This window comes from Orcinus orca, chromosome 16 (genome assembly GCF_937001465.1).
Source record: "Orcinus orca chromosome 16, mOrcOrc1.1, whole genome shotgun sequence".
NCBI classification, from domain to species: domain Eukaryota; kingdom Metazoa; phylum Chordata; class Mammalia; order Artiodactyla; family Delphinidae; genus Orcinus; species Orcinus orca.
In genome coordinates, this window is record NC_064574.1 from 19,879,907 (window position 1) to 19,951,432 (window position 71,526).

The 71,526-nt window shown below is 50.1% G+C and overlaps 1 protein-coding gene across 1 annotated transcript; it reads left to right on the top strand.

Annotated features, from left to right (window-relative positions):
- The first annotated feature begins 34,212 nt into the window (after positions 1–34,212).
- Positions 34,213–37,635, top strand: MAFB (MAF bZIP transcription factor B). The gene has a single exon (XM_004272850.4). The coding sequence runs from the start codon at positions 34,631–34,633 to the stop codon at positions 35,600–35,602; it is 972 nt and encodes a 323-aa protein (XP_004272898.1). The 5' UTR covers positions 34,213–34,630; the 3' UTR covers positions 35,603–37,635.
- The last annotated feature ends 33,891 nt before the right edge of the window (positions 37,636–71,526 follow it).

Consider the following 71,526-nt stretch of genomic DNA (forward strand, 5'->3'; position numbering starts at 1 on the left):
CGGGCATCTCTGATAATATCACCCAATTGTCACGAGGATCAAATGAGATCATGCAATTCAAGCATCGAATAATGATAGCAATGGATTATAACACATCGAATAAAAGAAGAATCTCTGAGTCCATATGGTCAGAAATCAAAAAATGAATTCATAAATAGATGGAAGGAGGGAGAGTTCTTTTTACTTTATTCTTACAGTAGAATGCCAAGTGGGAAATGGAAAAAAGATGTTGGATTTAGGAAAATCCATCATTTTGCAACCATCACAGTAATAATTGATTCAGGCAAGAATCATCAATAGAGACTAAAATGAATGAGTTCGAGGAAATTTACATATGTCAAAGCATTGCTCCACAAATTACCTATGGATAACAAAGGGAAAATAATATCTTTACCGTGGAGAAATCTGGGATCACCACATTACCCAAGTGATTGAGGTCAAGATCACCAAGAATGGGACAGATACGATGCACTGAGAAGGACACATCACTCCTGTGTTGTTTCAGCCCTAAATTCATAACCTGAATCTAATCAAGAAGCAGCAAACTGAAGGACCTTCTACAACATAACTGTTCGAAACTCTTCAAAAAATTTCCAGGTCATGAAAGACAAAGAGAAGGGAACTGGGCTTCCCTGGTGGCGCAGTGGTTGAGAGTCCACCTGCCGATGCAGGGGACACAGGTTCGTGCCCCGGTCCGGGAAGATCCCACGTGCCGCGGAGCGGCTAGGCCCGTGAGCCATGGCCGCTGAGCCTGCGCCTCCGGAGCCTGTGCTCTGCAATGGGAGAGGCCACAGCAGTGAGAGGCCCACATACCGCAAAAAAAAAAAAAAAAAAAAAAGAGAAGGGAACTGTCCGAAATGGAAGGAGTCTGAAGAGACACGACCAGTAAATGTAACACGTGCTCCTGAACCAGACCCTGAGACAAGAAAATAAACGGCTATAAAGAGCATTAATGGGAGGGTTGGCGACATTTGAATATGGACCATGAACTAGATAACAGTATGGCATCTCTGTAAATTTCCTCATCTTGACTATTATATCGTGATTATGTAAGAGAATGTCCTTGTTCTTAGGAAATACACCCTGAAGTCTTTAGGGTTTAAGAGGGGAAGTGAGACAATGCATTGGAGGCCTTGGCTAGATACAGAGACTGTATACAAGGCTACTTTCTTGGGTGTTGCCAGGAAATATGCTCCTAGCTGGAGGAACTCGGCCATTTGGTTGGTGCTGCCATGTCCTGCACACAGACGCAGGCTACCTAAAATGCACCCTCAGAGCTAGGTTTCCACCCCGTCACGGCTGGGGAGTGGGGCTTCTGGCCCTTTACAATCTCTAGATCTTCCCTCCCCCACGCCATCAGCTCCCCGTTACTCAGAAAACGAGCCAAAGGCATAATGTTCTTCTGTTTATGTACGATCTATGCTCCCAGTCAAAACCCACTAGAAAATACATCGGAACAAAATTAACTTGACAGGGAAATGGATATTTGAATGAAGCCTCTGCTTAAAACAATTTATCATGTTCCATCGTACGTCTCTACAAAACCAGGATCACGGGTGATTTAGCTGAAATGAGGGAATTCATTACTCCCCGAAACATCTCGGGGAGTCATTTCACAGGGGTTGGGGATTGTGGGGAATGAGGGAGGGAACAGACATTGACCAAGCTCCCCAAACCTGTAGGATACTGTTAAGCTCTTTTTATGCACAGCCCCACTAAACCCTCACACTTAGCCTGGACATAATGATCAGGGCCAATTTCAACAGTGAGGACACGGGGACTCTTTAGAGTCTGATGGCCAAGCCCGAGGTCACCCAGCTAGGAAGTGATGGGCCCGTTTTTCAAGGTGGGGAGAATCACCGTTACTCTCGTCAAGGCCGGAATGGGCTGTCTCATCCCCTGCATAGCTCATGACCTCTTAGGAGAGCCAGGCTTGTTTCAGTGGGTGTGGGAAGCCACAAACCCTGTCTTGAAGTTAAGAGCCTTCAGTTAAGAGCCTTCAGCCTTGTCCCAGGACACATACTCCTGCTGGGCGCTCCTGCAGATGTCTGGCAGATGCTGGGTAACCTAGACAAAGTGTAGTGACGTGAGGAGTCCCAGTTAGAGGACTCATGTCATTTACTCCAACAATTACGCACTCATTCATTCATTCTGCCAACAGAAATTGCGTCCCTACTATGTACTGGACCCTGGGGATCCAGAGAGCTTAACGTGGAGCTTAGAGTCTAGTGTCTCAAAATCTGGTCCCTGAATCAGCACTATTACCCGGGAACTTGTTAGAAATGCAAACTCTCAGGCTCCACCCCATACCTACTGAGTCAGAAGCTCAGGGAGGGGGTCCAGCAGTCTGTGCCCCCCCGGTGATTCTGATGTGTACTACGGTGTGAGAACTGTACTCAAGGGCACGTAAAATAATGACAGGCTGTGATAATAACAGCTAGGAACAGAAGTACTTGAGAACTTTGGGGCTCTGATCATTATAAACAGAGCCCAGGACTGCATGGAAATGCCCTTTCCACTTCCATCCTGTCTGGAAGTCTGATCTCTCCTCACCCCAGACTGAGCAGCTTTATGGAATATATCCAGCAGGTGACCCATGGCCTAGCCCAGCCTGGGCACCCTGCTCCTGCTGGGGGCCCAGGGATGCCCTGAGGGACCTAGGATGGGAGTCAGCTGGGCCTGAAGACAGTGAACACTTTTTAGGTTGTGTCTCTCCTACACAAAATGGGGCGTATCAGTGAGTCAACGAAAATTTGCAGGAAACAATGATTCAATCTGATGGCATCAAAAACTGAGCAGGGAGTTTGGGAAGTATTGGGGGCAACAGTTCACAGATCGTAGCAGGCAAAAGAAATCATACAGGGAGTTTATCAAACGTTCAGACTGCCAGGCCATACCTCCAGATGATTCTGCTGCAGGTTTGGGGGACGCCCAGAATTGGCAACTCTTACAAGCCCCAGCAAAACAGTTTGAGGAACACCCTTTGAGAAACACAGCCTTGTGAGATGCGTTCACTGGGGCAGGCTCACAGCTCCAGCCACACGCCCAGGCTTATAACCTGACCACCCTTGGCTCCTGGGCGCCCGGAGACAGGTCTGTGGTTTGGGGCAGGTTTCTCGGAAAAGAATGAATAACTACTCTCATCTGATGGGTGATAACAGGCATGAGAAGGGCCTTTAGCTCGGCTGGGGAGTGGTTAATGGCTCTATAAGCAACAGAGAAATAATGAAGCCTTTCTCATTTTATAAAAGTTGCTTTGAAATCTAATTGGAATATGAAAGTTGAGATCTCAGGCTATTTTTAAACAAAGTATGAGTTCAGCAGGAATAATCAATACGAGAGCTGTGAGCCGCCCGTCAGCCTTCGCTGGGACGAGTCATGCGCTTCCTTTAGGAAGAGTCCTCGAGGATGGGGCAAGTGGATGGAGGAGAAAGGGACCAGACTTAGAAACGGACCGGGCTTTAGGATGTGGACAGCAGTTAGGGGAAGAGATGGGGGAGGTCATGAAATCTCCAGACCCTCTCAAACATCCCATCGGGCACCTCAAGGGAAAGAGTGGGTGGCTGCCATGTGGATGGTGTGTGACCTCCTCTGTTACATTAGAGGAAGCAAATACACTATATTTTGACTCCCAGGAGAGAGAGCTGTGGGGATGGTTTAGTGAAAAGGAGCACGAATCTTTGGAACCAGATCCTAACTTGAAGCTCAGCCCTGCTCCTTTACTCACCGTGTGACTTGACACATCTTGCAGCCTTTCTAAGCCTCAATGTCCCCACCTGTAAAATGGTGACAGTCATACTGACCTTGAGAGTGATGAAATGAAATGATAATAGCAATCACAGCTAACCTGTGTGCACTTCATGTGCACGCAGTATTTCAGTTGGTCTTTACAACAACTGTATGAAGTTCAGGGAAGTAGAGGGCTTTGCCTTACTAAATGCAAATAAAGCGCTCAGGATAGTGTCTGGTACAGAGTAGATGCTCAATTAATATTTGTTTCCTTCTTGGGGCAGGGGGTGGGGGCCGTAAGGCGGCTCATTTCTGAGAACTGAGCCCTCCCATCAGCTGCACTTCCCCAGTGGGAAGTGATGACTTAAGTCTCCTGAGCCAGAGCAAGGCTTCCAGAACCAGTGGAGGGGGGGTATTTCTGATCTTTTTGCTCTGACATTGGCCGAGCAGGCAGATTTGGTAGCGCCTGCGTGAGCCAGGGTGCACAGAACCCGGAGACACTCACATGACCACTACGGGGCCCCTTCCCAGGGACGTCCCACCCAGATTTGCCTTCCTTGAAGAAAAGGGATGCAAAAGGCCATTTTTCACTTTTAAATAGCTTTCATTCTATGTCTTAATAAATGCACGTTTGTTGATTTGTGCAAGCATGATGTGGGAAGTCTGCAAATGGTTGTAATCTGCACCGAGGGCACGTGTAAGCACCAGTGAGCACTTTTGAATAATGAATCCCTCCCGTAAAAGACGGACGCTATTCATAATAATTCCTTGCTTTTCTCATTTTGCTGCGTACAGTAGCGATTAATCAATTTGCAATGTTATGTCACCCGCAACAAATTGCGAGCACCAAGACAAATTTATTGCTTTATGATAAAAGAACTTGTTTAGGTAGAAATAAATTAAATTTGGGGGGCTGTCCTTTGGGTTTGACGTTCACATAGGTGACCCATAGAGAGTGGGCTGCCGGGGGCGAGGGGTGAGAGGTCTAGATGATCGCTGCAAGGGCCTGGCATCCCGGGGAGGAGTATAAAAGCAAGAGGGCATTTGCTCAGTTACTGACCCTGAGACAGGGCAGCTCTGGCAGGAGACAGTAATGTCAAGAGCTCCCAGAAGTTCTCGGGAACGCGTGCTGGGCTCCCGGTGTCAGGAAGTGTAATTTAGAGCTTTGTGCAGAGAGGTTTGTACCATCAGCAAGGCTCCAGGGAAACACACCCTCTTCCCCTTCTATATTTCACTCGAATTATAAGATTCTGATTTACCTCAGATTGGCAGACAGGAACCTCTCTTCTAGAAACTTGAGCCTGAAGGAAACCTTCGTTATAGGAACTGGGAATGGGGTTCAGAGATCAGAGTGTGACAGAGGCCCTGATGCTTTCGTTTATCAAGGCTGCTGGGAGAAAAGGCCAAAATGATGTTACCAAAATTGTGGTGTAGTAAATGTTACATTCGGCAAATGAACGCTTTTCATACATGCTAAATTTAATACTGCATAATGGGGCTATGAACACAGACACTGTCTAAAGCTTCCATTTGAAGGTCTTCATAGACCCATAAAGGCTGGGCTGGCTGGGTTGCCACTGTGGCAAGGGTGAGCTGGGGACTTGCAGTCCTGTTCTCCTTATCACATTTGTAGAAAAGACTCTGGGGGCCAGGAAGCGTTTTGCCCGAGGACAGAGTGAGGGCGTGTGGAGAAGCATCTCACTCCCAGGACAGCACACACTTTTGTCATTAATTTATACTCCATTAATTTGGAATCTGCAGTGGAATCAGGGGCGGAAGCATTAATTCTGACCTTTCCTCCAACACACACACACACACACACACACACACACACACACACACACACACATTCGGGACAGGGTTTTTTCTTAAGCAATCTGATAGTCTAACATGATTTGTGAAGAGCAGTTTTCAATTAGGAAAGACGTCAGTCAGTTTCACCACCCATGGAAGGGGATGTCCCTGCCCCAGCTCATCAAAATCCATTCCTTTCTGCTCTTAAAGCAGGCACTGGGACCACCTCCTGGAATATCGTTATTCATGGTCCACCTGCCAGGGAAAGCACCCCAGTGACTTTCTTGGGCCGTGGTCTCTGTCATCCTCATCTCATTTTAGCCTTGGCGGAGGAGGGAGGGTCACGGAGGCCTGCTTGCAGAAGCCTCTGCAGCCTTTCTGCCGCCTTTCTGCAGCAGCCTCTTGGCTACCCCGATGCCCGCATCCAGAGCCCTGTGAACAGTGGCCGGCACAGAACTCAAACCCTTCACTGGGACCCTTTCTACCACCTTGTGGCTGAAGGGGCCTGAGAGGGTGCCCCGGCAGCCCCAGGAGGAGCCCGACTCACCTGGCGCTTGTTTCTTTGTCTTCCACTGTGCCTGCTCGCTGGGCTCCAGTCGGCCCAGGTCCTGGCGAGGGCAGCCAACATCCCTCCTGTGCGCCTGGCCAGGCCTGCCCACTCCCTGGACGCCTCCTGAGCCAGGGGTCCTGCAGGGGCTCCCAACCCTAGGTGGGGCTCGGTCACCCCTGCTCCAGCTGCCCGCCCGCTGGCTAATTCTGATTATTTCTCTTTCTCCTTGTTCTCTTGGGCGCCTTTATTCCTGACCGTGCATTTTCTCTGGGCTCAGGATTAAAAAAAAAAAACCCACACTGCTAATATCCTTGTCAGCCTTTTCCTGAATCATTGCTGCGCGGCTCCAGGGAGCTATGGGCCAGTGCTTTCTGGCCAGCAGACTCCATCCCTGGGCGTTCCTGTCCTTGGGGTCCTGCAGGCCCCTGTCTGGGTCTCTTTACCTCCTGAAGACAACACTCAGAGGCCCAAATCCTCAGAGAAATGTCCAGGAAGTGGAGGCAGATGGGGCTGAGAACTGAGAATCTGGCTGAGGTTTTCCATCTCACAGGTGACTTCTCGCAAATGCTATTGAAAACATTTTTGTAAAGTGTTTTCCTTTACGTTATCTCATGTGCTGTTATTATCCCTGTTTTACAGATGAGGATCCTAAACTCAGAGGACTTAGTGATGTGCTTGAAGTCGCACAACTGCTAAGGGTCGGGACTCCAGTCTCTACGTGCGTAACTCAGGTACGGGAGGAATAATCATCCTCGTTTGGCAGATGAGGAAACTTAGGGTCATGTTGCTGAGAGGGCTGGTCTCAAATCCTGCGGCCGTACGAGGTGGTGCTGGAAGTGGGATTCAGTCACCACAGGGTCCAGGCCAGTGCCCAGTGCTGGGCAGGGGTCTTTCCTTCTGTGTCGTAAGTGAAAAGCCAGGTCAAGCCAGGCTAGGAAACACCTAAGACGATACTTGAAAACCCCAAGTCCAAGAGTCTGAGGCGACCAGCAGGCTGTCCTGTGTACACCTGTCTCCTCGCACACACACACAGCGCCTGCTGGGGAGCACACGTTTATATTTGCAGGGAGAAGCCTGGTTAACAGTTTTAGCTCATCATGCTGTGTGGCCTGGGCGATGTCCTCATTTCTGTGCTGGGGACAATAGACTAAATATGCCTCTGGTTGGTAATAGAGGTTTTCAAAATTCTGGTTCAGACCTATCCCGTCAGAAACTTAGGAAGAAGGTCCTGTTTAGCAAACGCCCCCCTCCTCCAGGCAGTCCTCCCTAACTCCCTTTAGGGAGGATCCTTTCCCTAAAGGATCCTTTCCCTCCTTGGTCTTGCAGGCCTGGACCCTGAATGGTCACCTCTTTATTGAATGGGCCAACCGTTCCCCCATCATCCCTCACCTCTGCTGAGCTGCAGCCATTAAACTTCTCAGGGAGACATGACACCTACACAGACGCACAGACAGTCCCGTGGACATCCGTGTGCCCAGCTACAGTCACTTACACACATGCCCACCAACCTCATCCTCTCCTGGAGACACAGTTATACACAGAAACACTGTCCCACATATCACACTCAGCCACGTGCCTGCTCACTCACACATACACACACAGCCCTGCAGACAAATACAGGCCCACTTAGAGCCTATCCACGTCTGTACAGGCCACTTTGGGCAGGACACCCACCTCCCCTATCCTGGTATTCTGTGTGTTCTCTTAGAACAGTGGCTGCAGCTGATTCTCTGGTCTATGGGGAATGGGAATTCGACCTGCTCAGGCCCAAAGCTCGTAGGGTACCAAACTCTAACATTGGGAACTTTCTGGACAAATAGCCCATTCCAGCTGGGGCCTGTCTTTGTCCTCTTTGCCAGATAGACCGGCCTCAACTATCTCCAGGGAGCATCTGCCCGCATCACACTCACCATCAGATAAGCTCCCTTCCTAAGGGCCCCCGGGGCCCTGTCACCACCTTGCCTTGCCACCTCGGCACTTTCTCAATAACTCACCAAGGTCAACTGTTGCTCACTCAGTCATTTTTTCCCCCATCACATCTGAAGCTTCAATTTTCCTTGGGACAAACAGCCTGTCCCTGGGCTGGTGGCTTAATGGAATAGTAAGCAAGAAAGGGAAAGAAAAGCCAGGGTCTCTGCTGAACTCTGGTTTGTCCCCTGCCCCAAAGATACTGCAAGTCCTAAGAGGAGGGCACAGCGACAGACCACGGATCGTGGAGTCTGACAGGCATAGGCTTAACCCTCAGCTCTGTCCCTACCCAGCTGTGTCACTGTGGACAGTCCCTGGGCCTCTGTAAGCCTCAGTTTCTGTGTCTGTAAAGTGGGCATAACCATTTGAAACTTACAGGGTTGTTGGGAGGATTAGATGAGGTTAAATGCTTGTAAAAAGCACTTGATAAATGACAGAGGGCTCTAAAAATGTTAGTGACTAAGACCATTGTTTTAACAATGACCTTACCATCTGAGACTCAGGGAGGATCTGAGTGGCAATTCAAAGAAGGCTCAGTCAGCCTCTAGCCTCCAGCAGGGGAGGGAGGTAAGAGTCTGGGCAAGGGTCTGTGTCTCTTTTACAAAGCAGGGAAGAACTAGTTAGGTAAGCAGTTCTGTCCACTGGTGTGAGCTGTCCCCAGCTACCTGTCATTGATCAGTTATTGCCTATAAGGCTCAGGAAATTACCATTTTCCTCTGAAACTGGGAGGGAGGAAGCTTATAGATAAGGAGCTCTACATGGATAAGGGCCACACCCATGCTGGTCATTTTTAAACATATTATCCCATTTCATCTCTGAGCAATTGGCAAGGGAAGGATTATTTCAGATGAGGACCCTGAGGTTCAGACAGATGACGTAGCCCCTAAGTGGCTGAGCTTGGAAATGAGCCCCTGATTTCTGACTCCACGTGATGGGATGCTCCCCAGCCTCGGGCCACCTATGGAACATGAACGGCAGAAAGAGCGAACTGAATTGCAACAACGAAACCAGCTTCCTTGTCCTCAGAGGCAAGATGCTGAACAAATCCATATCGTAAGCAGTACTTACAGTGAATCTCACTCCACCGGACAATTCAGACAAAGACCTAGTTTATGCAGCTGAATATGAAATATGGCTCGTGTCTCAGGCCATTTGTATAAAAAGACTATTTCTTTACTGCCACAGCCTCAAAGCCACCTCTTACCAGAGGCTTATCTGGAAGGTGGGAGACTCGGGAGATTTTTCCATGAACTTCCTGGGGACCCTCGGGTCAATTTTATTCTCTCTGTGGGTCTCTGTTTTTCCGTCTATAAAAGAATGTGGTTTTCTGGGATGATTTCTCTGGGTTGCTTTTAATTCCCTCAGACCATAGCTATACACTCCAATGTAGAGCTCATGTTAGATCAACAAAGTATGTTTTTCCAACTTGTAAATTCATTTGCTAGAAAATCCTTACAAGAGTGGACTACGTCTGGGGCTTCCCTGGTGGCGCAGTGGTTGAGAGTCCGCCTGCTGATGCAGGGGACATGGGTTCGTGCCCCGGTCCGGGAGGATCCCGCATGCCGCGGAGCGGCTGGGCCCGTGAGCCACGGCCGCTGAGCCTGCGCGTCTGGAGCCTGTGCTCCGCAACGGGAGACGCCACAACAGTGAGAGGCCCGCGTACCGCAAAAAAAAAGAGAGAGTGGACTACGTCAACGGTGTTTGGTTAATGCATTTAGAAAAACCAAGAAAAAGTCACGTCGCGTATAGAAACTCAGGTAGAAATGGCTGCCGCTGTCTGACTCTATCATGTTCAGAAGAGAAGAATTTTTGGCCCCTGAAGCCTGTGTCCTTGGTCACTGCTCTGAGTAGTGGTTCTCCCTCCTTTAAAGGAAGCAGGCAGATTCCTGGTCCCAGGTGCACTGCCCACCTTCGTCTGTTTCTGAGGTGACAGAAAACCTTTGCAGGACCCTTCTTTCTTCCAGAAACACGAGTACTGGGGTGGGCAGCTGTGCTAGCCTCCTGGCTGTGAGGGGCGGTTCTGCTGAGGAAGATGCAGCCCTGGAAGTGCATGCTCCTGGCGCTTTCTTTTGGGGAGGGGTGGGGTGGAGGAAAGGAATCAGCATCCGCTGATGCTACCAACAAATCAATCTGTTGACAGAGCCGCTCCCCTTGCGTGTCCATTGAAACACCAATCCCCGTGTGGGATTCAGGCTGGCCGACTCGTTTGCCAAATGCAAATGCATTAACCTTACAATTGGGTAATCTAATAAAAAGGATCAATGGTCTGATACAGTGCTTATGGAGTCATTTACTGCAAGCGAGAGCAATTTAGCCAGGACCCAGACGAGTGGCTGGGGGATGCGATGAGGGAGGAAGCCTCAAGCCTGCCGGTGGTCCTCGCTGACTTCCCCAGGCGGAAGCAACCCCGCCCCCCCCCCACCCCCGCACCCCCGGCCCCGGCTGTCCAGAGTTGCTGGGCTGAGTGGGCGACGGAACGAGCCGGGTGTGCGCCATTCATTCCTGCCAGTATAATCACTTAGAGGTTCAATTAACTATAAATCATTAGTGGTATTTCAAGTTACTTTATCCAGGCCCCCCGCGTAACACACTTGACTGGCGGTGGGGAGCTTTCTGCGACTAGATTTAGCGAGTGAGCGAACAAGGCAGTCATATGGGTTTTTCTGCTATGAAATTGATAAATGAAGCGGGCATTGGAGGTGCAGCAGTAATTTCTGTGGTGCAGCCGAGTGCTCGCTCCCTGTCTCCTCCAGCGATGAGGGCATGGGCCCCTTTAATGCAGCAGCTTTCCCCTGGGGGCCCCAAAGCTAGGCTGGGCTGCTGGCCTTGGGTTTATTTCCTTCCAGAGAACTTCCCTGAGCAAGCCCTGGTTCATTAAGAGGAACCAGGGGAGGAAAAAAAAAAAAGGAGAAACGGGAAAAAAAAGGGTTGCCTCATCCTCGTTCATTCTGATGAATGCTGATTTTTTCATCATTTCTTTGGAGTAGCAAGTGGGCAGCACAAAGGGGACAACATCGGGCTGTCTTGGCAGCTGGATCCCCTCTTCTCAAGGACGCAGTTGTCCCTGGTGGCTGGCATCCCTGTCTGGAAAGCATATTTTCTCCTAATCGTTTTTACAGCTCTTTTAAAGTAATATGTCAGATCATTTTCCCCATATACATAGTTAATGAAAGTAACCCTACAAATTCATTTTAAATAGATGGAAGTTGTTATAACCCTGATCCAGAATTTATTACGTTCATTACAATCTTGCTGAAGTAGGTAATGTAATGGACTATTACTTTTATTATCTTTTTAATCCCTCAAAATTATTAGGAACTGACTAATATTTGGCATCACCCTGTTAATGTTTAAACAGAAACTGATACTTTAATTCTTCTAATAAATGATGGGGCACTTTGAGTGGAAACAAAAGCCTGATGGGGTTTATCTTGATCAGACCCAAAGACTTTTAAGTGGGACTCAGGGGTTTGAATGCAATTATTTCCAGGCAGGGTATCTTCATCAAGTACTCAGGAAGGACAGAAGAGTGGAGACGGAGATAGTGACAGAGAGATCCAGACGGACAGTGATGAAAACAAGGCAGAAAAGTGAGAGTGAGAAGAATTCCTCTTACATATCCGAGTTCTAATTCTGATTCATAAAAAGCTCCGATTTGGGCTGGTAACCACGCGAGTGAGCTCTATGTCTTTTCCTTCTTTTCTTCATCCTCCCCTCCCCTCCTTCCCAGATTAAAAAGACTTTTCTTTCCAACCATCCTCCCTGTGTTAGTAATCAGCTTTATGGCTAAGAATTCTCAAGTGCTCTAGAATCCATGCGTTGCCAAGACAAATGATTGGGTCACATTCTCCTAGTGAGGAGGAGAGACTCTGCTTCCTCCTTGGAAAATAATGATGGCTGCTCAATTTGCAAATTACCATCCCACCGTGAAACGGGAGGGGGCGGGAGGGGCATCCTGTGGTATCTCTTCCAGAAGTGGCTGGGCCATGCCTGTATTCTCCAGAGCTCCCCTGGACCGTTTTCTGCCAGGAGGGTGACAGGTAGGATTTAGGAGAAAAGGATCATTTGCACTTTCCAGCTTTTACAAGGCACAATGCAATGCTAGACACTTAAATTAAAAAAAAAAAAAATCTGTTTAACAGGGCAAGAGGAACAAAGTACTTCCCTTTTTGGCTTGATAATAAAAGATGAAGGGAGATACATTTGGGAGAGGAAAAGCTGGCATTTTGCGTCACTTCAAGGCGAGGGTGTGTTTTCTAACAAAGAAAGCTTCCTGTTAGCAAAGTCACTAATTAGCACAGAGAAGCTCATTAGAATTTAAAGCTGCTTTGCTGTGTATCATGGCATTGCTCTCTCTCAGCACCCCGAGTTTCCAGAGCAAGAAAAGTATTGATGAAATTGACTCAGCATGAAATGTGTCTGGTTTGTGCCAACCCATAAAGAGGTGGCTTCCCAGCTCTCCTGGTAGGGGAGCTTACCAGGTGTCCCATGAGCTGGGCCCAGGCAGGTGGGCTGCGGACAGCGTCCTGCCCACCTGTCCACTGTAGCTGAGTCCAGGGGACTGGCTGCTTATCATCGGGCTAAACTCTGTTTTAATCAGTGGAGGGGAAACTGGCCTTTAACTAAGTTTTGCTCCTGACGCCTTATAAATCGTGCTGGTTGCTTTCGTCAACGCTGAGTCGACAAGGGCTACACGTAGTTTGGGGCTTGATAAAGAGACTAAAAGACAGCTTCTCAGCATGTTTATTTTTAATAGACATAAAAAATGAAAACAGAGGCTTTCTTACTCCTCTAAACCCTCATTGACAGAAAAATACTGAGTGCGCCGAAGTATGGATGGAAATCTTGGAGTAAGAGGGTTTTTGTTTGTTTGTTTGTTTTGTTTTGTTTAACTGAAATATTCTTGTGAACACAAGGACAGCTTCAGAACTAAGAAAGGCTGGGCTCCAGAAAGCTCCATTGTTTCCTTCCCCGACATGAAGTGTCAGTTACCATGTTTAGGCATGAAGACGTCAGAGCTGTAGCAACATTCTCTGGGCACACAGCTCGGGCTCTGTCTCGTGGGTACAATAAATCCCACCTATTCCTACCTCATCTCTTAGAGATGCAGCATTGAGAATTGAAGTTACGTCTTCTGAGGTACATTGCTGGAAATCAACCCCCATTCTTTTTTCTAAACCTTTATTTAATAGAAATAACTCATCCTCGCTGCTTTACTAGATATGGGTGGCACTAAGATCATTTTAGTGACCATCAAAGCAGAAAAAATATACCTTTAAAAGCCATTTAAAAAATAGTCACAGGGCTTCCCTGGTGGTGCAGTGGTTGAGAGTCCGCCTGCCGATGCGGGGGACACGGGTTCGTGCCCCGGTCCGGGAAGATCCCATATGCCGCGGAGCGGCTGGGCCCGTGAGCCATGGCCGCTGAGCCTGCGCGTCCGGAGCCTGTGCTCCGCAACGGGAGAGGCCACAACAGTGAGAGGCCCGTGTACCGCAAAAAAAAAAAAAAAAAAAAAAAAAAATAGTCACAATAAATGTGAAAAGAGCTGATGTCCTTCATATAAAAAGAGCTCTTTCAAACTGATAAGACATCAAGATGCTAGGAGAAAAAGTGTTTGAAAAAGAATTTACAAAAGAAGAAATTCAAGTAACTATTATTTATTGAACATTTACTAGGTGTAATTTACAAGGGATCTCTCATTCATTCTTTACAAAGACCCTATGAAGTAGATGTTGTTGTTCTCATCCTTATTAAAAAATGAAGAACAATAAAGCTTTGAAAAGTTAAATAGCCAGGATTCAAGATCAGGCAGCTTGATCTAGCCCAGGCTCTTAACTGCTCTGCTATAATCCCACAAATTCACAGACATAATCATGTAATAAGGTTGAAAAAAAGTTCATGCTTACCAGTAAACAAAATGTTAATTTTGTTTACTGGTAAATTTCATTTGTCAAATTAACAGAATTTTAAAATGTTAATATTCAATGCTGGCAAGGATGGGTTGAAACAGACATTTAAAAATATGAACTGCAATTTGACAATCTCTATCAAAAGTCTCAAAAATTTACAAGTTCATCTGACCCAGCAAAGCCATTGTAAGTAATTTATCCCAAGGAAATGAAAATGTAAGCAAAGTTTTATACACATGAGTCTGCATTAGAGCATTGGAAATTGGCTAACTGTCCCACATTAGGGGAATGGGTAAGTAGATTATGGTCCATTCATTCAATAAAATACTGAAAACAACAAAGAAGATGTTGTGAAAGAGTTTCTAAGAACATGGGGAAATGGTTATGCCGAGTGAAAAAAAAGCAGGGTATAAAATTGTAGGTATAATGTCAGTCGTGTAAAATATGTGAACCAGGGTGTGTTCTCTGTGTTATTGGATTTTGTATGATCATATCTTTTTTTTATGAAGTATTTTCCAAATTTTCTAAAGTAAACATGTTTTACTTGTCATCAGGCGTGGGGGCACCCTTTATCACTTAAATCAACTTCACTTAAATCGCAGAGCTAATGAATTGCTGAGCCCCAGCACCATGTTAACCTAAGATGCTGGGTGTACTGCTCCCTGCATAGATCTGGGACAGCTGAAAGCAACCCTGTGTGTTGTTCAGCTCTCTGGGTCTCCCTGTCACCTATAACATACCTGCTCATGGGGTTACTGTGAAGATAAAATATGCATAAAGGCCTTAGAACAGTGTTGGCACAGTGTGGACTCTCAGTAAATGTAAATAGTAATAATGATAGTAATATATTAATGATGTGGCTCTTGTTTTGTTAGTAGGAAGGACGGGCCGAGCATCTACCAGGCACCTAGAGGTGTGTATAGACTGGCTTGTCCGGGGATATGGCTAAAAGCATCTTTTATTGGTGCCCATCATTCTAGTCCTACATCTGGGCTTCTGGTGCAGCAAGCCTTTTGTCAGCTGCTGCAAAAGCTAAAGGGGTGCTCTTTGGATGTCCCATGGACCTGTATGCAGACCCTCATTCACCCCCCACTTCCTGGTCTTCTTCTTGGGGCCAGGCACTGTGCTGAACCTTTTCACATAAAGATTTTCTCCCCTACAACTTGGAGAAGCAGATTTCATCATCAGCTCTGCCTTATGGCTCAAACACAAGAAGTCACTCTTCTGGGTCAAGAAGCCAATAAGTGGACAAAGCTGGAATTTGAACCTATGTTGGTCTGGCTCCAGGGATGGCTGAGATGTGCAGCAGTCATGGCTGAGAACATAGGCTTTGGAATCAGGAAGATCTGGGGGTTTGACTTTCTATGTGGCTTCCAGCAAGTAATAAAGGTGCCTAAACCTCAGTTTGCTCATCTGTAAGATGGGACAATACTGTATTTCCTTTAGTTCAAGTAGCCAGTGATTGTATGTTACACCATTATTTAATGTCACGCCTGGAAAAACAGAATCATTGCTAATTAAACTATGATATAATAACTCTCTTATCCTCTAGAATTTTAATTTTATATTTAAGAGCTCTACGGGTTTATTTAGACATAGGTTTTTATCATAAGGCCATTGTACGTATGTAAAAAGGAAAATACAAATGAAATAGTTTGTTTAAGGTATTCCTAAAGCTTCTTCATATTCTGAAATGGACTCAGAATTGTCGTGGTCCATGTTTTTCTACATAGTAGCATCTTCTGTAACATCACAAACATCACTAGTAGCATTTCTTTAAGAACAAGTCCTGTATTTTCCTCAGAATTTTAAGCCACAGCAACCCATTCTGCAAGTTTTGATGTGTTCCCAGATGTGGCAATGACATTAAGACTGCTGCCAGGCTGACAGTGATTGTAAAATCCTCTCAATTTCAGAGATGTTAAAACGAGGAAAAGAAAGTGTCCATCTACGCGTCCGGAGCTTGTGCTCCGCAACGGGAGAGGCCACAGCAGTGAGAGGCCCGCGTACAGCAAAAAAAAAAAAAAAGGAAAAAAAAGTGTTAAGAAAGTGTCCATCTTAGAAATGATGAAATACAGTAGCTAACTTATAGGGTCACTAGGAGAATTAAATGAGGCTGTGTTTGTAAAGAACTTAAACCAGAGACTGGACGCACAGTGAGTGCTCAACAGCATCGTATCATCAGCATCACTATTGTATTCTATTCTGTTCTCTGAGAAGTATTGCATATACATTCGGCTCTGTAGAATCTTCCTCCAGACGCTGAGCCAGTGTGCAGCGCTGATGAACTACGGTGTGCTTAGGTAAAGCCTGCCTCATATCCCTTTCTATCTCTTTTCCCCCCTACCTGCTTTCTGAACCTTCTCCTTCTGCCCCCCTGCCTCTCCTGCCTTTCTCTTTTCCTCTCTTCCTCCTTTCCTCTCTGGCTGTCCTTTCCACCCCTCCCCAGCTCTTCTGCAAATAAATGGTTCTGCCACTCCAAATCTCTTGTAGGTTTAGAGTGAATGGAAGTGTCTTTTGAAAAGCTTGTTCTGACATCCCTGACCGGCTCAGCAGCAGGGTCCTGTGCTCCCCTCCCTTCTGCTAGAAGATCTGCTCCTGTGGTTAACGATTTCCAGGATTGCCCTGGGCCTTGAGCACTCCACTCACAGAAGAGGCAGCCGGGCTATGCCCTCCAGAGGAGGCTGCTGGCCGTCTTGGAGGCTGCATCGGTCCTGCCTCTGGTGGCCGTGGGAAACAGGCACAGGGTCTGCCTAAAAAGAAACCATTTATTCTCATTTATGATTCTTTAAAACAGAAGTTCACAGCTTTTATGATGAGCCTTATACATGCATTTAATGACATTACAGTATATGACTATGTGCCTTAAGAAGAGGTCTGAGAGCTCTCTGGTGTCCTTAGTTTTAAGCGTATTTTAACTGCCTACAATGAAAGGAACAAGACAAAAAACGAGCTGTGGCCGCATCTTCATAAATTCTGAGCTGTAATTGACACACCTTTGCTGACACCAGGAATGGTCCAGGCAGGTGGATACAAGGAAGAGGAACAGTGGAGTTTCTATTTTCTCATGGGTCTGGGTCCAGAGGAAAGCAAGATCAGCCATCTCTGTGATACTTTCTAGCCAGCATCCAAGACAGGAATGAGCATGGGTTGGGACTAATGACACTTTGGACCCAGCACAGCGCTAGGCTTGTGACACATATCACCGTGTCTGGTCGCAGCAGATAGGTGCTATTAGCCCCATTTTCCAGATGAAGAAACTGAGCCTTAGTCAATAAAGTGACTTACTCCAAGTCTGCAGATATCTGAGCCGTTATCTGAAAACAAATCTTGATTCTAAGTCTTTGAACGGCCACTGGGTGCAGAGCTCAGAATGGCTCTCATCTGGAGAATAGTTAATGGAGAAAGAGGAAGGCGTAGGTGCCGAAGCCAAAGAAGCAGAGGCCTTCAGGGAGAAGCTTCTTTCTCCCGCCCATGGAGGCGCGCATCGCGATGGAAACAGAATCAGGAGAGAAAAAGCCACTTGAAATGAACTGCGCCCAGACAGGCCGCCATGGTGGCGTGATTGATACTGGAGCATGTAGGTGTAATGAAACTGATGCCGGCTCCTCCGCACCTGTGATTTATTGAGGACAAATTTAAGATGAGAAAGGGCCCCATACCAGGAGCTGCATCTTCCCCTCTAAGGGAGGGTGGTCATCCATCACCAGCCATTACAAGGGCCCATTGCTAGCGGCTCATCAGATGAGCCAATAGTCTCTTTGTTGGGGTTCCTAACAAGTGTTGGATCAGCAAAAGTCTATTTATGCTGGTGGACCTTTCAGGACCAATTTGTAGTGGGTCACTGACTCTGCTGGGGTATTATCTTCTTTACTACTCGGGCCAGTTGGGGAACGCGGCAAAGATTAATGGTTTTGGCTGCTGACCTGCCGCCGCAATCTACTGCTTCTGGACCAAAGATTAAGTTTTTTTGTGTTTTACCAGAAAGGGCCCACCTTGCGTGCTTTGATTTACTGACTTGCTTCTGGGGAAAGGAGTCGTGGAAATGTACGTGATTGTGGTGGGGTTTGGCACATGGCTGTGAGAACTGGCACCCACATGCTCAACCCCGAGGCCCTGGGCAGAGAACGGGCAGCTCCTGGCACCATGGTTTGGGTCCTGCAGGCACGGGGGGGTTCTCCTTGAGCTCATAGGATATCAACCCCCTGTCTGGCACCCAGCAGCTGGCTCTGGGTTCAGAGAGGCAGGCAGTGCCCTAAACGTTATTATTTAGAGCTATGGTACTAAAAAATATTAGTTACAGCTTTTCCTTATTATTTGGAAAATTGCACATGTTCGTTTAATACATTTAGGAAAAAAATTAAAGAAACAAATAAACAAATTTGTTTCCTGCCTGAACCAAATGCACAATGGTATGACTATTAGTATTTTGGTTTGCATTTTCATCTAGGACTTTTGCTATATGCATATACATGCACGTTATTTTACAGGATGAAAATCGTACTGGATTTATGTGGGCTTGTTAAAAAAATTATGTGTCTTTGTACTCTTTTTATAATGAACATTATACCGTAAGTACTTCCCCATTTCTTCATTTTAATATGCACTATTTTGTTTCTTTCTCAAGTTGGGTTTGTTGCAATGTCTCCAGTGCCAAAGGTCCATTCTTTGGTTCAGTGACCATTTGCTGTGGGCTTTCTCTGGGCCAGATTGTGTTGTGCTGGGATCACATCGCTGATCAGATACAGTGCTCCTGAAGCAGAGGTGCTGGGGGTCAGCTCACGGGGATGTGCTTGTGCCCTGCGGGGGACTGTATCACCCATATCTCCCACGTTGGCCCAAAACACTGCAGATGGTTTGGTGGCAGGGGACTCTTACTCATGACCCCTCCAAGGTCCCTGTAGAATCAGAGTTCCAAAAGAGAAAGTGAGCACTGCTTCTGCAGGAGACAAGGCTGCTGTTGGCTTTGGATACCCTAGCTTGGTTTTTTTAGGGTGAATTGGGAGCTGAGAGCCAAAACCTCGTGCATGAGTAATAGCAGCTCAATCTTGGAAAACTGGAGAAAAAGCCCTGTAGCCCCCAAGGGACCGTAAACCCCAGGCAGCTGCAGAAACTGCCAGGGAGGCAGTAAGATATGACAAAAAAGAGTGTGGCCTTCGATGGAGCTCAAAGGGCCCGAATTTGAATCTCCTAGCTGGAGACCTTGAGCAAGTCATCTTTCCCAGCATCATTTTCCTCATCTGAAAAATGGGGCTTATATCCCTCATCTCTCAGGCTTTTGTGCCTGCTCACCACGTAGAAAGTTCTGGGTGAAGAGCTGGCGCTCAGCCCATGCCAACCCTGCCCCAGGCCCATTTTCCAGATACTGTGCCGACTCAAATGGATGGATGGGCTCTAATTGTTCCAACAACATGTCTGAGGTTCACAGGGCTTTTCCTCGGGACCCTTTGTCTCAGGACTATAAATCACTGGGCAACTGTCCCCACGGTTGGCTTGGCCGGGACTTCCTTCCCCTGGTGGGGTGGCTGAAGGAGGGAGGGGCTGGAGCGAGGCACCGGCCACCTCTTCACCGCAGGTTTTTCAATCTCTAATTGGGAGTCTTACTTACTCAGCGATTCCAATGTTCCCTTTGTAGCAGCCTCTTCTCTGCCCCAGGGCAGGCTCCCTCCCTTCTCCTCCCCCTGCTTCCAGATTAACATTCTTAAGTAGAGTATTTTTGCTGGAAGACACTTACACAAACTTTCCCAGTGCTTGTCTACATAACTTGCAGGAGCCTTTGTCCGCTGGCCCAAGGCTTATGTCTCGACAGGACGTGTTCTCTTTCCGGGGGAGAAGTTTCTTCTGGTTCAAGAGCAGCGGTGAACACCCCAGACATTCCCCAGCCTACAGGCTCTCCTCTGGTACAAGCTCCTTGTTCTGGCCGTCTGCCCCAGTCACCCTCCTGGACCTCACATTCCTGACCATCCCTCCTGCCCCAGGACATTTGCTCTTGCTGTTCTCTTGACCTGAATGTCTTTCCCCTTCCTGGACTCTTCCCATGGCCATCTCCTTCTTATCCTTCAAGTCTCAGCTGAAATGTTACAGAGGGTCCTTCCCTGACCATCCCTCACCCCAGACCACGTCATGTCCCGACATGTTAAACTCCCTGAAGGCACACAATTCACTTTGTTCCTCAGACTCTTCACGGTTTGTGAAGATATATTTGTGTGATGGCAGATTTAACAAGTTGAATCCCTTCCCTGCTTTCCACTGTCAGCACTACAAGGACAAAGCTGACCACCTTTGTTTCAGTGTCTATTTCAGAGTCTGGCACATTGTAGGCTCTCAACAAATAGGGGTGGTGACTGAACAAATGAATGAATTGATAGAGGGATGAATTGGACAGTGAATGAATGTGTGAGCCAATGAATGAATGAATGAACTGTGTAGTGAATGAGGTAGTGAATGAATGAGCAAGTGAGTGAATGAATGAATGAATTTCAGGGCGGCATACAAAGGCTCATTTTAAGGGACATGCCACTTCTTTGAAGTCCAAGGGACTGGGGAGTCTGCACTGTCCCACCCATCTTTATGGGGCCAAACCTCACTCAAAACCAGAATTTCTGAAACCTGTACGTGTAACTCTTCCTATACAGTGATCTGTCTTCATCCTTTGCCATTCTTTTTCTTTTAAACGTTTCATTATGAAAATTTCCAAACAGACACAAAAGTAGAGAGAATTATAGTAAACCCTCGTGTACTCCTTACCCTATCCCTCACTGGAGCATTTAAACTAAATCCAGTTATCATCTTATTTCATGCATAAATATTTTAGGGGGCATTGCTAATAGACATGAACTTTAAATTTAAAAAGTAACCATAATACTATTATCACACCTAACAAAATTTTTTTAAATTAATTCATTTAATTTATTTTTGGCTGCGTTGGGTCTTCGTTGGGGTGCGCGGGCTTCTCATTGCGGTGACTTCCCTTGTTGCGGAGCATAGGCTCTAGGTACGTGGGCTTCAGTAGTTGTGGCACGCGGGCTCTAGAGCACAGGTTCAGTAGTTGTGGCACACGGGCTTAGTTGCTCCGCAGCACATGGGATCTTCCCAGACCAGGGATCGAACCTGTGTCCCTTGCATTGGCAGGTGGATTCTTAACCACTGCGCCACCAGGGAAGTCCCCAAATTTTTTTTTTTAAAAAACACCCAGTTCCTTTAATATCTAATATTTGGTCAATGTTCAGATATTCCCGATTGTCTCAAAATGTCTTTTTACATTTAGGTTGCTCAAATTAGGCCACAAACATTGCTTTTGGTTGATACGTCTCTTAAATTTCTTTTCATCTGTAATAGTCCCCCTGTTCTCCTCACATTAAAAAATGTCATTTATTTCTCTTTTTAAAATGCCATTTGTTTTTTGATGAACACAGGTCACTTATCCTGCATTCTGTTTCACGTTCTGGCTGATTGCCTCTTGGTGGTGTGATCTAACGTGTTCCTCTGTCCCCTGTGTTTCCCAGAAACTCAGATCCAGAGGCCTGATCAGAGTTGCATTTGATTTTTGGCCAGAAACCTTCGTGGACGGTGTTGTGCAACCCCTGTTGTATCACATCCTAATGTCTAGTTGTCTCTCCTCTAAAGATGTTAAGATTGATCAGTGGCTCAGCCCGCCCTTCTTCAGGAACTCCCTGCTCCCATCTCTATTTCCATGGCTATAAGAACTTGTTTTGCAAAACAAGCTAGTTGAGAACATCGATCATATCGAACAGATGTGGGAGCAGCAAGGTCTTGTGACAAATGCACTGATTTAGAGCAGCAGACCCAGAGAAGAGGTTGAATTTCTCTGCGTCTCGGTTTCTCTGGCTGTAAAATGGGACTAAGAGTAGCAGCTTTGAGAACTAACTGACGGGGGAAATGTTGGTAGATAACACACAACACACAACATTAAATGCTCACTGTGGATTAACCCGCTTAATCTTCTCAGCAGTTCTTTGAGGTATATGTGCTATTAGCTCCATTATATGTACGGAGGAGAGTAGACACAGAGTGGTTAGCTAACTTGCCCAAGGACACCACAGCTAGTAAGTGGCAGAACTGGGATTTGAACCCAGGCAGTTGGGCTCCAGAGCCTGCGCTTCCATGCTGGATGCTTGCTGAGTCGTTGCAGGGAATGGGCGGCTGTTAGTTCCTACACTACGGGGTGTGCAGGGGTGGAGTAAGGCAGCCCTCCAAGGCCAAAGGGGGTTTGCTCTTTGAGTTTTACAAAGTCATTACTTCTGTCCCCCACTGCTTTGACGTGGGCCAGAACCAGCTTGACAAAGTCACATGCTGGAGAGGGGACTGGAGGTATAAAGTCCTACCCTCATTTGGGTGGGATTTGACTTTCCTAGAAAAACTCTTCTGAAGCCCAGAGAGGTTAAGTGACTTGCCCAAAATCACACAGCAAGTTTGGCCCTGAGCTAGGATTAGAATCTCAGACTCTCTCAAGCCTTGGGCCACTGTATCTGGATTCCCAGGTCCTTCCATGCCCACGTAGAGGGGGCTCTCTCTCTACTCCCCACCGATACCTCATGAGTCATATTCATTTGGGGCAGAACTCCTGTGGGGAGAAAAATGGACAAACATGCTTGCCAAAGTCACTGTAGCCAGTTAGGGCTTTCTTGGCACATCACAGACCTTCCTGTCTTGGGCACTATCGTAGATGTCCAGGCCTGCTAACCTCATCCTCCCCCAAGCATTCTGGAAACCGAACTTTCCTCTCCCTTGGCCTCAGTCTTGAAGCCAAAGCAAATAAAAGCCCTGAGCCCAGTTCTTCTGGCTCCTAGTTCAGGAGGGCCAGAAGTGATGCCAGCACATCTGCCATGATGACAGCCCTATCTTCCAGATAAGGGAAGTGAGGCTCAGAGAGGGGTGGTAACCCAATGAGCTCACGTAGCCTCGCCTACAGTGTGGGCGGCAGCACGGGCTGGACTGTTCCTCCTGCAACCCGGGAGGTCCCCAGAGTGGTCTCCTGTTGGGCCGATAACAAAGACCAAGACAATAATGAAAGGTGTCTTTGGGCTCCTTAAGCAGGATCCGGCGCCAGTGCCTGGTGGCTCCACGGGTGCCTTGAGCCCTGGGCGCTCACTAATGGACTGTGGCTGATGCCGGGACTGATTGGCAACCGGCCCCGAGATCCTCAGGGGAAGCCTGGAAACAGTGACCTCCAGCCCGGAGACACTGTCCCTTTTGGGAGCCACGGGGAGGGGGGAGAGGAGGGGTTCCAGTTGATCCAAGGCAGGAGTGCCTCTGAGCCCACGGGGTGAGGGGAGATGAACTGTGTCCCCTCCACCCCACAGCCACTGAACTGGAACACTAGATGAGCCTTCCAGACTGTGCAGAAAACTGTCAAAATGCCAACTCCTCATTTCCTTTCTCTGCTGCCTCCCTGCCCTGTGCTCCTGGCTGGCTAGCGTGATATGCTGCACACCTGCCAGGGTGGTAGTGGGACCAATAAGAGGGCTCAAAGGTGTCCTCAAATGCCACACTGTGATCCCAAGGTGAGCCAGGCCACCATCACTCCCAAGACAGGGGAGACATCTCTGAAAGCAGTCCTCAGCACAACACAGGCAAAGGAACAGAGGCCCAAGCACTCGGGGAGCAGCACAGGGGAAAGGAACGTAGAGCATTAGGGCAGTGAGGCTAGAAGGGCAGACCTTGAAGGCAAGGCAAAAATCTAGACTGTACCTGATTGGCAATAAGGGTCCACTGAAGGCCTCAAAGGGAGGGCAGAAGAGAGAATGCTGGGGAGCGCCCAGAGTCACGGATCTCTCTTAAGCACATCAGGCCGGGTGAAAGGCAAATACAAAACGGAAGCGTCTGACCTTTTTCTAGGACACCCAATATTTATGCGCTTTGCTCATCACCCAGATTTTATTCATTTATCCAAAGAGTGAGAAAAAGACACTTTAGGAAACTGCTATAAATCCAGTGCAAGTCACCATGGTAACCTGATTAGCAGCTAAATTAAGTTCATGGTTAAGAAGAAATAAATAAAAATAACTCTCCTCCTTGGCTGGGGCTACCCACTGGGCCAGTGGCGGCTGAGCAGATGCTGAGGTCTTGGAGGGCCAGGGCCTGGTCCCTAAAGAGATGCTGGCGCTGCAGTGGGAGGGATGGATTTGCTGCAGAGATGCAAGAAGCCCGGGGGTTAATACTGCCTGGGGGTTGATGAGGCCCCTGGCGGCCAAGCTGGGGAGTGCAGGCTGTACCCTTCAAGGACAAAGCTATGGTCTCAGGAAAAAGGGCCCATATCCACCAAGAGAGTCTTCTCGTTGCCCTGGACCAGCCTTCATTTATCAGAGTATCCTTTCCTTGTATGGCCACCCCTCTAGTTCCAGGTCCCCATGTGCTGGGTGCTAGGCACCACAACACGACTTAGACCCAGTTTGGGTCCTGGAGGAACCCATTTTAGTGGTAGAAACAGGTAAAATAGACACTCTGGACACTGTGTGATAAATGCATGGATGGAGGTCAGTATAAGGTGCTATGGAAACATGGGTCAGTCAGGGAGGCTTCCTGGAGGAGGTGATGCTCGAGAAAAGGACATATGTGGCTGCTGGAGAGTGCCTACTTCAGGTGAGCATTCTGGGTTTTCTGTTTGGAGCTGACTGCCAGGATGTTTGTACTCCAGTGCTAACCTGGAATGGGCTGGCATTGGCCCTGATGAGACCCGAGGGGTTTTTCTTGGGGGCTGTGTGGTTAACACATCATAGGGATCAGTAGCAAGAGAGATGGGTGCAAAGAGAGAAATGAGCCTCCCATGTACCCTTTCCAAGCCTCCCCCGGCCGAAGCAGTCTAGTGCAGTGGTTAGAGTCAAACCAACTTTGAATGTTCTTTCTGCCACTTGCTAGCTATGGCCTCTGGGAAGTGATTTCATTAATTTGAGCTTCAGCCTCTTGGTCTATAAAACGGGGGCGGGGGATAATGATAACAGTTTCTATCTCATAAGATTACATTGGGTTACTGAGATGTTGTAAGCTAGATGTGGCATGGACCCTCACAGGTAGCAAACACTCAACAAGATGCTTGCTGGTGTTAGTTTCTCTCCCTGGGGCCGTCTGCCCTGATTGGGTGGAAAAAGGAGGGTGTGGTGGCCATGGAAATGCCTGGCTTCAGTCTCCTTCAGGAGAAATTGCTGCAGGGAGCAGAGGTGACTGACAGTCCTAGCCACCACCCCTCGGGATCCCCTAGCGTGTTCGAGCTGAGGCTACATTTCCTCTCCGCTGCTCTCAGCCAGTGATGGAGCACAGGGTCGTGATGCCGGGGCTGGCCCTTTCCTACAAGATGCGTGACACTGGCCCAGGGATGCCCCACCAGCCTGGCTGAAACGTTTCTAGAACACTGCTCTGGTCTTCAGCTCTTCCGTCCTGCCTTCCTTCCTCGGCCCTCCCCTCTCCCAGATGCCAGGCCCACCTCCCTGCCTCCTCTTGCTTCTTCATCCTTTATCCTTCACAGACGTGTCCCCAGTAAACCTCTTGCATGGCTAATCTTGTCCTGGCATTTGTTCCTCAGGACACCTCAAAGGACACAGAGGGTCGGGGAAGCGTCCCAGAGGCGGACGGCAGAGAGAGAAATATGCGACCCACAGCAGGTCACACGGGTGCCTATAGGTGGGATGTCAGGCTTTCAAAGACCCCAGTCTCTTCCCACGTCCCGTCCTCAAGCATGTATGTGTGTGCGTGTGTGTGTGTGTGTATGTGTGTGCGTGCGCGTGCACACTCCCCTGTGCATGCTTCCATCGCTGCATTGACCATAGTCAATTAGTTGGAAAATTAGTTTCCACCTGAAGAAGATGAGTTCCTCAGGTTGTCCCCGACATTTAGCCCTGCAGAAGACCTCGTGTATGGTAAATGCTCAGTCAAAGTAACCTGAGTGCCCCTGGGAGCTGTATCTACCTTAAATTTTTCTTTGAACAAATGTTGTTTTTATTTTCAGGTATTCTGAATTGCATAACATTAGCTTATTTAAGCTTTTTAGTCCCTTGTTTTTGTGACAGAGACATAAATGTATAGACACGTATAAATCTGTACACCCACACAGAAGGGTGATAGCAGCCTTGCTTCATGGTGGCCACAACACTCAGCAGACCATTTAACCCACCCCTCTGTCTCTGCTGAGCCCTCCACCATCCCCCTTTCTAGAAAGGTGCTTGGAGTCTCTTAGCTCAGCTGCATGGGATGAATCTTCTCTGGGTCTTCTCCTTTCCCCCAACCTCCGGCTCCCAGCCTCAGCCCCCATCTAGCCCTCCCTGCTCAGCGAGATCAGGGAAGCTGCAAACCCAACCCTTACATCAAAAGGGAACTTGAAAAATACTTGGAGCAAAAACTGCTAACTGTGCATCCTTGCTCCGTGCCGCCTCTGATATTAAATCAGGAAATGGCACTGAACAGTCGCTCCAAACACAGAAACAGGGGTTGTCAACACAGAAACCAAAAGCAATCTCTAATGGGCAGAGGTGAAAGGGACCTGGCACAGGGCCGGGATGGGGGTGCTGAGACCAAGGAACGGATTCCTGAGCCGGGCTTTTCTGTGCCGTTTCTCCAACGTGCAGAATGGAGCCAGACTCACAGTCCTGGGCTCTGAGGGCACCTTGTCTCCATGAGAGATGAAAGAGAAATTAAGCACATTGCTTAAATACCTTTGGGATGCTCCTTTTCATTTCTACAGATATTTATTGAGTCCCCAGCAGTGAAACAAACAAAGAAAAATGCCTGCCCAAGTGGAGGTGATCTTCTAGTCAAGAATGGGGTCTGACTCTGGTGGGGCATTCAAGGCCCTTCAAGTGTTGGCTTCTGCAGCTCTAAATCTAGCCTCCTTGAAATAGCCCCCCAAGTGCCTGGGTCTTCCTGTACTTCTCCGATACATATCTGCTCAGCCTTCAAAGCCTTAGTTAAGGGCAGCCTTAACAGCCAACCCCTCCTCTAACCCCCTCCAACAGAACCAAGGGCTCCTTTGCTGGGGATCTGCCAGCATCACCACACTGTCTCTCCAGCTGCAACGGCAAGGTTTGCAATTCTCTGGAGGGGAGGAAAGATGCCACGCCCACCCCTGTGCCTCATCTCCCAGTACTGGTCACAGAATGGACATAAGTAGAATTGACACGAAAAACCTTGTTAAAATCCATTGTCGGTGTGGCCATGGGGAAACAGGTTACTTTCATATTTTTCCCGTGGAAATTTCAAGAGGTCCAATCTTCTTAGAGGCTAATTTGACAGTGTTAATGTTACAAATGTGTTCACCTTTCCTTCAGTTCGGCCATTTCATTCCTTAACTCTCTATTGCAGAGACATACTTGTACACACGCAAAAAGGAGCATGTAAAAAGTGATTTGTTGTAGCATTGTTTGCAATCGTGAAAGATGGGAAAGCATTTAAACGTCCATAAATACAAGACTGGATAAAAAACTACAGAGCTTCCATTGGACGAACTGTCGCGCATGAGTTAAAAAGCAAAAAGTAGATCTCGACGTATGGATGCAGAAGTTGCTGAATAAAAATAAAAAGCAAAGCTGTAGCTCTAGACATATCTGTTAAAACTACATTGTTGCATTTTTTTACAATGAGAAAGTAGGCTTGTATATCTTGTATAATTCATCTTTAAAAGAAGAAAGGGAAGAAAGAGGTTGAGTAACCATAGAAATTCCTGGCTGAAATGAGCCTGGGCTTAGATGCGGTCAAACATGATTCCCTCCATCAGCCCTGGACCGCAGTTTCCAGCAGTGGGATGGTGCCACCCACTTTCCCTGTACTCAGAAGCTTGCTCCCCAAGCTGTGATGACAATGTGGTGGGAAGCTGGACCCCTGGGCCCCTGAAGAGCATCCAGATAGAGGAGAAGGGAAGAGGGGAGGCCAGTGGGATGGAATCACTCAGATCATCCAGATTTCTCCTGAGTTGGTCCTTGGTCTAAAGAGGAAGGGTAAGGATTGGTTTAGGAATGATTGTTAATTAAGGGAGAGGAGAGGGCTGAAGGGTATTCAGGAAAGGCCTGAGGGTTCTGAGATATCTACTGCAAGGCAGCCTCCGTGTTTGTCTAGTTATTAATTTCATTCATTCATTCATTCTCTATTCCACAACTGTAATCTGGTTTCTCCTGGTATGAGATACGGAGATAACTGTCAACTTCTAGATAATTTCCTAAGGTGTGTTTCTTGTATCCCAAACATCAGAATTACCTAGGGAACTTACAAAAATGCAAATTCCTAGGCTCCATGTAGACCTATAAAGTCAGACTGTGGCTCAGGAATCTGTATTTGCAACATGTTCTCTCAGGCAGAAAACATTTGGACTCGTTGGCCAAAGCCTTTCCCTGACCTCCTTGTATTATCTCCTAAGGCCTCTCCCAAATCTGAGGTCTACGCTGATCCAGCTTGGAGAGGGAAGGGATGGAGGGGAGCCCTGCCGCATGACTCTCGTGTGTGTGATTTCCGCAGAGTGACCATGACCTTACCCTGGCTCCTGGGCTCTTCTCTCCACCTGCATTCCCAGCTACACTCCAAGTCTCTCTGAGGCCTGGGAAGAGCCACAGACCACCTCTTCTGTCTAAGGTCTTCAGAACCAAGGGACTGACTCAGTCCAGGCAGGGGGATGGCATGTGCAAATGCCTGGTGGAAGACAGAGCTTGGGCTGTGGAAGGACTTACAGAAGGCAGTGTGCTTGGAGCACTGTGTGTGTGTGTGTGGGGGGTACAGTGAGAGATGAGGTGGGAGCAGATAGATCATTCAGGGCCTGAAGGCCATGCTAAGGAATTCAGTTCTTTGTCCAAGTATTGAAGGAATCTGTAGTTAAGCCCAGGAGTAGGGGGTGAAGGTAGAATGAACAGATTCATATAACATGAAAACTGGCTCTACTGTCCTGGGGAGAAGAAAGTCTGAACCAAGACCTCTGTAGTCATCCAAGCAGAAGATGAGGGTGGCTTGGATGAGGGTGAAGGCATTGGATGGAGAAACCAAGGTCTTAAGTGATGGTTGAGCTGTGGGGGGATGAGGGCCTCAGTCCTGGGGAGCAATGATGAGGCTTCAGAGTCTGTAATGCTGCCCTTGGGGTCATGGGGAGGAAGTGGGGGGAGGGAGCCCTGCTGGTCATCCCTCACTGGCCTTGAGTGACAGCGAACTTCTCATCAGCATTGAGCCACCTTCTCTCCCCACCCCACCGTATGGATGGATGGGGGCTGAAGGTCAAACAGGCTGAAGTTCCAACTCAGGCCAGAGGCAGGACCAAGGATCAAGGCCAGGATTAGGGGTCAGGCTGAGGCCGAGGGTAAAGGACAGGACCTTGGAGAGGACTCTGCAAACTTTCTCTATTTTGGCTTGCATCCCGCCTTGGTTTCTAACTCCCACCCTCCAGCCCCACACAGTCAGGGAAGAGGGAAGAGAACAAGAGTCAGCCCAAGGATGTTTGAATGCCATCGACCAGAGGACAGACACGTTCATCACTGCCTTGATAATTGAGCCCTCGGCAGAGACTTGGCAAAGGCTAGAGGCTCAACTGTGACCTGAAAGGAACCACCAAGTCTGCGGAGAGCTGGAGATCCTGACCCAGAGAGCGGCTGAAGTGCTGTGCTGACACCTGGGTCCCTGGGATGCCACCTAGTCGAGATCAAGACCATGTGCTTCATGGTATCCAGAGTACTGGACTTAGGGCCAGAAGCTCCAGCTTGTCGCCACTGTGTCGCTAAAGAAATTACTTAACCTCTCAGAGCTTCCTTCTCTGTATAAGATGGGGATAATCCTCCCCACCTCCAAGGGCAGCTGTGGGACTGAATGAATTGATAAAACTCTTAGGACACTGCAATACATCTGTATTTACCTCCCTGCCTACATATCTCTGTAAAATAAAGATAGTGATAGTCACTACCTTATAGAGTTGTGAGAATTGAAAGAAAAAGTGAATGATAAAGGCTTTGAAAATCTCCGTACAGTTGGGACTGGAAATTATTATTAAATATCCCATTGGTATTGGAAGCTATACTGCCCATTGGTTGTCTAACACGGCACTGTCCAATAGGAACAGAATATAAGCCACATATGTAATTCAAAAATTTCTAGAATTCACATTAAAACAAAGTAAAAAGAAGCGGGTAAAATAGCTTTAATAATAAATTCCCATTCCCAGTGTGAGTGTGCGTGGGGGGTGGCATTGGGTGTCCCTGGTCTTCAAGGGAGGGAGCTGGGAAAAGGCTCTGCAGAGTTGGGGTAACTGGCTCCCTACTGGGACCTGCTGTATCCTTTGGGTGCTTAAGGCCACCAGGATACAGAAGCCCAAGAATACCTGTTAAGAAGCATTGGGTTAGAATCTGATGGCCACTGTGTGAAGCAGGGAACATTGCAAGGGCCAGTTGCCTTTGGGAAAGAGGAAGAGGAAGGGAGAACTATCTTCTGCCTCTTCCTGGAAGCCGAAGCCCTTGGGAAGCTCAGAGGCAACGGGAGCGAAAGAATACCCTCCTCCCAAGGGCCTCAGGAAAGGTAGCCGAGATGTCAGGGATCTTTGGAGGAGACAGGCGATCTGACATCTGGGTGATGCAAACGCAGAAGGCAAGCTCTTGGGGGTCCCCTAACTCAGGTTCCTCCCCGGCAGAACTCACCCTGGGGCCCTTGGGACCACCGGCTTCCGTTTGGCGACCCGGGATAGTACGATCCTGCAACGCACTTGGCGCAGGGGCCGGGAGTTGCTGGCTCTGCGATTCGAAGCGTTCCGCGTGCCGTGCTTCCCTAACACCCGCCACCCATACCGCCCCACACACCTCCCGCACTGCCTGCCACTGCACCTATGCACGCACAGAGACGCCCACTCGCACACCAAACACCTGCAGCCCTCTGGAAACGACGGGTGTACGGTGCACCTCGGGGCTGAACGCGGCTGCTGGGAGCGCCGCGCTAGACCGGAGGCGCACGGGAGAGCGCGCCGCTCTCGGGTTAGCGGGCGGGCTGGGCAGGGGCGGCCGGGAGCGGCGCGGCGAACCTCGAAGCCGGCGAATGGCAGTGGACCCTTCGTTCCCTTAGGGAGTAACTTTTTCACCCACTTCCACACGGGGTGCCCCGAGGCTCCGCTGTAGCTCGGACATCTCCTTGATCACCATCGGTAGCTGAAGAATCCCAAGGTGGTGCGCTCAGACGCATCGCCTCTGGCTCAACCTGGGGTGGGTAGGGAGAAGGGGTGAAAAATTCAAATTAGAGTTTGGGGGGTTAGAGACAACAAACTGTTCAGAAGAGGTCTCTGGCCGCCACCAGTCCTCCTTACCTTCCCTTCAGAAGAGGCTTGGGGTACTACTCCTGTGTCTCCTGGCCTCCTTCCTTTCCACTTCTCTTCCTCGACTCTCTACTTCTCCCACCAGCCCTTCTCTTTTCTTCCCCCCACCCATTACCCCACTAGTCTTTCAGGGATGGCGTGTAGCCTCCGGGTACGCGTCGACCGGGAGCCCGACACTCTGACCTTTAAAGCCCCCAGGCTCGGAAAGGAGACGCCGGCGTCCGCAGGCGGGAGAGGGATGCCAAAGGGTTTGGGACGCCGCGACCGCGCGGCCGAGCGCAGCAGCAGCCAGGAAGGCGAGGCCGGGCCCCACCGTGAGGTCGGTTGCTCTGCAGCGGCTTTCACTCCGGAGTAACCTGAGCGTCTGCTTCACTTTCACCCAGTTTCCAACAGTTTTTGTTGGAGGTGGTTGTGGGTAGGGTGGGTAGAAGAGGGACTGGCTAGGCTGGGAGGGCGGCAAAGAAACGGGTTATTGGGGAAGGTGGACCTAAGGATGGACAGTCAGAGCCTCAGTCAGAGCCCAGGGGAAGGGAGTATCCGAAACCCGAGACAGAGGCACAGGGACAAAGAGGAACGCGGCCGCCCAGACAAAGCCCGAGTGCTAGAGACTCTGAGACCGCGGCAGGATGCCCGCAGGGGAGCAGGAGGCTAGAACCCTCAGAGCTGGGGCTGAAGGAACCCTAGGGCCTCGATGGGCCACACTCCCGAGACTCAGGTTTGGTCCTCGACATCAAGGGTCAGACAGACCAGAGGGGACACAATGAGGGCACAGACCGGCCCGGCCGCCTCCCTGCACTCGCAGAAGGCCACAGTGTCCACGGGAAGGAGGGCGCTGGCGGCTGGGGTTCAGCGTCACCGGGAGAGGCCAGTGCGTTTGTCCGGACCTGGCCGCCTGTAGCCTCAGCCATAGTCTGCATAGAACCGAGACGGCCGACCCAGCGTAGCCTCGGAAAGTTCCCCTGCTGAGCCGCGATCCGAGTACGCTCTGGCTGCGTGAGAACGCGGCAGGGACAGGCAGGGTGCTGGTCCGCAGCGCCCAGCTCCGAGCAGGGGCGGGGCGGCGGCATGGCCCGCCCGGGAAGCTCTCCCTGGAGACAGCCTGATCCTTTCTGCGGAGAGCACGCTTCTCGCAGAGGGTTGAAGACGGGCTCTTCCAGCACTACAGTTGCTGATCCAAACCTTTCAGTCCAAATTTTAGTTCAAATATATTCATTTTATTAAAAATAGGCGGCCCAATATCATACCTCACTCGAGCCTTACCGAGGGCGCAAGAGAAGACAGTTTTCAAAATTAATTGGAGGAAAATATTTTACCTTCTAACACTTGAAAAAAAATCTGGCTGCGTCCGCATTAGTGGGCCCACCTGACCCCTACGCGCTGCGTCAGTCGTGCTGGTCCCGTACGGGCAGCGGCTGGACACACTCACCCAGTGTGCGCTTCTCCTGCTTTTCGCTGCTCGCGCCCAAAGCTGAAGAGCAGAAGGCGACGCGGGAGGCGGGTCGGGTCTCCGGGTACAGCGAATTTGCGATTTATCCGGTTTCTGCGCCCGGGCCGGGGTCTAGGGAGCTCTTATTTCGGGCCATCCTGTACCCGATACGGAAGGTGCGCAGCGCCCAAGCACTGTCTGGATGCCGTAGTGCGGTGCGCTCAGGGGTCCCCGTCTGCACTCGGGGGAGGTTTCTCATCTGACAGCCCTGGGGCCCCTCGCTGTGGCGTTTCCGCTTTCGGCCATCCGCCTAACTCGGCCTAGGATCTTCTAGAGCAGGGAGCCGCCGCCGAGCACCCCTCCCAGCCCCTCCGCCCCCCGATCCCCGGAGCCGGGGCGCGGAGTTTCATGGCGGGGAGATCAGCGTGGAACTCGCGGCTGAGTCCGAGGACCGACCCGAGAACCTGTACGTGGCTCTAGGGGAATCTGTCTTGGGCTCCGGTGCACACACAGCCTGCGTTCCGGGCCGGCTTGGGTTGGGCGAGTTGGGAAGACCCAGCTGAGTCCGAGTCGTCGGCCGAGACTTCCAGTTGCGGGCCCCGCGATTCGGCGCGCCTTTGCGCACAGTGGCCACTTGGGGTCGCACTTTATGCCTGTTTGAGCCTCTCCTCGGCTGGCTGACGCCGGGATCTGCTTAATCGTTACAAAACGTTCAAACAAAAACAGGGCCGGTTTCCCAGCAGCCAAGAGCCATCCGGAGCACCGTCCTGGGCTGGCCTCAGCCCCCAACCTCGGAGAACTAAGGGTTCACTGCGTTTGGCTGGGGAGAGGGCTTCAGAGCCTTTGGGCCGATTCCTTCCCCACTCCCTTCATCTACTGCATTTGTGGGTGGGGTGTGCGGGGAGCGGCGGGGCCCGCCGAGTCCTGTCTCGGGGCTCGGCCACCACACCCGCCAGGAGGGGGATGGCTCCCGCTTGGCCCGAGGAGTGTCCTCTGAGGCTGAGTTGGATTTGAACACAACTCTTCGCGCCCCAACCCTGCCCCCCAACACACAAACATGCTCAGCCCTGCAAAAACACAGCCACGCACTGCACACACACGGCCCGCGGCCGCGCTGCACACGGAGCGTCCCCCACTGGGCGGGGGACGCTTGGGAACAATGGACCCGAGAGGTGTCGTCCCGGCGCTCATTCTGAGCCTCCTGGGGGTGACACGGACTGGGGTTGGGGGAGCCAAGGGTAAAGAGGGAGGAGAGCGAGCGAAGGGGTGGACGAAGCGGCCCAGCCTATGGTGGTGGAGGCGGGGGGGCTGGCACCGAAGGCGAGCGGGCGGGGGCCGGGACACCGAGGGGGTGGGGGGCTGGGCCCGGGCCGGCTGTCCCTCTCTGCTCCAGCCCTCCGCCAGGCCTCGGCGGCTCTCCGGCTGCTCGAGCCGCCAGTCAGCTGACACGGGGGGCGGAGGAGCTGTCAGGCGCGCCCCGCCCTGCGCCGCCGGTCCGCGGGGCCCGTACAGCCATTGGCCAGCGCGCCGGGCTGCTCGGGCCCCCGCGCCCCGGTGACATCAGGGAGGCGATAAAAGGCAGCGGCTGCGCCGGATCCCGCACAGCTGCACCGCCGGGCTGCGAGCGGCTGAGATCGGGAGAGCCCAAGAGCAAGAGAGCTAGAGAGCGAGCGGCGGGCGCTCGCCCGGCGCCACCCCTCGACCCGGCCGCGCGCGCCCCGCTCGCTTCTCCACCCCTCCCGGCTCGGCCCGGCCCCGGCTCGGCCACAGCCCCGAGCTCTGGGGCGGCGCAGGCAGCCTCGGGACTCTCCCGCGCGCCGCCGCGTCCCCAGACAAAGGCTTGGCCGGCGGCCCCGGCCCGCTGCGCCCTCCGCTCCCCACCTCCCGGGCTCGCCGCTCTTCGCCCCCGCTCCCGGCTCGGCGCGCCCCGGCCGGCTGCAAAGTTTCCCGGGCGGCGGCGGCGGCTGCGCCTCGCGTGAGCGATGGCCGCGGAGCTGAGCATGGGGCCCGAGTTGCCCACCAGCCCGCTGGCTATGGAGTACGTCAACGACTTCGACCTGCTCAAGTTCGACGTAAAGAAGGAGCCGCTGGGGCGCGCGGACCGCCCGGGACGGCCCTGCACGCGCCTGCAGCCAGCCGGCTCGGTGTCGTCCACACCGCTCAGCACGCCGTGCAGCTCGGTGCCCTCGTCGCCCAGCTTCAGCCCAACCGAACAGAAGACCCACCTCGAGGACCTGTACTGGATGGCGAGCAACTACCAGCAGATGAACCCCGAGGCGCTCAACCTGACGCCCGAGGACGCAGTGGAGGCGCTCATAGGCTCGCACCCAGTGCCACAGCCGTTGCAGAGCTTCGACGGCTTCCGCGGCGCGCACCACCACCATCACCACCACCACCCACACCCGCACCACGCGTACCCGGGCGCCGGCGTGGCGCACGACGAGCTGGGCCCACACGCGCACCCGCACCATCACCATCATCACCAAGCGTCGCCGCCGCCGTCCAGCGCGGCCAGCCCCGCGCAGCAGCTGCCCACCAGCCACTCCGGGCCTGGGCCGCACGCGGCGGCCGCGGCGACGGCGGCTGGTGGTAGCAGCAGCGTGGAGGACCGCTTCTCCGACGACCAGCTCGTGTCCATGTCCGTGCGCGAGCTGAACCGCCACCTGCGGGGCTTCACCAAGGACGAGGTGATCCGCCTGAAGCAGAAGCGGCGGACCCTGAAGAACCGGGGCTACGCCCAGTCGTGCAGGTATAAACGCGTCCAGCAGAAACACCACCTGGAGAATGAGAAGACGCAGCTCATTCAGCAGGTGGAGCAGCTTAAGCAGGAGGTGTCCCGGCTGGCCCGCGAAAGAGACGCCTACAAGGTCAAGTGCGAGAAACTCGCCAACTCCGGCTTCAGGGAGGCGGGCTCCACCAGCGACAGCCCCTCCTCTCCCGAGTTCTTTCTGTGAGTCGTGGCCGCTCCCGGCCCCCGCCCTTGCCCCGGCCCGGACTCCCCGTCCCGTGTCCCCAGCCCCGGACTCCCCCGGACCCTGTCCCTGCCACGGCCCCAGCCATGACCTGTTTGACTTGAGGGAGAGGGAGGAAGGGCGCGCGGGACGCGGGCGACGGGAGGGCGCGCGGGCAGGCAGGGGACATTGGCCAAGGCGAGAGCGGTGAGCGCCAGCGGCGCCTCCTAGACTCGAGCAGAGCCAGAGGGAGGCGAGGGGGTGGGAAGTCCCAGAGCAACTTTTCTCCAGGCTGGAGGGCGGCAAGGCATAGTCGCGAGGAGTCGCCAAGGCCGTCTGGAGACTCCTGGCTTCCTGAACTTTGCGCGTTAAGCCGGGGCCGCTTCCTCGCGGCCCGGAGCGTAATCCAGTCCAGCAAGAGAGCAGCGAGGAGAGGAAAGGAGGGGGACCCTGGCGTCCCGGCAGGCGCGAGGCGAGGCTGAGCGAAGCAAGGAAGGACAGACGGACCTGTCTGTCCAGGGTCCGGAGAACACTGGCTCTCAGCCCCGAGACGCGGGCCTCAGTTAGGACGTTCTGCGCGCAAATCTCATCAGTTTTATTGCCTGCTCGATTATATAGAAAAAATACGAAAATCTGCATTAAAAATATTAATCCTGCATGCTGGACATGTATGGTAATAATTTCTATTTTGTACCATTTTCTTGTTTAACTTTAGCATGTTGTTGATCATGGATCATAACCCCCTTGTTTCTTTGGGTGAGAAGGGATCGCAGTTCGGAAACTCCGGCGGCTGCTTGTCGGGTTTCAGTCTATGAGCTGTAGGCTTGTAAATACCCGCCCCGCCAAACCGCTTAAGAGAACCTGGCAGCAAGCTGAGTGTCTTTGTTTGGGTTTATTATTATGGCATTTTTTTGTAAGTAAAAAAACAAAAAACAAAAAACAAAAAAACAAACTTCTGGGCATTTGCATCAGAAAACAACTCTGTCTTGGGGCACCCTTGGAAATTGCATGTTTTCTCCCCCTCCCCTGCCCCCTTTCGGTCCTCTTTTCCTCCCGTTCTAGTTTTCAATTTTGTTTTTGTTGGGAGAAAGAAGACTGGGGTCCCAGCTCCCTAGTACCAGGGCAGGGCAGCTGCAGAGTTTCACACCCTGGAGGCCGGGGGAGTGTCCTCACATCACCTGGTTTTAGGGCTACGTTGACACCCCTAACAAGATAGGAAAGGAAAACAGACCTTGTTTGCTTTTTATTGCAACCAGAATCACCCCAGGGTCCCCACGAAACTCTCCAGGCCCGCACTAATTGCTGGGGCCGAAATGCTCCTCGGGTGACCGGCTTCACCAGCCCAGACTGCCCAACGATGACCTGAACTTATGTTGAACCAATCACCACACTCAGAAAGTACCAGAAACCCAAACATTGGCAAGTAATTTTGCAACTTTCAAGTGCGTTCTTTAGACCAATATGTTATGTGTGTTTCTTTCCCTGCTTTTGAGAGAGCGGGAGAGTTATTGGTGGTGTTACCCCCGCCCCCTTCAGTTGTATAGTAGTTATAGGGAAGATCTGGGTGTTTTTTCTTTATTATTACTTTTTTTCCCCCCTGCAGGTCAGTAAGAGGATTTAAGTTGCACTGACAAAAATACCAAAATGAAAGCGTATTTTTTAGTTCTCATTTGAAATTGCTGGCGCTGCTGGCCGGATGCATTTTTGAGTTTGTATTAGTTGATAAATTAACAGTAATAACAAGATTGTATGAACCGCATGGTGCTTGCAGTTTTAAATATTGTGGATATTTGTCCTGCATCAGAAACGAGCTTCGGTTTTTACGGATTCAACTGTGTTGAAATCAAATTTGCCTCAACAGAAATTGTTTTTATTTCATGTACAATAAGGGATCAATTTCAAACCCTGCTTATGATATGAAAATATTAAAACCTAGTCTATTGTAGTTTTATTCAGACTGGTTTCTGTTTTTTGGTTATTAAAATGGTTTCCTATTTTGCTTATTAAAACCATGGAAATGGTGTTTATTTACAGGACTCCGCATTCGCCTGTCTTTTCTTCTCTTGCCTCTTCAAGTATCGCCCCAGTTTGGGCGGCACCCTCACCCTTCCCCCGGCCAGTGGGGAAACAGACAAATCTGGGCAAAGCTCTCCTTTGAGTGTGTGTGTGTGTGTACCTGAGCCTCAAACATGTCTTCTGCTTCTCACTCTAGGTACGGACACCGGTCAAGAGCCGGTTGATGAGCGGAGAGGGGGGCACACGCCACTTTGGCGGAGCGTTCAGGCTTGGGCATCACGACTGGTCTGCTGGCCTGCTGGCTCTGAGGTTGGCTGAACCCAGGAAGCCGAGAGCTGCCACCCTGATGGGGAAGCAGGGTGTTTCTGGCAATCAGGCTCGTGGGCCCTGCCATTCTGGCCCTCCTGCTTGGAGCACCTGCTGGGAGCAACCAGAATTGCCCTAGAATGCCGGCTCTGAGTGGAGGCCTAGCCCCCTCTCCCCCAGAGCTTGTGAAAGCAGGTGGAATCCAGCACGAGGTCCTGGGGTGTAAGACCCTTCAGACAGGAAGCCCATCCGTGCAAACCATTTGCTGCCATTCAGGCCTGGAGCCCTCAGCCCCAAGGAAGGGCACTGTACCATCGGACCGGGATCTCAACGACTCCACAAATCGGGGGTCGTAGGGGGTTGGGGCATTGTTCTGGTGCTGCAGCTCTGCCCATATGTCCTCGACAGGGAGGTGGTCCCAGAACCTTTCCTTTCCCAGACTCTCAGAGGAGGCAAGGTCGTCTGTCTAGGTTCCTCCAAACCCCTCTCAGCCTTCTCGGAATCCCGTCTAGAACTCTGGGTGGGGACCGCCCCCTCCCACCACCTCTGCAAGAATTCTCTGTTTCTTTGGCAAAGGCAGGTTCCAAGGGGTTTCTGATCTACTCAGACCCAGTATCTGCAGTCTGGGAGACTCAGCTTTCCAGCCCTCGGGCTCCCTGGCCCGGGATTCCTAATATGGAATTTCAGGACCTGAATGGGGAGATGCAGGAAACCGAAGCAGTAGAACCCCAGCCAGGAACTAGAGCTGGAAACAGCCAAGGAGAAGAAAGGGGATGGTGAAACTAACGGCAGTAGATTTTGGCCTAGGTCCCTGGAGGCCTGGGATTGGTGGTCAGGGTACGGCAAAGAGGGGGGAAAGTCCCGACAGTAAGGATGCAAATAATACCAGAGTAATTTACATTTAGCAGAACTTTGGTGTCTGGGAGGAGAGAAGTCAGAGGTTCTAGCTTCAATTAAATTCCAAGGCCCAGTTCATTTCACCAACCCGAAGAGGTACCTGGCAGGGAGGGCTTTGGCTGTGATCTGGGAATAGGATGGAAGCTGGGTCTGGCTGTGGGGTGACTCTACCGGTGCATGCACGGCGGAAGGAGCAAGGAGGTATGATAGCTGGGTAACTGCGTGTGCAAGTGCACATGCACAGAAGGGGTAAAAGCGTGCCCACATGAACGCTGTATCCCCTTTGGGGCAAAAAAGGTCTGGCAGGTGGCGCTCTGGAAGAAATCCGGATGCGTGGCTCGGGGGACCAAGGGAGACCACCAGGACTCCATGCGGTGGAGACTTGACTCCCTTTGGAATCATCCCAAGCCGACTGGCATCCTCCATCTCTAGAGTCGCCTGGACTCCGCCAGAAAACCCTCTGGGCTGGGAAGGGTCGCAAACTCCAAAACGTTGTTCCTCCTTCCCCAGAGCACAGAGACACACAGTCCGGTGACCGACATCATCACGCTGCATCCTGAACGACACGGTGGCTCAGGCCGGTTCAGAGTGACCATTTGCATCTCTGAGAAGCTGACAATCCCATGACGCAGTCCTAGTGACACACTGACACACAGATACACAGACATCCACATCCTGCCTCCACACTGGTGCCCTCTTGGGCACTGTTAGTCCCTGCGCAACCCACCATTAGAGCACCAACCAGCCCGGGCGCACGCAGATGAGAGCAGGGCCTTCGGAGGAGGCCGGGACCTCCAGCAAGCAAGTTCCGGCCACATCCCTGCCCGCCGCCTCGCCGCAGACCCGGCGCCCAGAAGCTCCGGAAAGCGACCGGGGGCCCGAGGTCCTTGGGTTCGTCCCACCCCGGCGGCGCCTTGCAGGCCGGAGACTCCTTTCGGTTCCCACCACTCCCCGCCACCCACGGGCTCCTCGCGACCCTCCGTGAGCCGGGGGAAAAAATTGTCCCCACGTCGGGTGTGCTCCACGCCAGCACGGGTCCCACGCAGACAGGCTGGCGCCTGCCCTTGGGAGCGCATGGCGAGACAGACACACGGGCCTCGAGACTGTGGCTCCGCTGCAGCCCGCGACCCGGGCTGGGGAGGCCCCGGTCCGGTCGCGAGCGCAGGACCCCGCTTGCGACCCCGGAATCTCATGGGCGTGCGGGAGGCTGTGCTGGCTGGACCGGTCGGGGAAGGCGCCATCAGCTCCACTTTCCACTCTGCTCGCGTCCTTACTTTCTTTGCCATTTCCCTTTCCTCAGCTCTTCCTTTGGGAAACTCATCATTTCAGAAAACTTTCTCCCTCCGGTTCCCACCCCCGCCCCTTTTTTTTCCGCCTTTCTCTTCTGCCTTTTATTCCGGCGCGGACTGGCAGAGAGGGCTTTGAGAGCGGGCTCTGAGGTGCCGGGTAAGTGTGGGGAGGAGGGGAGAGATGGAGATGAGAGTCTGGCGTCCCCAGAGCCACCGCGCAGCGCCGGAGCCCTGGCCAGCTGTTCTGGGCTCCCGCCGGCCCGATTCCGCTATCCTCCCTTTCCCCTCCTCATGCTTCCCCCAGCGGCAGGGCTGGTTGGGAATGGACCCGGAGCAAGGTCCTCGCTGGTGCCAGAGGGGACCAGTCGGTCTCCACTCGCCGTGAACGGGGTCCCTGGGGAGCCGGGGCTGGGTCCTACACCCAGACCCTTCTTTCCACACAGCCAGGCTTCCTTCAGTCCAGGGTCTCTGGGCATTTCTGTGGCAGGACAACCCCCTCCCCTGTCAGAGGTGCCCACCTGCCTGCCCACTCCAGCTGTGCCTACCCAGGGGCCTCACAGTGGGAGCTGCCAATAACCATGCCAGGTAACCCAAGATGGTCGTTTCACTTTTTCTGTGACATAGAGATGCAGCTTCTGCCACAGCCGGCAAAACCCTCAGCCACCCATCCCCACTCCTCAAGTTCTTTCTCTCCAGGCCTGGGAAACAGCTGGGTTTAGAGTCTAGTTCCCTTGCAGGCTTTCAGATGCAAAACCCGCTTCTGAGCCCTTCTGTTTTCAGAAAGGAAAACCCAGCACTGGCGTCTTGCGTAACCCTTCCCTCTACAGCCCTCTGTCCGCCCGCCTGGCCTCACAACCCTGAGATAGCAGTGTTTGGATTTGTTATGTAAGGACAGGAGGATTAGAGGTTTGCTCTGCCCCTCCTCCCCCCACCAAAATAAAAGTCCTCACATGGCGCATCCTGTAGACAGTGTCTTCTGCAGCAGCAGCTCTCCTGAAAGAATTCAGTCAGGGTAGAAAAGCTGCTCCGGAGCTTGTGCCCAGCGCAGTACTTGGGGGAGACATGCCAGCTTTCCATGAAGGGAGAGTCCCACGTGCAGGGTGTACCTGGTTTGAGGAAGCAGCCACCATGAACCGTCCCAGGCTGGTACTTACCAGGCTCAGAGGACTAGCCTCCTCTTGGGGAAGGCAGATGCTTCTGCTGCTGGAATTTCATCATTTCTACACTTCTTGCCCCTGGAGCAAGGTGTCCAGACCCTGGAGAGCACCCCTTTCACCTGGAGAGCTCACATTCTTTGTGCCTTGTGTGTCTTCACCATGTGCTACATGCATTTTCTGTGCCTTACACGTGTTCTTAATATCTTGTACCCTTCTCCCTTGTCCTGCACATATTATCTTAAAAGATGCATTTAGATAAGAACATCAGAGCTAACTGTTCTCAGCTGGAGGAAATTAAATATATCAGAAAAGTTGCTGCTCCGGTTTGAAAAACAACCTACCTTATTAATAACGATTTGTTCCAAAGCAAAACTTGGTTTTAGCTGCATCTCCGCATTCTTTGCATGTGAAGGCACTTTCATGTAAAATAGCCACTCATTACACGTTCCTTTTTATTGGCATCAAAAAAAAGATGAAGTCCTCTAGGCTGGAGGGGCTGCCACAGAGGCAGTGCGAGGAGGCCTGCAACTTTTGGAAGAAGCCAGTTGCAGCTTGAGAAGAGAGCTGAAGCCCACAAATCCAATGTTTATATTGTGTGTTTTCCTTTTTGGAGCTTGGGGGCTTTTATCAGGACTTACATTTCGTCCAGTAAATAGACGGGGTGAGAAGCTAGAGGGTGTCCATTTCGGAGCCAGGGATGGTGAGGTGGACATTGAGCCTGGCCTGTGACTCCATCAGAAGTCAGGAAACGAGGCTGTCCTGAGCTTACTTTCAAGTCCCTTTGTTTCTTCTGATCTGTCACTTTCACTGCCCTGACCCTGCCAGGGTTACTTCCATCTGTGTCCTACTGAGGAGAGCCCATGCGCCCGGGCTGGTCTGGGGACAGCAAAGGGCTGCACTTCTCAGTGCAGGACTCGGCATCTGCCCTCCTTTGTGTCCTGGGAATCCGAGCCTGGTACATGTCCATTTCCACGGACAGGAGCAAGCAGATCGCAGTGCATACAAGGTCTGACCAGATCACGAGGTTAATCCCATTACGACATTTCACTTAACTCTCTGAGTGCGGGCTGCTAGTACCCATGCCGGTCAGGGATGGACAAGTAGGCCCAGAGTGGTCGTCTCTTACCCAGGGTCACCCAGTGCAGGGTCTAGGACTTGAATCCCCACCTATCTGATGCCAAAATTTGTATTTTTGCCACCAAACCCCATAAGTCCACTATCCCTTATCTGAAACACTTGGGAGGGGGTAGAGCTTGAGGAAAAGTATGGACTGGTGGGAAATAGCCCTTTTGGGGGACAGTTTCCTTTTTAATTCCCTTTGCAGAGGGCAGTCACTTTCTTGGGGGCATATGTAATGCTCTCCAGCCACAAGGCTCCCTGCCCAGGCACGGAGATGGGGAATGGGGCCTTGGAGATGCAGCAGGACAAACAGCACAAGGGGGTCAGAGGGACAATGCAGGTCTGTTGCTCGTTTCAGACTTTCATGGAGGAGCCAGCAGGGTGGTTGTGTGTATGTGTGTGTGTGTGTGTGTGTGTGTGTGTGTGTGTGTGTTGGGGGGAGGCCCACCTGGCATTGTTAGGCTTGCGACATTGGTGCTGTCTGTAATTAATCAGAGTCCTTTCACCTTTTATCTGTTCTCAACTGAACTTTCCAAAAAATGTATCGTAATGATCAGAGCAAGTGTTTATAGAAGAAGTAGCCTCTAGGTGAGGCAATTTTAATGGAATTACTCATAGATGAACCAAAGCTGTTTCCAGTATGATATTGGAGCTTTGGACCCGTACAGAGATGTGCTTACACTCTTAAGCAGGAACCTGCAGAAACACGTGTGTAACTCATGTTTACATACACAGAGACAGGCACATAGGTGCACACACACTTAAACGCAGAATCCACGTGTGCTTATTTGCCATACATGCACTCTCAGAGTCACTTGCACACACACATGCATGTACATTGCACATGGACCCTCAAGTGTGTATCCATGCCCGTGTGCATGCATGTCCGAATGCTCGTACACAGCCATTTACACGGTGTGCATGGACTGTGCAATATTATGCACGTGCCCATTTGGATTTATACTCGCCCTGAAATACAATCGATTGCATACGTATATACACTCTCACAAAACGCACATGGGTACATACACAAACACACACGTTGTATGTTGAACACTGGCCTTCATATTCATTCACACACAAGCACCATGTCACAAGTGAAATGTGGCACTGGTGGGGTTAATGGAGGCCCAGACTCCCATAAATATTTATACGAAGCACTCAAGCTCTCAAAGTGGGAGACGAAACCTCTCCCTGCAAGCCGCTGTAAATCACGCAGCTGCTGTGTGGTACCTGTCAGATCCAGGGCTGTGTGATCCTGGACTTGTTCCATGAGGGCAGCCATATACGTGCTGGAGCACACGGCCCTCTCCCCGCCTCGCCAGGCATCCCAGCAGATGTGCCAAGGTCGGTCCCCACTCCGAGGATTCTTCTGTGAGCAGCAAAAGGAAGCATTTGAACACTGCTGCTACTGCAAGTGCAGGGTTGGTGTGGGGGGAGGTAAGGGCGAGGCTTTTTGTGAATATCTGAGCCTTGTCCTCTCCAGTGAAGAGAGAAGTTATCCCGGAGGGCCTTGGAGAGCAGGTAGGTGCAAGAGAGGGCTGGGGGTCCTGGGCTGATCCAGGTTCACTGCAGCAGGGACTCCAGTTTCTGGGGTTGAGTTCACCTACTAAATTTTGGGTCCCAGGAGCCTGCTGAATGGCAGTGTGCCGTAGCCGCTATAACCCTGAGTTCAGTGAATATTCTACCTCCAATCCTGCCACCTCAAAGCATTCATTCAATCATCGAGCAAATATTTGTTGTGTCTTCCCGATGCCAGGCACTGTGCTAGGTGTTGGCAATACAGCAATGGGCAAAACCAGAGACAATCCCAGCAAACAAATCCTCATGCAGTTTACAGTCTAGAAGGAGAGAAAGAGAGAGAGAGAGAGAGAGAGAGAGAGAGAGAGAGGGAGAGAGAGATGCAGTTAGATGTTACACTAACCAGGGTATAATTTCAAAAGGAGACAACTGTTATGGAGGAAAGAAACCGAGCTCTCTGAGAGCCTATGTACAACAAAGAAGCTGACATAGACTGGGAAAAGAGTGGTCAGGGAGGGCTTCCTGGAGGAAGTGATGTTTGAATGAAGATCCGGAGCCTGGGTAGGAGTTGTCCAAGTCAAGTGGGTAGGCGAAGAACATTCTAGGTCTAAATTTCTTTTAGTCTTAATTTTAAAATAGTGATCAGAATCTCTATCTCCTCCCTGATTTTCTCACCTTGTTCACTATTCCTGCCACACTGACTGCCTGGTGTTTCTGGAACTTGCTGGTTACCCTCCTTGCTTAGAGCATTTGCTTGAGCTCTTCCCTCAGCCTGAACCACTGTTCCCCCAGATAAAATGTGGTAAAGGGCTTCCCTTGTGGCGCAGTGGATGAGAGGCCGCCTGCCGATGCAGGGGACGCGGGTTCGTGCCCCAGTCCAGGAGGATCCCACGTGCTGCAGAGGGGCTGGGCCCGTGAGCCATGGCCGCTGGCCTGCGCGTCCGGAGCCTGTGCTCCGCAACGGGAGAGGCCACAACAGTGAGAGGCCCGCGTACCGCAAAAAACCCCCCCAAAAATCCCCCCCCAAAACGAAACTGTGGTAAACTCCCTCACCTCCTTTAAGTCCTTGTTCCCATTTCACCTCCTTGATCAAGTTTATCCTGACCTCCCTACTTGATCTGGCAACCGGCTCCCTTCCTCCTGCCTGGGTACTCCTGACCTGCCTTATTCTGCTCTACCGTTTCTTTTTTTGTTTTTGCCCCATAGCACTAATCACCTTAGGACACTGGATTACCTCTTCATTTATTGCTTATTTTCTGGCAAATAAGATCTGTGAGGTCACTGTCTGCTGGCTGTTTTGTTCACTGATGCTTCTAAGCAAGATGAGTGGTGCCTGGCACTGTAGGACCTCAATAACCCAATAATGGGCTGAATGAATAAGTGTTAAGTAAAATGTATTTAAAGAGGAAAGGGGCAATAGCTGTGAAAGCAGGGGTTTAAGGTCCTGGCTATCTGTATTTACCTGTCTATCTATCTATCCAGCCAATCTATATATCTGTTCATTTATCAACCATCTATCTATCTATCCGTCCAATCTATGTATCTATTCATCTATCAATCATCTATGTGCCTATCAATTATCTATCTGTTTATCTATCCATCCAATCTATGAATCTATTCATCTATCAGTCATCTACCTGTCTATGAATTATATATGTATCCATCCAATCTATGTATTTATTCATCTACCAATCATCTATCAGTTATCTATCTATCTGTCTCTCATGTATCTAGTTTTTTGATACTCCTTAACACACATACTGCTAAAAAAAGTGTTTTAAAGGTTGTGTAATCACGCTCCCAAATCTTGTATGTGTCAGTGGTGCACTTTGGGATACATTTTGGTGTCCGTGAGGAGAAAGGCTGCCATCTGATAGGAGAGGCAGGTCGGGGAGCGCTGGGGTGGGACAGCAGGGGAGGGGGATTTGGGGAGGGGGCCAGAGCAGAGCTTAATCTCATTGTTTCCTCCTAAATTCTTGGTGGGTCTTTGAAGAGAAAAAGGCAGGGTGGGGGGATCAGAGAAGGGTCTTGTCAGGATGCTGAGGGCAGGGAGGTAGCCTGTTTCCCACCCGTTGCTGACTGCCCTCCCTCCCCCAGTTTATCCAGTCCCTCGCTCTAATCTCACGCAGAAAAAAAGCCTCCTCCTCCCAGTTGCTTTCTGAGCTGAGAAGAAAGCCTCCTAAATACTTTGTCCCCTTGACAAGTTATTTTTAAAAAGAAATAATGTCTCTGAATCCAACATTTGTGATGATTTTTTTTTTTTTTTTTAAGAGAAAACACTCCACAAATCAACAGCTCTCTTGTTTTAAGCGATTGCTAGGGTTTGGAGAGCAGGCTGCTTGGTAAACACACTTTGTAGACATCCAGAAAAGATTGCATTCAGTATCCTCCAGTCAAAATCAACCTTCCCCGAAAGCTCCTGCTTTGTGTTTCATTGATGCAGGAAGGGGCTCTCTAAAAGCAGACCAAAGACGAGGTTCCTGCAGTTCCCGGAGGACATTTCTTCTGGATAATCCGGTCTGGGAAATCTAGGCACATCTGTGAGCAGCCCCCGCACCCGACTCCCTAGCCGTTTGGCTCTTTACCTCACACTGGAAGGGATCAGCCATTCTGCCCATCTCACGGCTGGGTAAATAGAGTCAGGGGCATCTTGTCTCCAAGCAGAGCTGGGAGAGACTGTGTCTCTGTGTGCCTGTTAATACCACGTGGCCAGTGAACTCTTCCAACTTATTGTTTTAGTTCTTGAAAAATAAGCTGATTTCTTGGGGCCAAATCTGCATTTATATCCCCCATTTCTGGCTTTTTCCACCACCACACCTTAGTCTGGAATGTCCCCGCTTCTTTTTTGGTTAATTCCTAGAGCCTTAATAAACTCGTCTTCCAGGCCCCGCCCTGCTCCTCCAAGACAGCCTGGGCCCTCTTTCAAAAACTTACCTGTGAACATGTCACTGTCCTGTTGGCAAAATCAACAAGTCATTGGTTTGTCTTTGCCCTGGAAGAGAGCAACTTTCCAAATTGCAGTTCCATCTAAACAGTGGCTTTGGCAGTACAAGATGCTGAGCCCAGATTCTGAGGCAATTTGGGGAAGGTCAAAGGTCAGAAGCGAAGTGCAGTGGCCCCTGGGAAGAGTCTGTCCTGGCCTTCAGATGACCTCTAAAGGGAACCCATATTTGCCTGCCTGTCGGCCTGTCCAGCTTCTGTCTCCTTCAAGGTCAACAGAGAGTGAACTTTCTCTGGGTTTTATACATTTATATAGTAGGAAAGTTATATATGAATTGGATTACAGGCATCTTGTATCTAGAAAACCTTTCTCTTGCTTGAGATCTCTAAAAAGAATGACTCTGTTGTGTTCTCTGGGGTGGCACCTTCCTCTCTCTGTTGGCATGATGGAGAAGAGTGACCAGAAGACCAGGAAGTGCCCTGAAGTCCTGCTCTCGAAAAGTAGAAGCATTAGGTTGAAACTTATGAAATTATTGATATGTGATAGATTCATTTTGCAGAACCTGTGAGCCTAAAGTTGGTTCTCGGGAACCTTCCAGGGCATGTTATTCAAAGGATGGCTTGTAGGTAGCAAAGGAATTGGTGATTATTAAGGCCCAGAATGGGATCACTAAGAACACACCATGTCAGACTCATCCTATTTTTATCTTTGATGGTCAGGGGCTGTGGCCTGGAAGAACCTTATTTGACAGACACTTTCCATGTGCCTGGCACTGTTAAGTGTTTTATAACTGTTAACTCACGTAACCCTCACAACAACCTTATGACACAGGGGGATAATATTATCTCCATCTTCTGGATGACGAAATGGAATCAGAGAGGTTGAGTAACTTGCTCAAAGATGCACAACTAGTAAGTGGCAGTGCTGGGATTCAAACCCAGGCTGTCTGAATTCAGAGTCTTTATTTTCAACTATTATACTCTTCTGAGACTGAGGATTGGATGATAAGTGAGGTAGAATCTGGGACTGGTTGAAAAATGCTTCTGGGATTATATGCAGTGGAGACTTGACTCTGGGAAGAGTATGCCTGCCACCCCCAGACCACCCTGCACCCTCTCTTGAGCTATTTGTGCTCCACTGCGGACATTGCTTTAAAATTTTTTTTGAGATATAATTGACATATAACTTTATATTAGTTTCAGGTATACAACATCATGATTTGACATTTGTGTATATTGTGAAATGGCCACCATGGTAAGTCTAGCTAACATCTATAACCATCCCTGCTTACAAAAATTTTTTTTTCTTGTGATGAGGAGGGATCTTACCTTTATTTTTTTAATTAAAAAAAATTTTTTTGTAATCTAATTTTTAAAATTATTTATTTATTTTAAAATTAATTTTTATTGGAGTATAATTGGTTTACAATGTTGCATTAGTTTCTGCTGTACAGCAAAGTGAATCATTTATACATATATGTATATCCACCTTTTTAGATTCTATTCCCATATAACTCATTGCAGAGTATTGAGTAGAGTTCCCTGTGTTATACAGTAGGTTCTTATTAGTTCTCTCTATATAGTAATGTGTATATGTCACTGCCTGTAAATTAATTTTTCTGAGATATTGGCAACTAGTCAACTAGTCAAGAAACCATTGATGGCTCCCCTTCGCCTCCTGGGCACGTTCCAAATTCTTTAGCCTGGCCTTTAGGGCCCAGCACTGGGAGCCCTTGTTCCTCACTCGGCATCCTGTGCTCGGGCTAAATTGACCACAGAACTGGCCCTGGGTTCTCCAACCTCCACACCTTGGAGGTGTGTTTCCCCATGAAGTCCTTTGTCACCCACAGTCCTCCCCTCTTTAGATCACCTTCTTCAATTGCTTCTAGGTCACAGATAGGTTAAGCAACTTGTTCAAGGATGCACAGCTAGTAAGTGGCAGTGTTGGGATTTTTTCCCGACATCCTTACTGGAGCTGCAGTGGGGGTCTAGATGGAATTCAGCTTGTAGAGTCAGGTAGACCCGGGTGTAAACCCGGCCCCTCCTCTTACTGGCTGTGGGGACTTAGGTTCCGACTTCACCTCTCTGAACCTCAGTTGCCTTTTGGTAAAATGGGGAGCATCTTGCCCACTTCTTCTGGATTCAGGGGAGATCTGATGTGATATGGCCTGTCAGTGAAGGCTGGTGGGTGGTGTGATTTCTAGGAGGGTGTGGCTGGGCTGGTCAGAGTCTCCCTCGGATGATGGAAGTTCTGGAGAGAGGGCTGGATCTGAGCCATCTCTGGTCCCCAGCAGTGTTTTTCTGAAAGGGTCCAGCCTTTCAGGTAGGAGGCAGTAGCTCAGGAAACACTCCTAGAAGTAACCTGGAAGGATTAGATTTAGCCGCAAGCCAGACTCCCACATTGCAGCTGGGAGACTGTCAAGCAGGTCTAACCGGTCCCATCCTCTGGCCAGGATCTCGGGGTCAATTTGCATGGAAATTGATTCGCAAGGAAGGCACTGGAAGGCAGTGTGCAAACCCCAGCAGGAGCTCCTGGGAAGTGGGATTTACAGCCTTGAACGTACTGTGGGAAATAAGCTGGAGTTTCAGCCCTGAGTGCGAATAGTCTCACCCCCAACCAGCTTTTTCCAGATGCTCAGAGCCCAGGGAGGCTTGACTCACAGGGCTAGACAGCATTTTTCTGGCATGGTCGCAATGCATGCTTGCCTTCCACCTTGGGAAGCACATTTTGGAGAGAACATCTTGAGTCTTTAGGCTGAGGGCTTGGGTCCCTCACTTGGTGACAGCACAGCCAGTTTTTGGTAGCCGTATTTTATGTGAGCCTGTGTGGTGAGTGTGTCCTGGTACACATGCGTTTGTGGGCACAAGGGCCCCTGGAAGGGTGTGTGTGCATGTGTGTACACAACCACAGAAAAACAGTGTGCCTTTGTGGTTAAGATGGGGGACACAGAGTCAGGCTGCCTGGGTTGGATGGTGACCTCTGCACTTGCTGGCCCCGTGATATGAGAGACATTACTTCCACTGCAAGGTTTCAGACTTTTTTTTTTTTTTTTTTTTTTTGCGGTATGCTGGCCTCCCACTGCTGCGGCCTCTCCTGTTGCGGAGCACAGGCTCCGGACACACCAGCAGCCATGGCTCATGGATCCCAGCCGCTCCACGGCATGTGGGATCTTCCCGGACCGGGGCACGAACCCGCGTCCCCTGCATCGGCAGGCGGACTCTCAACCACTGCGCCACCAGGGAAGCCCAAGGTTTTAGATTTTATATCAGCTGAACGGAACTATAATAATGTTGAGGAGTTAAAGCTCTCATGAGAATTAAGTTAGACGTGCGTGTAAGGTGCTTAACATGGTCCCTCATGCATAGCTTCTCAGTAAAGAGTGATCGCTATTTTCATTGTATTATACATCTAACTTGGGTAATACTGAAGGCAGGAGTGTAGACTCTGCCTTCAAACTGGAATGTCAGTTCCAACATGTTCTAGCCATGTGGTTTTGGACAAGTTACTTAACTGCTCCCTTAGTTTCTTCATCTGTAAAAATGAGGATGATAATATTTGTACCTGTCTCACAGGGTTGCTGTGTCGTAAGGTGCTTAGAACAGTCAGTGCCTGGTGGATACATGGAGCTCTCTGTGTGTTAGGTACTGTTATTATCACAGTCGTGATCTCCATGGTGACCATCACCGTCTTCATCTCCAACTCCATCTTCACCATGGTGATCATTACCTTGTTAGCCACTGTTGGTATCCACTTGCTCTTCTAAAGGAAAGTCTGTTGGTGAGGGGAGCTCTAAGGCAGTTAGTCCATGCTCAGACCATAGCGAAGGCCTGGTGAAGTCTCCATGCATCATCTAGGATAGCACGTTGCCCCAAGTTCAAGTCTTGCCCCACTGTCTTGGTCCCTCTGCTCACAAAGCGCTGTCAGCTACAGCCTGTCCCTCCCAAGGCACTCTGGGTGGTGGGTGAGAGCTAGCCCTCCACACCCCAGTTGGCTTCCTAATAATAACACCTTGCTCCTCCCCAGCCAGGAGGAGTGCAAGAGCCTGGCTGGCCCAGCCTCCCGGGCCCTGAACAGCTGACTGTTGTCCACATTTGCCTCCTTATAAAGGGCCTCCGATTCAGCGCTCAGGAGAGCAAGGGCTATAGCCTTCTTCCCACAACCCAGGCAGGGGCTTCTCCCGGCCACATTGTCAAGACCCCAGCTTCTGCAGAGTGCCAGTTCTGACCTGAAACTCTGGCTCCACCACACTGGGTGGCCTGGGGAGGCCAGGTAATCTTTCTGAGCCTCACGTCCCTCATTTGCAACGTGGCTATAATCATATTCATCTGGCGGGGCAGTAAAGGAGACATGAGGAGTGAACGAGAAAGTGCACATAAAGCAGTAAGTGCAGCGAGCTGCACGGCGCAGGTTCTCACCAGAAAACATGGCCCTTTCTGCCTTCCCCTCCAGCCCCCTCCCAGTCCTGGGGGGTCCCAGGGGACAGGAGTTGGTCCTAACAGATGGACCAGAGGGCTCAGAACTGCTCTCCAATAGGGCCTTCTGGAAGCAGGGACAGGGTGCGTTCCCCTTGGGGGAGAGAACAAGGATGGGTGGGCCCTGAGCCCAAGGTCTGTTGAGACCCAGCCCTCTGCACGTGCTGTGTGTGTGAGCTCACCACCTCTACCTACTGGACACAGGTTACAGAGCCGGAGGTCAGGGGCTGCTTACCGTGCCCTTTCTTGTGTCCCTGGGAACTGAGAGAGTCGGGAGCAGGTGCAGGGGCCACTGCCCGGCACTTGGGAGTGGAGTGTATATGGGGAAGTGAATGAAAGCCTGCTGATCTTCAGGCATAAATCCCCCTCATTCACTCAACAAACACTCTGTGCTCAGCACTTCTGCACCCCCAACCTCTCTGATTCCCGTGTCATCCTACAGTAACTCTGAGTCGTTGTGAGTCTGTGCTCCCAGGTGGCAGCTTGTGAAGGACTGGGGTTTGTGCCCAAGTCCTCCTTCTAGGTGGCTGAGCTAGGGTTTGAACCGGGGTCTGTACACAGGTCCGAAGGGGCTTGAATTCCAGGATGAGGAGTTTGGGGATCACCCTGCAGTGATGGAATCCTGCCGCCATATCACTGCTGTGTCATGGAGCCCAGGGACACAGCTGCTTGAACTAAGAGTGGACATTTGATCCCAGTTGGGCCAAGAAGCATCAGTTTCCCAGAAATTAGAGTTTGGATTCTGGGGTGCTGGTCAGAGTGTGGTAGGAGCTGGGGAGGGGGAAAGGGTGGGGAAGGAGAGTCGGGGCAGCTTCAGCTGGTCCTTGTGCCTGAGGTCCTGGAGAAGGGCTCTCTGCAGAGAGGGAAGGATGAAGTTGGCATCTAGAGAAAGCTGAAGAGGATTAATGTGGCTCCACGAAGCTGGGTATAATAGAGTGAGCCGGACTACTACAGATCAGTGAAAAAGACGCGGCAGAACATAAAAGCAGGGTGAAAGAGTGAGAGTGAACCGGAAGTGACATTCTGGTTCACATGGGGCATAAAGTCCATGTTGAGATGGGCCTCAGAGTTGCCTCTGGGCTTCCTGGTGGCCAATGGGAAGAGGCCAAAAAGACCACTTTTTTCTTTTTTTTGGTACGTGGGCCTCTCACTGTTGTGGCCTCTCCCGCTGTGGAGCACAGGCTCCGGACACGCAGGCTCAGCGGCCATGGCTCACGGGCCCAGCCGCTCCGCGGCATGTGGGATCCTCCCGGACTGGGGCACGAACCCGTGTCCCCTGCATCGGCAGGTGGACTCTCAACCACTGCGCCACCAGGGAAGCCCAAAAATGACCACCCATGGTTCTTCTCAAGGAAACATAAGCATTGTTGGCCCTGGGGCTGGAGAGAAATTTCTCTGGTGGACGATCAAATACCCAGACAGATTTTTGGTCGGGGAGAGATGAGTAGAAGTAGCAGAGTCTGCTCTGGGAGTCAGGAGACCGCATTCTGGTCCTAACTTCACGTGTGAACTTGGATGGTTTCTTAGCCTGTCTGAGACTTAGTTTCCTACTGTGACATGGGGCACCTGTCTTCAAGGGCTCTGAAAATGGACTAACGTATGTGATGGAATTACCAGGCCCACAGCTCTTGTCCGTAAGGCTAGGCTCCCTCCCTACCTCTGTCTGAAAGCTGTTTCCCTTTAATTAAGCTTCTTATTGCTCTCCTGACCTCTTCCTGCCATGGGCTAGCTCCTCCCAAGGTACACTCACTACCCCTGGGACCAAGGCACAGCCAGGTGGCTGCTGGCATGTGGTCTCCTGGAATGAGCAAGGGAGTCTCAGCTCCCCGCTGAGACTGTGCCGGTTGCTAACAGAATGCAAGCCAGGCTCCACCAGCCTGCCTTCTGCCAGGGCCTCCTCTGCGCCTGGCCCTGGATGGGGCTGACACCTCTGCCCCTGAGCCCTGCTCAGCCTCCATCATGTGCCCCTCAGGCCCCTGTACGTCTTCCAGCACAAATCCTAGGAGTGGATAAATATTTGTCTGTGTGATCAGTTGTTTTAACATCCACCCCCCAGCCAGGACACATGGGTCATAGGCATGGTGTATTTTGTCCTCCACTGTTATGTTGGTCCATATATAGTACGGTGCTTGCTACATAGTAGGTGCTTGAAATATATTGACTGAATGAATGGATGAATGAATGGATGAATGGATGGATGAATGAAACCTTGTAATGGTCGGTCCTGGGGAGTCAGGATCGCTATCTCCATTTTACAGTTAAACTGTGTTTTCATCTCATTTTCCACCTCCTTAGCAGGCCAATTTCTACTCATTCTTCAGGTTTCAGCCAAAACGTTAGTCCTTTAGGAAGGCCACACTAAATCTCTCGACTGGATCAGGCACCCCACCACTATTGCCAGCCCCCTCCTCTCCAAGGTGTGCCCAGGTTCCCTTCCCCCACATCCATCTACTGGGAGCTGTTTATTTGGGTTCGTGACCCTCTTAATTCCATCAGTTTCATAATTTTCAGGGCCCAGTGCGAAATGAAGATACAGGGCCTTTTGTTTAAAAATTATGGAGAAGTTTAAGATGGCAATAGAGCATTAAAGCAAGCGTGACCCTTTCTAGCTGTGGGGTCCTGTGTGACTACGGGGGTCACATGCCTGTGAAGCTGGTTCTGATTCTGTGACAACACAGACATTGCAGGTCTGGGTTTACTGCTGCCTCCTCCTGCCCTGAGCCTCACACAGTGCCTGGTCCTCATTAGCATTTCATTTAAACATCAAATGAATAAATGAATGAAAGCCGATGTGTGGATAGAAGTTACATAGCCTCTCTGAGCCTTATTTTTCCCATCTGCCAAATGGGGATATCTTGCTTCTCCCCCACAGGCAGGCAGTGAGGACCTCCTGGGCCTTGGGGCTATGGGATCATGTAGCACATGTCCTAGAACTAGTCAGTTGCAGGTGATCAGAGGACAGAGGCTGCTCTGTGTGGGGCAGAGTGAGGTTGGGCCTTAACAGGTCAGTGGACTCTGCTCTCTTCAGGCGGCCAGCCTGCTTCTGATGACATACTCCTACCTGGCTGGAGCCCAGGGATGAGGGACAGACTCTGAGCCTCTCTCCCTTAGCAACCTGGTTTATTAAATAACTACCACGTATCAGGCAATCTGCATGCATCATCTTTTATCCTGTTTGGCAGATGGAGGCATCAAAGTTCAGAGAGTAAAAATGGTACATCCAAGGCTACTCGGCTGGCAAGGGGCAGAGTCAGCTGTGGAAGCCAGATCTGTCATCTCTTAGACTGGTGCCCACTGAGAACGAAAAGTACACACCGTGAGAGATGGGTCCGCAGAACCCTGCATGAGTGTGTATGTGTGTGTGTGTGCGCGTGTTCCAGTGTACAAGGCATCCTGTGTCTCAACTCGAGACCCTGCTGATCTTCCCTGAAGCCCATGCAAGCAGGCCTGCTCACCCCTGGGTCTGGAGGCCGCATGGATTGCAGGCCGTCCTTGGTCGGTGTCATCATCACACGTAGCCAGCAGTGTTAGAATCCATGGGACAAACATTGCTGATTTTCCTGGGGTGCTAGGAATTATTATATATTGGCTTCTTGACCTCTATGATTTTTGTTGTTTTTGGTGGTACGCGGGCCTCTCACTGCTGTGGCCTCTCCTGTTGCGGAGCCCAGGCTCCGGACGTGCAGGCTCAGCGGCCACGGCTCACGGGCCCAGCCGCTCTGTGGCACATGGGATCTTCCCGGACCGGGGCATGAACCCATGTCCCCTGCATCGGCAGGCGGACTCTCAACCACTGCGCCACCAGGGAAGCCCACATCTATGTTTTATAATTAGGGAAATCCTAGTTTTTAAGCTTAAAACTGTACTAAGACTTTTGGGATACCTGTAGAAGCTTGCTTTAAAAAAAATTAAGGAAAGGCACAATGTAAACAGAAAAAAAGGAAAGAAATCCTTCTGTCTCACTACAAAGCCATCATGAATTTATAAACCTCCCCCCACACACCATATACACAGACACACACACACACACACAGACACACACACACACACACACGCCCTTTCAAAGGCTCCAGAGGCCAAAGTCTGACTACCCATTTTGAAAACTGGAATTTGAATGTTTTTACAGGACGGTGACACAAGCCTGACTTCTCCCTAGAGTCTTACTTCCCCCCACTTCCCGTCTTGTGCCTCAAAAGCATTGTGTTTCTGAAACTTGGCAAGATGGACACTTTGTTTTAAACAAAAATGGGTCCAACCTACACCCAGTGTTATGAAACTTTTTTCTTTTGCTTAACAACATGTTTTGGACATCTTGTCTGTACAGAGTCTGACCTCACACTTTTAAACAGTTGCACCATGTTCCAAAGATCTGTAGCTTGAAACATTGTTCTTTATAATAAAGCAGCAGTGGACAGCCTCTGGAACAGAATGTGTCAAAAAGGAGACTTCAAAGAAAGGTCCTGCTTGGGGAAGCTCACTGTGGTCAGGCTCCCAGAACCGTGGGGTCTGTGGATGCAATGGCTTTGGCCTTCGGAGGAACTTGGGTTGCAGGTGCCCGGCCCGTGGGAAAGAGCACGGGGCTCAGTTCTTTGTGCAGGGGAAGCACTCTCTTACCCACTGATTCCCACCTTCATGCTCATATATTAACACACTTGCCCACGTTCTTACACACACACGGGTCATTGAGTGTGGTTCTCACAATGAGATGTCCTCCACCAGATGAGGAAACTTTGAGGCTCAGCCAGGAAACGAGCCTCATTTTTCCCATCTGCAAAATGGGGATATCTTGCTTCTCCCCCAACAGGCAGGCAGTGAGGACCTCCTGAGCCTTGGGGCTATGGGATCATGTAGCACATGTCCTAGAACTAGTCAGTTGCAGGTGATCAGAGGACAGAGGACAGATGTCCCCACAGACACACAGAGGGTCAGAGGCCGAGTCTGATCGGCACCTCTCTGCCCCTTTCAGATCTGAGAGGAGCTACCCAAACCTGGCCAGATGAGACCTGGGAATTTACGCTGGAATGCTCTTGAACTTGGAGGCTGTAGCTTGTCCATTGCCAGTCTGGCCACCTCCAGCCTCTTCCAGTGTCCTGAGCTCCAGGACAGATGCCGAAGAGAGATGCTTACTGACGGATTCGACTGCCACAAATGTAGAGCTAGGACGGCCTTTTCCCATTTGTGGAGGCAGAATAATGGCCTCCCAGAGATGTCCCTGTACTAATCCCTGGAACATGTGAATGTGTTATCTTACCGTGGCAAAATGGACTTTGCCTTTATGATTAGAGTTTGTGACCTTGAGGTGGAGAGGTTACCCTAGATTCTCGGGTGGGGCAAATGTCATCACAATGTTCTTAAATGTGGAGAACCTTTCCTACTTGTGTGCAGAGAGAGATGTGGTATGAAGCAGCGTTGGAGAGACACAACATGGCTGGCTTGGAAGAAGGAGGCAAGGGCTGTGAACCAAGGAGTGTAGGCAGCCTCTCCAAGCCAGAAAAGGCAAGGAAACCAATCCTCTCCGAGAGCCTCCTGCAGACAGCTTGATGTTAACCCAATGCGACCACGTCAAACTTCCAATCTATAGAACTGCAATTAAAACTATAATATAGAACCCCCCATGTATCCAGGAAAATCCACTTACTTATCCACAGGGCCCTTCCTTGGTTGTATCCCACACGTGCACACACACAGTCAATGCTACCTGGATCGAGTATGGTTTATGACTCCAGGCATGGTGCTAAGTAATCAGAAACGTAATGATAATACTATTCATGCTGATACTGATGGTAACAACAGCAAACACTGCAATCAACCTTCCATCCCTTAGTCCATTTGATAGATAGAGACATTGCGATGCAGAGAGGCTAAGTAATTCTCCCAGGGCCACTCAGCTAAGAGGTGGAGCGGGGATTTAAACTCTGGCCATCTGAGTCATGTTCATCTGCTCACCGCATACATCCCCTCACATTTTCACAGAAAATCACACAAGCACTTCACGTGGCTCTGCCCAGCCTCATTGGCCCCAGGGTGCATGAGAGGACCGGGTGGAGAAAGCTGAGTTCAGAAACCCTGGCTCCAAAGGAAGATTTTCACGGACGGTTCCTGTCAAAGCTTCGAACAATGTATTCATAAGAAAAAAAAGTTGCTAATCACCCCCCCCTTTAATTTCACATCTCTTTTTGTGAAACTTCACTCATTTCAACCAGATGATGGGTTCCATGTGTAATTAAACGTGAGTCAGTGTGTCTGGCTTGGCAGGATTCTTCAGACCTGTCAGCTCTCAGTAGAGGCTGCGTCCTTCGTGGGAGTGATCCTAGACTTCCGGGTCTGGAAATGCAGTCTCCCGAACCCAGGGCATCCTCCTCTGCCCACCCCCACCACCTCCCCACAGCCCCCCAGGGTCACCAAGCCAGGCTGGCTGGGGACCACAGAGATAATTGGTGTTTTCGGGCAGCCAGCAGCTGGGGGTTCACAGCCCCACCTCCTTACCTGCCTCTGGGGCAGGGCTGGGTCCACTGGAACCTGTCGGGCTGGTTTGGAGGTTGTTATTACTCTGGCTCTCTGGGATGGGATGGAGACCTGGAGGAGGGTGGGAATGGGGGAAGGGGGGCTTGGGGGGATGGGAGAGAGTGGGGAAGAGGTGGGATTGGGGCTGGGATGGAGAGGAAGAGAGTGAGAGTGAGGGGGGCATGGAGATAGAACGGAGCTGGGAATGAGGGGATGGGGGGTGAGAGGAGAGGGGTGAGGCTCCGTCTCTGCTCACTCCAGCCTTAGCCAGCAGATTTCCTCATTTCCCTCCCCTCACTCCCCACTCCAAGTCCCAGAAGAAGGACCAGATCCGATTCTCTATCTAGTTCAAGGTCTGATATTTAATCAGGATGGAAAATCACTTTGAGAATCTCCCCCAAAATAGCGGGAAGCCCACCAGGTGAGGGTCCAGCCGGACTCTGCTTCCTTTTGGCCCTACTCAGGCCAGTGAGGGGTGTTGGGGGCTCTAATTCAGTCTGAGGTGCTTACAGGGAGGGTGTAGGAGCAGTTGCACCCTGAGAATTGATGAGGCCGTCTACACAGCTGGGTTACTGGGTAATCTGACAAAGCAGATGCCCCTCTTTCTGCTCTCAGCCACTTTGGACCTAATTACTAGAATAACTAAGATCTAAGTTATTTCCCATTATTAACCTCCAATCCCATTATCAATCTCCAGCCGCTTTCTTCTTGCCAATTTAATTCTCCCTCTTCCTTCCTTTTCTCCTTCCAACAACACAGTCAACCTTGTGTTTTGGGTCAGGGTACAGAGGAGACCCCGACCCTCCCAGAGCTCTCAGCCTAGGGGGCAGCACTCTGCCTGCTTGTCTGAGAAACTCCCGGAGGGCATCTCAGAGAGGTGATGTTTGAGCTGAGGTTTGAAGGATGAACAAATGGGGATAGGTAATGATGGTGGAGGCCAGTAGAGAGAATACCCACTGAATTGCCACCCTGTTCTTGTCTCTCCTGTCCTTTCTCAGTGAATTCTCATGAAGAGTACAAGATAGGCTTTATGGCTCCAATTTTATGATTGAGGAAATCAGTGTGTTCAGAGAGATACAGTGACTTGCCCAAGTTCACACAGTTGGACCCAGGGGCGCGGAGGTAGGACTCAGACCCAGGTCAGAGTGTTAAAACTTCACGTTCAATCCACTAGAGAAATTCTTCCATCGGGAATGTTCCAAGCTGAGAGCATGAGAGGATGAAATAGGTGGGAATTTGAAGAATCATCAGTGGTTCTGGATGGCTGGAATGTGCCTGATGCCATGTGGGGCAGTGGTGGCGGGGGGGTGGGGGGGTGTTATAGGCGTTTGGCAAGGGCTAGGTGAGGAGAGTCCTAAGAGTCAGGCTCGGGAATTGGGAACTGGGAGGCATGGAAGAATTATTTTTGAGAAGCAGCAGGGGCTTGGTGCTTGGAGCAAGCAGACTCTGGAGCCAGCCAGGCAGGTTTGAATCCTGACCTGGCCACTTACTGCCATGTGACCCTGAGCTAGTCTCTTAACCAGGATTGCTCCCTAACCAGGCAAAGATAGGATCTACTCCGTGGAGTTGTTATGAGCATTGAAGAGTTGCAGTGTTTAGCGCAGAGCCTGGCACACAAAACAGCTGAAAATTATTCCTGTTTTCTTTCAGAAATCTAACGTCTGGGGCTGGTATGGGGGATTCTCAGGAAGCCTAGGAAGGGTGGTTTTGATTTCTACATAAGACATACTGAGGCTGCAGGAGGCTGAGGTGGGGTATCCCGGAGCCCAGGATGAGAGGAGGGGGACGGGCAGGCTCAGGGAGGCTAGACTGGGGGCAGGTCCTACCATCTCACCTGCCTATGCCCTCTGCCCTTTTCCAGCAGTTCTTGAGTGATGAGGGTGGGGAGAGGAGGCAGGGAAGACAGAGATCAGAGATGCCAAAGGTCACCCATGGGGCCCCAGCTCCTCCCAGGGAGGTAGCTCTGGGAAGCCCAGGGTGAGGGCAAAGGGCAGAGGGCAGCCCAAGCATCTCTCCTCCTCCGGAGCTGAGGACAGGCAGGGCTGGGGCTGGACCTGGGGCAGCCTGGATTTTCCTACTGTTTCTCTGTGTGCACAAAATTGGCCTGAGTCCTGGGGCAACTGGGCCTTTCTCCTCTCTGACGGTGTGGCTGAAGAGGCGAAAATGCTTCCAGGAGGAGAGTCACCGCCCAGGGGGATGACCTGGAGGGGTCTGGCCTGTGCCATGGGATACCCCCCGACCCACTGGGCTACACCCTAAAGAGTGGCTTCGGTTAGTTTGGAAGGGGACCCACAGACAGCGTGCCCAGGGCCTACTTCTCTGACGTTTCCTGCAGGCTCAGTGGGACCTGTGCTACTGCTCAGGATACTCTTAGGGGCCCATGGAAATATTTTCATTTCTTTAAAGTCAGAAGCAAAAGAGTGGATATCGTTCAGCCTGGATTATATTTTTCTTTATACCAACGCAGTCACGCATTACAATTTTAAATATATATTTTTGGAGGTCAGAGCCCATGAAAGCGACAGTTCCTAGGTCCCATGAAAGTCATGATGCAGCCCGATCTTTGCACTTCCTTCTCTGCAGGACGAAGTCCCAAGAGACAAAGGACTTAGGTGTGGACCCACAGGGAACTGGGTTCAAGCCCTGATTCTAGCACTTGCCTGCTCTGTGACCCTGGCTAAGCCACTAGCCTCTCTGAGCCCCAGTTTCCTCCTCTGTAAAATGAGATAATGAAAGAAGGAAGGAAGGAAGGAAGGAGAGGCCTTTAGCAAGGTTACCTCTGAGCACATAAAAAGCATCCAACCTATCAAAACTATCAAAAAAAAATATAAGGCGATCAGCCTGGTATTCAAGACTGCGCACTTAATACATATTTGCTGAGTGCCTGCCATGACTCAGGCTCTGTACTGGGCCCCCTAATCATCCAGCCCCTACCTGTTCCTCAGCCTCTGCAGATTGTGGTCCCTACCCCACCCACCCATGTCTGTATCCCCATCACTTGACTCCCTATTCCTGGCTTACAGAGACCCTTATGGCTCCTGCCAAAGTGCTCCTTCACTTCTACTTCCTTATTTGCCACTGGATCCTTGGAATTCTCCTCCTGAGCTGGCCAGGTAGTACCACCTGGACCTGGCAGAAGTCAGGTGTCATCACCTCAATTTTTGTTCATTTCAGGAGAAGCTGCCCTACCCTTTGCTCCACCCATATCCCCATACCCCAGTGGGTTGACCCAAGATCCCCATTGCTCACCCTTCCTCCCCAGAACCACATCCAAATTCAACTCTGGAGTTGTCTACTTTAACTTTTCCCCAACAATCTGCAGAAAAGGGGTCAGGCAACCTCTCATTTGAAATGTTGACAACCTCAGCTTCCTAATAAAATAGAAGCCTGTTTTCTATCTTATCCCTGCCAGAGACATCATGAATGATTGATTGATTGATTTAAAGAAATTAAAACATGTCACATATTTTATAAGCAACTTAACCATCCGTGCTGGAGCCTGGGTACCTGACATAAAGATTTCAGTTTTAAACGTGGAAATAAATATTTTTCAATTACCAAAATCAATATAAGATATGAAAAGATGAATAATAAGGAAACATAATTTCTTTTCTCTTAAATGACACTAAAAACCTCTGAAGTCCCAGATTTTCCATGGTGGTATTCATGGCTTAAAGTAGGAAAAAAACACCGTGTGTGTGTGTGTGTGTGTGTGTGTGTGTGTATATGTGTGTGTATATATATATATATATATATATATATATATATATATACACACACATGCATATATATAGTGAACCCCTTCTTCTGCATCCGCAAGATATACCTCTTTGCTTCTACCTGTGTGCTGTTCCCTCTGTCTGAGATGCCCTCTTCCTCTGATCCTGTTGAATGTATATAAAGTCTCACAGGGCAGAAATCTTATATCCTTCATTGATGGATCCCAAGTTCCTAAAAGAATGCCAGGCCCATAATAGGTGCTTATTAAATATTTGGGGGAATGAATGGTCAGTCTAGAAAACTCCTATTTACACTTCAAAACCTCAATCAAATGTCCTAGCTCTTTGTGCCACCCCATCCCCCCGGCAGTGTCTGACATTGTATTTCCCACACTGCTTTGCGTTGACGGCTATATTTCTGCAAATCAAGGAGAATCCGGGTCTCTGGAGGAGGCAGACCTGGGTTCTAATCTTGCCTCTGACATTTCACTCATTCACTCACTCAACAAAGATTTACTGGGCATCTGCCTCTTCTGTGCCAGTCACTTAAATGGTGAGCAATAGCAGATCAGTGCTGGCCGCCCGTGGAACCCTGTACATGTGCCCATTATCCTACCCAAACCTCGGTTTCCTCAGCTGCAATGTGGGTAACACCCCCTTCCTCAGTGTTGGGTAGATTAAACCGGAAGGCACAGCAGGCACTGGGGCCTGGCAGGGGCTCATTCGTAGGTTTCCCCAGGCTCCTGCTTCCTTGCTGGACTCGGAGTTCCTTTTCAGGGTGGGGGATGGTTCCCATTTACTTTCTCTTCCCTCGGGCACAGAGGAGGTGCCAATAAATGTTGGCTGGTACTGAGCATGGCAGAGCTGGTCTTTGTGCCCATCTCTGTGGTGCTCTCTCTCTCTCTCACACACACACAGACACACACACACACAGACACACACACACACACACACACAAACACACACACACACACACACGGTCAGATATGGCCTGGCTTGACCTCACAGTCTCGTCCTAGGTCCAGGACCACCCTCCACCTTTGAGTGGGCAGGTGCTAGGGATAAGCAAGAGTGCCAGCAACTCAGGATTCTCAGCTCCGGGAGGGTGTGGGTTGCCCTGGGGCAGGACATGCCCAACCTCTGACCCGAAGTGTCCAAGGCCCAAGACATGGTACACTTTCACCCAGTTTCTTGGAATCTCTGGGGGTAGTGATGCAGGGCAGATTACAGAATCATCCCCCATCCCACCCCCCGCTCCTGTGCCTCTGTCTGGTCATTCACACTCCAGTAACCAACATGTGACCAGATGGCCATCGTCCGCCCCCTTGAGCAAACACAGTGCATGCAAACAGCGTTTGGCCTCAGGTCTGGACAAGGCCAGCCAGTCATTCGGGACACCCACCCCCATTTCACAGAGGAGGAGAAGCACAAGGAGACCTGGACACCTGGGTTTTCACTCCCACCCCAACCTCAAGGCATGATCTGGTGCCCATCCCTTCTTGTCTCTGTTTCCCTATTTGTACCAGGGTTTGGCTGGCTTATAGGAGAAGCAAGGCTTGGAACCCTTTTAGTCCCTTTATTTTGCTATCAAATTCTTGGCTTTGGGGCCGGAGAAGAACCTTTGAGCATTTCAGATTTAGATTCTGCACACATTTCTTATGTACCCACCATGTTGCCTCAGCAATTTCTGGAATCAACTCCAAACTCATTTTATCTTGAGTTGCAAACTCCCCAATCTGCCAACTTTCTCAAGTCCCTCTAGGGCTTCTCATGCTCTTGGGGGTGCCTCCCGGATTATGTGTCCTTTGTCCCAAAGAAATAGAGTCCAAAGAGTTGAGAGGGAGGGAGAACACCCACTCCAAAACAGGCCGGTGAGTCTCACATCTGGGAGATGGGTGTCACCACGTCCAGAGGGGCAGATGGAGGGGCAAGGTGGAATTCAAAACATGCATATTATATAGTTTTATTTGAAATTATGATATAATTTCCTATTGGCAAAATTATTTTAAAACTAAGAACCACAGAAAATAATGAGTGTTAAGACTTGCTTTGCTGAGTGGGGACTCTGCAGAAGGTATCTTGAAAGGGGTGACAGCTTAACATTAAGCTGAACCATTGAAGTTGCTGGGTATTTTTTAAAGTCAAACACAGTTGAATATTGCCCTTTCATATGGTGCATCTTAAAATTTGGAGGTTATCAGAAAAGTGTGTGGGCAGCTGAGAGCTACTGATTTTTTTTTTTTTTTTTTGTGGTACGCGGGCATCTCACTGTTGTGGCCTCTCCCGTTGCAGAGCACAGGCTCCGGACGCGCAGGCTCAGCGGCCATGGCTCACGGGCCCAGCCGCTCCATGGCATGTGGGATCTTCCTGGATCAGGGCACGAACCCGTGTCCCCTGCATTGGCAGGCGGACTCTCAACCACTGCACCACCAGGGAAGCTCGCTACTGATGTTTTGAGAGGAGGAAGGCTCACGTTGCGGTGATGAGGGGAGAATGAGGAGGTGGATACATAAATGGAGAAGGGACTGTCAGAGGGCAGCTCAGTCAAGGAGATCCAAGAAGGAGGGTGGGTCGTGGTCCAGCAGTTTGGCGATTCTGCCAGTCAGCCCCTGCAGCCCTGTCCAGCATCTCCTTCACCATCTGCCCCAGGACCTTTGCTCCTGCCACTGGCCCTCTGTTGTGTGTGCCCTTGAAATGCCCTGAGTGCTCTCAACCCTGGCCTCCCCATGGGCTGTTATCTTTGCCTGTAGTTTGCTCTCCTTCTTCCCTTCGGATGGACAGTGAACTGTTGATCAGCCCTTAGATGATCACATTTTTAGGTCTTCCCCGCTTCCATTGCCAGACATGGTTAGATGCCCCTAATGTTACACATCTCCATTTCTAGCTTAAAATTGCTTTCTGACATCCGTCTCCGCCACTGGACTGTGAGCTCCTGAGAGCAGAGCCTGCATCCATTGTTTTTTTGGTCACTGTATCCCTATCCCTGGCACAATCAGCCATGCGATAGCGACCATGAAAGGATGGGCCCCCAAATCCTCAGGATGCTGAAGTCCAGGTCTCCGGCAAGCCTAGCCTCTGACTCAGGCCAAACACCCAGGCCAGACATGACTTTCCACAGGGTCTACTTGGAGCTTCTGACTTTGAAAATGATGTGCCTTTCCATTGACGAGTTCAGAGCACTGAGAAAGGAGGGCCCATTGTCAGATGGTGTTCTGGTGATCTACTGCCGCAGAAGAAGCCGTCACACACTGCTGGTGTGGAACAGCAACGCTTTCTGTCTGCTTGCAGCTTCTGTGGGTCAGGAATTCTGGAAGGGCAGAGTGGGGACAGCTCTTCTCTGCTCCAAGATGTCTGGGGCCTCAGCTGGGATGACTCCAATGGCCAGGGCTGGGGATCCACTTCCAAGATGGCATCTTCCCTCCCATGTCTGGTGCCTGGGCTGGGTTGGCTGGAGGCTGGGCTCAGGTAGGACTGTCATGGTGTGTTATGACATAGCCTCATAAGTCATGCCTGTTCACTCCTGCCATATTGTATTGGTCAAAGCCGTCACAAATCTCCCCGGTTCAAGGGGAGGGAGTATAGACCCCACATCTCAATGGGAGTAGTGTCAGAGAACTTATGACCATGTTTTAAAACCACAATGGGTGGTTTATGCCATTGTAGACTTTTGGGGTCAGGCCCATGGGCAGATGGTGAGCTGGATTACCAAATACATCTCCCACACAACAGTTAGTGTTGGAAAAGCATTTTAAAACCTGCCAGGTAGAGGAGGAAAGAGGCTTGTAGCTGCATAGGCCTGAGTTCAGATCCTGGTGCCGGCACTTGGTATCTCTGGGGTCTTGAGGTAGTCACTTAACTTACCTGAGCCTTGGTCTCCCTGAGTTTTCAGTTACCTGAACAGTGGATGTAATAGCACCCCATCAGGCCGGTGCTGTAGTGAGGATTTAGGGAGTAATAGGGAAGGGTCCAATGCATGGTGCTACCTTTTGTTATCACTCATGCTCTCACGTGTACAATGAGAGTAAGAATAATACCTCATGACCTGTCTTCCCTGCTTTCAGCCATCTATGAATAGGGGTGAATTTAACTTATGTTCTTGGGCCAGTAGCTCCGCAAGGATCTGGAGATACAGACGTGAGTGCAGACAGAGCTGACAGCTCTTGGAGCAACTGCATCTGGTGGACAGGGGAGGGGAGAGGGAGGGAGGCAGCTGGGTGTGGAACACTCCCACAGAATGGGGATCCGTGGGCTCACAACATTCTCGGCAGAATCTCCTTTGGCTGATCTCAGCCAACATATTTACCAAGGATTTGGTGAAAGTCTGACAGCTTGCTGACCTCACTGGGATGACCAAAGATGGGGAAAACCCAGTTTAATAAGAATCGGTGTGAACAAGGCATAGCTATGGCTTCTAGCCGACCCCTGATACTACTTAATGCTTCTGCAGTACTGTGTTAGGTGCTATTTGTATAATCCCACCGAATCACCCTGATCGCTTTATGAGGTGGGTATGTGCATTGTCTGCACTTTATAGATAGAAACGGAGACTCAGAGAAGCCAAGTGGTTTGCCCACGGCCACATGGGGTGTGAGCTGTCAAAATACTAACGCAACCCCACCTGCAGGAATGGAAACAAAGGGCCCTGAGCATGGCAGAGACGTGTTGCCTTCTGTGCAATCCGATCACCCCCATGGGTGGTTCTCATTGAATTCCGAGGCACTGGAGTCCATCCAGGGGAGTCCATCCAGGGGAGGGAAGGAGAGAGACTTTGAAGACGTAGGACCCTAAAGCTATGTTTTGGGGTGGGGTGGGGGGAATGCTTTCCTTACTATGGGAGAGAGAAAATTCATGGGGCAGAGATGACTCCCTCAAATCTCCAAGACACTGTTGTAGGGCAAAGAGAATTTCATGCTCACTGCGAGGCAGAACTTGGCCCAATATTAGCCATTCAGAGCTGTCTGAAAACCGATCTGGTTCCCCTGTGAAGTACTGAGCCTCCTGTCACTGGGAGTATTCAAACCATGTAGCTCTAGAAGTGCAGCTGAAGTCAGGCCTGTAGTGGGTGGGGTATTGGAGAACATAATGGCTCTAGCACAGTGCTAGGCACTGAGTCAGTGCTTGTATCAGAGGACCCGCAAGGTTTAGGATTAGGGCTGCTTGGTAAGAATCAATTTTTGGATCCAGGCAGCCTCTTGTTTGCTAAGGAGGTAAGAATTATTTTAATGATGACCAAGCATCTTATGTACATTGTTTCATATGAACCTTGTAATAATGCTAATAATTGTGCAGAGCTTATGGGCTTACTATAGTTGAGGAAACTGAAGCACAGAGAGGTTAAGCAGCTTGCCCAAGGCCACACAGTAATTGGTAGAGCTGGGATTTGAACACAGGCACCCGGTTTTGCTCACTGCTGTCCTTGCCTAAGGATCCGACAGAGGTATAAGATTGACCCTTGGAGTCTTTTTCCAATGCTGATAATAATGAAAGATGTTCCAGGTTTCTTCTTGTGGCTTTGCCTCCTGGATCTTTGGGTTTCCCGGCCGGAAAACTGAGGACACTGTTGATGAGACCCCTGAATCACTGGTGGGCTTGGGGACCCACCCAAGGTAGGGCACGATTTTGATTCACCAAATATGCTTTTGTGACAAGTACTGTGCTGGCCCCTGGGAATACACCACAAGCAAAACAGGTGCAATGCCTGCTTGCATGAAGTTTGTGGTCTTGTCCAGGAGAGAGCGGGCAAGATGCAACTGCAGTGCAAGGTGGTGGGGCTGTGATGGGGTAAGTGCACACCAGTGTGGGCTTACATGTCTTCGGATCTCAACATCATAGTACACACCACCTGACTTCCAGGAAAATTTCTCTGGCTGCTTGAGCCCACCATGCTTATGGCAGGCCGGATAACTGATGTCCATCGGAGTAGCCCCCAATCAGTGACTGATGGGACTGGTGGATTAATACCCCAGCTCCTTCCCGAGCTAAGGTTGAGATAACTCATAGGTGTGCTCTGCACGGAAGCCCAGGGCTCTCAGCAGAATTAACTTCCCGTTGCCCACTGTGGTAACTTGCCTGATACACACCCTTTGTTGGCTGCCTTCCTTTCCCTGTCTCACTTCCCCCTTCTCTGTCAGCAGATGCTGGCATCAGCTTCCAGATAAACTACCTGCACTTGAATCTTTTTTTTTTTAATTTTAACATCTTTATTAGAGTATAATTGCTTTACAATGGTGTGTTAGTTTCTGCTTTATGACAAAGTGAATCAGGTATACATACACATATGTCCCCATATCTCTTCCCTCTTGCGTCTCCCTCCCTCCCACCCTCCCTATCCCACCCCTCTAGGTGGTCACAAAGCACAGAGCTGGTCTCCCTGTGCTATGTGGCTGCTTCCCACTAGCTATCTATTTTACGTTTGGTAGTGTATATATGTCCATGCCACTCTCTCACTTTGTCCCAGCTTACCCTTCCCCCTCCCCATGTCCTCAAGTCCATTCTCTAGTAGGTCTGCATCTTTATTCCCGTCTTGCCCCTAGGTTCTTCATGACCATATTTTTTTTTTTTTTAGATTCCATATATATGTGTTAGCATACAGTATTTGTTTTTCTCTTTCTGACTTACTTCACTCTGTATGACAGTCTCTAGGTCCATCCACCTCACTACAAATAACCCAATTTCGTTTCTTTTTATGGCTGAATAATATTCCACTGTATATATGTGCCACATCTTCTTTATCCATTCATCTGTTGTTGGACACTTAGGTTGCTTCCATGTCCTGGCTATTGTAAATAGTGATGCAATGAACATTTTGGTACATGACTCTTTTTGAATTACGGTTTTCTCAGAGTGTATGCCCAGTAGTGGGATTGCTGGGTCATATGGTAGTTCTATTTTTAGTTTTTTAAGGAACTTCCATACTGTTCTCCATAGTGGCTGTATCAATTCACATTCCCACCAACAGTGCAAGAGGGTTCCCTTTTCTCCACACCCTCTCCAGCATTTATTGTTTCTAGATTTTTTGATGATGGCCATTCTGACTGGTGTGAGATGATATCTCATTGTAGGTTTGATTTGCATTTCTCTAATGATTAATGATGTTGAGCATTCTTTCATGTGTTTGTTGGCAACCTGTATATGTTCTTTGGAGAAATGTCTATTTAGGTCTTCTGCCCATTTTTGGATTGGGTTGTTTGTTTTTTTGATATTGAGCTGCATGAGCTGCTTGTAAATTTTGGAGATTAATCCTTTGTCAGTTGCTTCATTTGCAAATATTTTCTCCCATTCTGAGGGTTGTCTTTTCGTATTGTTTATGGTTTCCTTTGCTGTGCAAAAGATTTGAAGTTTCATTAGGTCCCATTTGTTTATTTTTATTTCCATTTCTCTAGGAGGTGGGTCAAAAAGGACCTTGCTGTGATTTATGTAATAGAGTGTTTTGCCTATGTTTTTCTCTAAAAGTTTTATAGTGTCTGGTCTCACATTTAGGTCTCTAATCCATTTTGAGTTTATTTTTGTGTATGGTGTTAGGGAGTGTTCTAATTTCATTCTTTTACATGTAGCTGTCCAGTTTTCCCAGCACCACTTATTGAAGATGCTGTCTTTTCTCCACTGTATATTCTTGCCTCCTTTATCAAAGATAAGGTGACCATATGTGCGTGGGTTTATCTTTGGGCGTTCTATCCTGTTCCATTGATCTATATTTCTGTTTTTGTGCCAGTACCATGCTGCCTTGATTACTGTAGCTTTGTAGTATAGTCTGAAGTCAGGGAGCCTGATTCCTCCAGCTCTATTTTTCTTTCTCAAGATCTTGCACTTGAATCTTTGTTGTAGCCTCTGCTTCTGGGGGGACCCCACTGGCTAAGTCATGGGACAAACCTGGAGGATGCTGTGAGTCCAGAAGAAGGACACCTCACCCAGATGGGACAGAGGTCCAGAAAAGATCCCTGAGGGAAGAGAAATCTAAATTGAGACCTCAGGGGTAAGTGGGAGTTAGACAGCTAAAGGGGAGTGATCAGAGAGAGAGGGAGGGATAAGTGTTCCAGACAGAGGGACTAGCATTTGAGGTGGCTCAGAGGCAAGCGATGGTGTAGTATGTATGGGAGTGATGGTGGGGAAGTTGTTGCAGCCGGCCTGTGGAGTGGGGCAGGGGGTTTGTGAGAGACGAGGCAGACCATGGACCACACAGATACTTGGCAGCCACAGGGAACAATTTGTATTTTGTTCTAAGAGCCTTAGGGAGCAGCTGAAGGACTGTTGGCAGGGGACATGCACACTGATGGGGCCAGGTGGAGAACCTGGGAGTTGGGAGGGTCTCTGCAGAGGCCTGGGCATCAGGGTCTTCTGCGGGGGTCTTCTCTCTAAGCCCCTCAGGAGGAAGAGGTCCTGCTGGGAAGATTCCCAGGTCCCTTTCAAGGGACTTCCTCTTGCCGCCTGGTCCCCCATTTCCAGGAGCCCATAAAGCCAGGCACTGCGTGTAATTATAGGCTGCAAGACGCCCAGGGCAGGGAGGCTGGGACATGTGGGGGGATGGGTGGTGTTCCAATGGGAGCTGTCACGCCCACCTGGCCGCCAGGGAGGGAAGGTGCAGACACCAGGGCCCCCATAAAATTGCCCCAGAGCAGGCCACTTTTATGGGCATTCTGAGTGGGGGCATGACATCACTGGGAGCCAACTGGGGGCTCCCCTGGCCCTTTTTTCTTCTTTGGTGCCTGTCTCTGTGGTTGTCGAGGTACATTCTTGGTAAAGTGGATGACTTCTTTTGGAAGGCTTGGACCCAATGGGTTTTGCAGCCACTGGTCTTGCCGGTCCTCTTTCAAGCTAAGCCAGCCACCCCTTGAGACTACATTCCCTTCCAAGGCCTCCTGGGAAGACTGAATGGGCCACCTTGTGTTCTCTTCAAGCCACAACTTCCAACTTCTTCTAATGAATCAGCTTCCTTTAAAATATATCCATTTGAGAAAAATCATCAACATGGTTTGAGAAACACGACAACAACAAAGGGACCTGGATTTGAGCTGGGCTCAACTCAGTTGTTCTGGGTCAAGCCTCCAGTGAATCCAAGCCTCAGGACTGTCTTGTATGGGTATTAAGTGCTCCACAACCATTAACCAGTATTTTGGACAAACCCATTCTTCCTCGCAGGACTTGATTCAAAGACTTAAAGAGCCTTCTCAGGTCTGTCCACCACCCACATGACATTTACGGGGCAGATGATTTTAAGGAACATGGAAATGAGGTGCAGACAGGCCAAGGGTCTTATGAAAGCTGCGCTGTCTAATTAAGCTCTGTTTGTGGTTCTTTTGTGAAGCATGATCATTTGTTAGCTCCAGTTAAAAGAAACTATAAAACAAATACACAATCCAACTGAAAATTTAGAAAACAAGGGAAAAAAAAAAAAAAACTTCCCATAAAGCTACCAGCCTAGTGCTGTAAGTGCAGTGACTTTTATGTTAATCCAGTTTGTACATACTGACCTTGATCATAAACTTGAAATGTGAACACTGCTTTCCCACTTACTGTTATCATTTAAAGTGCCTTTGCCTGCTGCACCAGCCTTTTAGATTATCATATTAATGGTTACCTATCATTTCATCAAATTGCTGCTGGTTATTGTTGAATTTTACTTTCAATTTTCCCCTATTCCAAATAATGCTTTAATGAACACTTTTCTTTTTCCACAGAGTGTTTCTCTTTATTTGTCTCATTTCCTTAGGATAAATTCCCAGAAGTGGAATCAGTGAGTCTCAGGATAGGAACATTTTTGTGGTTTGTGATACATATTTTCCAATTTACTTTCCATAAAGGCTGTTCTAATTTACTTTGCCTCCAGCAAAGTTGGCCTGTTTAGCAGTTTCAGGGCAACCTCATCAGCATTAGGTATTATTGTTTATAATTTTGTTTACTATGAGATAAACTGTTACTTCTTTTTCTTTTCTTTGATTGTGGATTCAAAGATGTATATATAATGTGCTTTAAAGAATTTTTTAAAAATT

Bases quoted from the DNA above. Each gene is read 5' to 3' on its own strand.
- MAFB (XM_004272850.4), top strand. From the start codon at position 34,631: ATGGCCGCGGAGCTGAGCATGGGGCCCGAGTTGCCCACCAGCCCGCTG.